Source organism: Cinclus cinclus, chromosome 15 (assembly GCF_963662255.1).
Source record: "Cinclus cinclus chromosome 15, bCinCin1.1, whole genome shotgun sequence".
Taxonomy (NCBI): domain Eukaryota; kingdom Metazoa; phylum Chordata; class Aves; order Passeriformes; family Cinclidae; genus Cinclus; species Cinclus cinclus.
In genome coordinates, this window is record NC_085060.1 from 16035652 (window position 1) to 16107740 (window position 72089).

General features: G+C 39.4%; 1 protein-coding gene across 1 annotated transcript; it reads left to right on the forward strand.

Moving 5' to 3' along the window:
* Positions 1-7866: 7866 nt before the first annotated feature.
* Positions 7867-42397, forward strand: KLHL4 (kelch like family member 4). Its single transcript, XM_062502750.1, has 11 exons — positions 7867-8686; positions 26733-26903; positions 27338-27474; positions 27976-28172; positions 31056-31268; positions 32268-32454; positions 35382-35606; positions 37459-37621; positions 40227-40439; positions 41484-41655; positions 42338-42397. Exons 1-11 carry the CDS (start codon positions 8265-8267, stop codon positions 42395-42397), a joined length of 2160 nt encoding a protein of 719 aa, XP_062358734.1. The 5' UTR covers positions 7867-8264.
* Positions 42398-72089: the final 29692 nt, after the last annotated feature.

The window sequence follows — 72089 nt, forward strand, 5'->3', positions numbered from 1 at the left end:
GAATAATCTTCTCTTGTTTGTTAAAGCTTCTTGGACTTGATCAAGTTGGTGAAAAGAAGGTTATTAAAGATCCTGATGTATAAATGATAAGAATCACAGCACAGATTTTTTGGAATTTCAGTGTAGCTTCCTTTAGAGGGTAAAAGATGCGTTATTTTCCAGAGGACTGGCTATCCTGGTAATCCAGCAATGCTTTTGCTGTGGTGTTACTTGCTGTAAGTGAGAGGTCTGCAAGGCAGAATGATTACACTGTCAGCCAGAAGAACAATGAGCTGTGTTCCAGCACACAGAAAGCAATTTCAGAGGGAAAAACCACCTCAGTGGAGCAGCAAGAAGCAGTTATTAAGTAAGGAGAGGCAAATAGCTTTTCTTTTCCCACTGCTTTCTCCCATAACATTTTCATTAACATGACATATAAAATTATGAAATAAAGCGCTAATATAATCAACTGCTGGCAGTGATTAAAAAGCAATCCCACGTCCAAGGCTTTTCTGCATGTTTCCATGGTTAGCTGAATTGAGTATTTCAGAGAAGTGGAATTTGGAGTTATATTTTTCCTGTAATCACTAATTCCACATCAGCACCACCACGTTTATGGACTTAGTTCTTTAAAGACAATTGTATTTTACATTAAAATGGTGATAGCATACAATATCCCTAAATTCTCAAGAAAGTTTAAAGCCCTCAGACCCTCACCAACAAGTGTATTAGCAGTAACTTAATTTAGGAAACCAGTGCCATACACTGTCACTCCAACTGTGCCAAACAACTTAATATGTGTTCTAAAGTTAAAGTTCTTTATAACCCCTGATGTGCAAATTGAGACCTCAAAATGATTTGGTGCAAGCAGCCTTTTAAATTGACACAATCAGCCAAGAGCATCTCTCTCATTTGTGACATATGCTGAACTATATTAGTCAGATATTACCAATTTATTTCAGGAGGCTTGCTAGCCTTAATTTCTCCTGAACAAGCTTCCTGGTGGTGTACTTGCAATATGATTTAATTTATTACAGCAGAGCTGTCTTTGCTGTAGAATTTCTATGGTTAATGTATGCAGCTGCAAGTATTTTCCTTAATCAAGGAGAAAAGGGCCACTTTCCATTGCCAGCTCTCATCAGAGCACAAGCACCCAGCAGTGATGGGCGTTTCTGTCCTGCCTCAATTTCTACATCTCACCAGAGCACCTTTCAGGAAACGGTGCCACTGACATTATCACCCAAACACCAGAAATTCCTGCTGACCAGCTCAGGGCTGGAGAGCTCCCACCTTCCAAACGTGCGGGATTGACCATCTGCACCCCACTCAAACACCCCAAACTGGGCTGGGAAACTGAAAATGCATTTAACATTTTTGTCTGCAGCTTTTAGCGCTGAAACTCTGTCACACCTACAGGAATTACTCTCCCATCCATCGGGGTTTTGGGTGGCACAAATCACAGCAAAACTCAGGTTCAAGATTAAGAGATAAGGAACTGTATCAAATAGGATTGTTGGTGAAGTGCTGAAAAAAAAAAACCAGCATAATCTACAATGAAAAAGAGATGATATTGTCAATCACACCCCTGTCCTAGGCCATAACTGGATTTTTCAGCCATTTAATGCTATGTAGTCAGATTTAATGTGTTGGTTTCTGTACTTCCGTTTCTCTTGAGCAGCCTGTGTATCTCTGGTCTTTTGGGAATCTGTCATTAATAGGGTTTGTCTCAGAATACTGTATATTAGATTCAGTAATCCGTGTTTTCCAGAAGTTTCATACCATCCCTTTCTCCCAGAAATTTGCTATCACTTACAAATATAATCATCATGTTGGTCAGTAGGTTTTTTTTTTTTTTAATTAATAAATAGACATGAAGATAAAACCTATCACATTTTCCTATCAATTCCCAGACTTCATCTTATGGTACAGTACTTACATGTACATCTGTTTCTTCCCCCAGAATATATGAAAACACTTACTAAAAATTCCTTACACACCAAAATAGAAATGCTGAGTCTCTCTACTCTAAAAATTGCAAACATGAAAGAATGAAAGTTGTTTTTTTTTTTTGCATGATAAGGATTGGAGTTGAGCGTTTTAAATGTAGTTTTGTATTTTTATATTCCGGGCCAGTGAAAGTGCAGCCTCAAGGTGTTTTAGCAGCTGACAGCAGCTAGAGCCAGGCTGAACAACAATAATATTGTGATGGGGATCTGCCTGGCTTTTTGTCAAAGTAAAAATTGAGTTATTGTGTGCTTTTACAGGTGACATGAGCAAAGGAGTGGTGTCAGGATGCTGGAGACAGGTTGCTGACAAGGATATTGGCTCACAGCACTTTTTTCAGATGAGCTTTGACTAAGATGCTTTTGAACATATGATTTTAAAAATTATTCAGTCCCCTGCGTTCTTATGGAATCACAAAGGAGAGATAAACCTCTGGGAAAACGGGTAGGAAAAGCAACAGCGACCGGGAGGGAAGGTGACAGTGGGGAAAAGGTTGATGGATTATTATCCTACCAAACCCCAGCAGTAACAGCCTCAGCCTGTAAAAAATGACACTGCTCCCTTGCTGATGTCAAGGCCAAGCAGCTGCTGTTCCAGAATTCCTCTTTGCACCCCTGCAGAGACAAAAAAAAGCAGCTTGGGTGTGTGGCTGCTGCAGTCCATGTGCGCACCGCAAGTCAGAGGAGCTGACGAGGAGGAAGACACAAACAATTGTCTCAGACTTCTCCAACACCTGCCCCAGGCTCCTCATTTTCCCGGGAATAATCGAGGAGCTCTCCAACCCCTCAAGTCAGGGATTCAGGAGAGATGCAGGACTACATATTTTAAGGGACTTTATTGACGTACAGCACCCTTCACGAGCCTCAGAACTCATTTGTGGGATTAAAACCTAAATACTCCTAAGAACCATTGCATTCTACGATGCACAGAAATACAGCTGCCTCCAGGATTCCTCTCTCCTGTAATCAAAGGTGCCATTTATTACTTTTTAAGAGACAACAAGCAAGAGTCACATTAAAACAACTTCCCAGAGAAGACTGACCTTGGGCATAAGTCCTTCTTCTGCCAAGGCTTTCTGATGGCAAATGACAGAGCTGTGCTGACAAGTGTTAAATCTACATTCTGGGTGTTGTTGAGGGTATGGCTGATCCTTTCCATACTCCTTCATATCCAACAGTAATAATTGGGGGTTAAGTAGGGGTTATTGTTATCACTGAGTGTGCAGAAAAATCATTATTTTCTGTATTTTCTGCAAAAACCTGACTACCATGATCCTTTTACAGCTGTGGAATATAGAATATATGCTTGTTTGATCCATCTGTTTCATGTAACAAATGCAAGTTGCAGCTGCAGTTCCACTACATACTGGTAATTTACTAGTGGTCACTAGGTAAGCAGCAGTCACCTTTAACTCAACACGTATAAATGCTGCCAGGCTTGCACAACCCTGCCCCACCAGCATGAGAAGGATGTTGATTAACTAAAAAGAATTAACAGAAATAAAAACCAGTACAGATGATTTTTACACATCTCTGCATCAATCCACACTTTTCCATTCTTTTATATCTTGTTCTTGACCTGTGACAGGTGTTTCAAGTCATGAGCTTGAGCTTTATTTTTGCTGCATTAGTGGCATCACTTTCAAGCCCTTGTCCATGGGAGACCCGTCTGGACATTTGCTATTTCCTATTTCACTCCAATATTCTGGTTTCATTTTGAGGGTGACAACGTTGCCACTGTTTGTCAAGATCTTAATCAGGCTTACTTGTGCCAGGCTCATGTCTCACATTCTTTTTCCTTGGATCTTGTGGGAATGCTGTGATTTCTTTCCCATTTTGGCACAGAGCTTTGTAGGTGGGTTGCAATCTGTAGGATAGTTCTCAGTTATTTGAGGAAGCAATTGCGTTTGAATGTGTCAACACCTTCCCTTAAGTGGATCATCCCTCCTGCCTCCTTCAGTGGGGAGCATGGGAAGTCACTAATTGTCTTAAACCGATTTGCCTCCGTGATATTCAAAGTTTTCTTTGAAAAGAAAGGGGAACTTTCCAGCAGATTTTAAATAGAGTTATTTGTTTTGGGCTTTGTCCTGTTCCTTTCCCCTTACCTCTGACTCCTGCAATGCTGCTGCTGTGCTCTGCAGATGTTTCCTGGCCTATCTCTTGCACAAAGGATGGACTAATGGGAATTCTTTTTAGCATTATTTTTCAAAACAGGGTAATAAAAATATTCAACTTGTTCTCTGCATCTGGTCTGATCTGCATTAGGCTGAGTACACAAAGTGTGCAGACCCTGTGGAACTCAGCTTGGCCAAAGAGGGAACAGTTTTTAAATAGGGCTTGGTTCAGTTATTACCACTCTGTGCACAGGTAAATCTTATTTTTCTGTTCCCCCCAGTGCAAACTCTGTAAACAATATTGGTATGAGTAATTAACTTGACTTTCTAAATAATGTAATATCATAATAGACAAAAAATGGCTTAAAAATATGAGAAGACATTCTTCACTTTTTGTGCTTATCTTGCTTTCTGGTGGTCTCATTCATCCTATGCAGATTTTTTCCTATTTGGCTCAGTTCCCAGGCACTGAAGAACTTTGCTCCAAAGCTATCCTTGACGTTAATAAAAAAATTCAAAATTTTTAGGGTCTGTCTCATATCCAGCAAATACTTATTTGATCAGCTCTTGCTACTAACCTAGTCCTTGCAATACTCCTGGTTTCAGACTCCACAAGTGGTATTTTTCTGGGATTATTTTACAAGAAATGTGGATGATCCCTCCCCACCTGCAGTGGATCTCACTTTCCCTGAGGAAGGAGATGCCACAGCCTCTCTTGGCAGCCTCCTCCCACCACCCTCACAGGTAGAAAGTTTTTCTTCCATTTCAGCTTTTCCATGGCCCAACACGTGCCTGCTTCCCCCAGCCTGGCCCTGTTGTCTCTCTGCTCTCCCATCAGGTACCTGCAGGCAGCAAGAAAATGCCCCTGAGCCTTTTCTTCATAAGGCTGAACAACTCCTGTGGCAGCTGCCTCCCCTCATCCATCATATGCTCCAGCTGCCTGACCCTCTTGGTGGCCCTGGCTGGACTTGCTGGAGTCCTGGAAAATCCTGTTCTTTGAAGATTTCCAGCCATGAGGGCAAAAATGTAATGCTGCTACGTGGTTATTTATCTAGATGAGACCAAAGGACTTAAATTGGGGACAGTAACAACAGAAAAATCTTATCTCTTTTCTCATTTAGCAGTTTGAACCCAATCAGAGATACTCTCAAAAGTATATGAGAAATTCAGAAAGAAATCATCCAGAAGTAAACACTCATTGCACTCAGGTTCAAGAGAACTCATTTTCTCATCAGAAGATAAATGTAAATGGTGAAAAGCAGGCACGTGGCATAAAGCTGCTCCAGAGTTATACATACGTATGCCACATTTCCAATAATTTCAGGTCTGAAATTTTGGAATATCAAATCAATAATGTTGACCTGGTACAGCACATTGAAATTTTAGCCAGAACACTAACAAGCTCTGTAAAAAAATAATCTCCTTATGCCCCACCTGGAACATATTCTGTGCTGACTCAATGTGACTTTCTGAGCAAGATGGTTTCTTCAGCAAATGTCCACTTTGACTATTTTAATTTTAGCTAGATTCACTACATCTGCTAAAGCATGTCCTGAGTTAGCAGGAACAGGAGTAATTCACAAGCAGAAGTGCTGCTTGTACATTCCCCAGTAAAATGCAAGGAATATGCTTTTGATGATATCTCAAGGATGACTTCTGCAAAAGAGATTTAAGGGGAGAAAAATGACAGAAGCTTTGTGACATGGTGGAAAAATATGGATTAAATGTATTGGAGCTGTTGCTAAGAGGAGCTGACAGAGTTGCTGAGATAGCTCAATGACCTGATTAAAGAGTAGCAAGAAACCTTGTTCTCTGTCCACCTCTGCAAGGTTTCATCATAAATAATTTCATTGAATTGGTATATTGAGACTCCCTCCCTTAAACAGAAGTCAAATTGCCATGTAGGCAATCCTCAGGAATATACAGAGATACCACCAAGTCTCATTACTTGTGTGAAATTGAAAAGACAAACATCCTTAGGTGTGCAGGCTGAAACTGAAAAGTCAAGAAACATTATCTTGAATATTATATACTTGTAATGCAAGGAAAAATACCCGAAACACTTGGGTCTCCAGAAAATTTTAGATTGCTGTGAAAGGTAATCATTAAAGTGTGAAAATATCTTGAACTGACTTCTGGATATACAATAATCTCTCTTGCTCAATGCCAGCCTTTTCACTGATCCACTCACTGTTTATAAATCTTTTAATACCCCTGAAGTTTGGTAGCAGCTTCTTCACTAGCTCATATCCTCAACACGTTTGACTTGAACCCCCTTATTAAATGTACTTTAAGGCCTTTATGCACCTTCTTCTTAATGTGACTTATTAGAAGTTGAATAAGTTTTCTAGCCTCTCTCTATTCCTTGAACATCTCAAAGGAAATCTTGTTAATGTACATTTAATTGCAACAGCTCAGCCCCAGTGTTCTCTATAGCAACAAATATGCACTGGCTACGTCTGTCAAATCTTCCCTCAGCTTCTTCCTTTCTGCCTTTTATGGACAAGCCTTTCACACAGGTTTTCTTTTGTGCAAAGTCTTTCCCTCTATGGATCTAGATAACAAAATATCTTTCAATTATTTTGATCAGTTCTTCACTCATCCTGTAATTTCTCTCACATGCATCCAGTCCATGATGCTGCACAACCTTTGCTTGAATACCATAAACAGGAGCAGGAGAGCACAGCATAAAAACTGGCAATTCCTTAGTCCTATCCTCTCATTTTGCTTTTTATTCTTTTGTTCTCTTAAACTCTACTTCACATTTCCTTGCTTGTATTATATGCAGTCCAAAAGAATAAAAAGCAGATTTTATTTGAAGGTTCAATGTCCCATCAAAGAATTTAGGTAAAGAAAGAAGAAAAATTCACAGAAAAGACAGAAAAAAAAAAAGGAAATTAATGTCAGAAGGTCTGAGAGGAGAGGTGTGTTAGAGAGGGGTCCTCTCTGAATCATGTTCTACTGACTTTGTGTTAGAGCTTTTCCTATTTCTGCACACTCCTTACCATTCGATAGAACATCAGTAGCCAACCTGGGAGAATATAACATTAAAAGAACAAAAAAAATCCAGTCCATTCATTTCTTTTAAATTTGCACATGAAAACATTCTGTGTACATTATTTCAAAGCACACAGGGAACAGTTCTCACAGCCCTGCCTGGTAACCAAGGGATGGCAATGAAAACATCTCCCCTTTTAAATTTGCTGAAAACACGTTACAGCGCACGCTATCAAAAGAAAGAAAAGAAAGGTGTTTTCAAAAAAAAAAAACTAAAAAAAACAAAAAACCCCCCACGAGTGTTCCACCGTCCGTGAGAAATCAAGAGCAGGATGGGAAAGGCTGTTTACACAGGCACTTGGCCAGGAAACTGTGTTTTCCACAGACCAGTCATTCATTCAGGGAGCACATCTCCGATTTTCCTGAGCTCCCTGCCTCCCTCCTCGCAGCCCTGCAATTCTACCGAGAAAAGCATCGGTAGGTGAGGAAACACAGCCCGCAGAGTGCATCCAAACGCTGCCTCTCCTTTAGGGAAGTGCTACCACACCGAGGCCATTTGTAGGAATTTTACAGAAGCAAGAGGAACCAACCCTGAAGGAGAGGCGCGAGCTGCGGGAGAGTTTGGCAGCGGAGAATCCTCCCGAAAGCATCCTCACCGCAGCTGCCGTGGAAAGCAGCGCTGCTCATTAGCAGCCGTGATGGAGAACGCCGTGAGATAGAGAGGAAGCCTTGTCACTCTGTTTGTGCTCGCTTCCCTGCATGTCAAGTGGCAGCTCGGGGATCATGTGAGGCTGGGTTATATCTGGGAGCCGCGCCGCGGAGCGGGCGGGGTGCGAGCCCGGCAGCTGCGAGCGCTGCGCTCGCTGCTTTCCTGTGCTAAGCTGATTTACTTGTTTAAGGTCTGACCTCATCGTCCTGTCAGCATGGATTCCCACCTCTACAGTTAGCAGCGGCTCGGCATCGGCTGCGAGAGCTCGCCGTGCCATAATCGGGAGAGAGGGAGAGAGCTGCCGGTATTTGTTCTTTTGTTGTCTTTTCTTAAGAAGAGGAGTTGAAACAGAAGAGATAACAAAGAATCCATTTCCTTCCTAAAAGAATAGGCTGCTTTTTTTTTTTTTTTTCCCTCTCTCTCTAAAAAACAAACAACAACAAAAAAAAAACAAACAAAAAAATGTCAGTCTCAGGCAAGAAAGAGTTTGATGTGAAGCAGATCCTGAGGCTCCGCTGGAGATGGTTCAGCCACCCCTCGCAGGGCTCCGCCGGCTCCGGGGGCTGCCATCAGCAGGAAGGATACGAGCACAGGGGCACCCCGGTGCAGAACAGGTTGAAGAGCCACTCTCGGGACAGAAATGGGCTGAAGAAGAACAGCAGCCCTGTCCACCACAACATCCTGGCCCCCGTGCCGGGGCCAACGCCGGTGCATCCCCGCTCCATCCACAGCTGGCACCAGCAGAACCTCTTCGAGCAGCTGCGCTCCAGCGAGGACATCTCCAAAAACAGCACAGAGGAAAACTCTGTCAAAGAAGATTCGAGTAAAGCCACACAGGAGCTGCAGATGATCACAGAACAAAATGCAGATGAATCTGCAGAGAGGTAGGAGTTTTAAAGTCTGCACTTGGAAAGCCAGACTTGTTTCCAAGTTATTCCCTAAAACTGTCTGTTTTTAGCCAGAGTTCCTTGCTGCATTAATCTCACTTTGTATGTGTGCACACCCACACTCAGACGAGAAGGAGCACTTCTGCATCAGGAAAATGAACAGAAACGTTGTCGTGAAATTTTGATCTTTGCTTAAGGTACATAAGGTACATTCCATAACTCTTCCATATGCATGAAATGTGCCAGTTTGTCAAATTTGCTCTATCAACACTCACGGCATATCAATTTCTTCTCCTGATTTATTGTGTGTGAGTGCAATGAAAAAAGGAGCCTCCTGACATCCTGTCCCCGTTCTCACTTTATCAATGGGTGCAACTTTGACAAATGGGAGCTGCTGGAGGTGCACGGGCTCTGTGGTTGCCATTGATCTCTCAAATTCCTCACTGGTTTTCTTTTACTGTCTTCCCGGCAAGTAAAATTAACCTTGAATTAAGTGGAAAGGAAGCATCATTCTTTGCTTTTTTTAAAGGTCTGTTTGAAATCCCAGTACTTTCACAGCTTGTTTAGTAAGCTAAGACAAATATTTTCTTCAAGGTCAGGTGAAAAAGCATTACAGTTATGAGACCTTAAAGGTGTAAGAACAGAGGAAGAGCTATTTTTAAGTTGTGAATAACAATATTAATACCACTTATTTAATTAAGTTTTTTCATATTTTCTTTTTCAAAACTCATGTCAGTGTTTTTAGCTTATCCAGCAAAACTTTTACCCCACCTTTCCCCACCTTGGACTCAAATCAAGCATTCATGATGTGATTATTTGCACCATTTGATGACGTTGCTATCAGTCTTTGGACATCATTTAAATGTATTGCATTGCATTTAAAGAGAAATTTATCTTACTTGAAGTTGCAGTTCTCTCAGTAAGAACCAAGCTGACAGCTTGCATATTTTTAGCAGTTATTCTTTTTCAAGTTGTGCATCTGCTGTGGGGAACATCTGCAGATGGAACAGTAAAAACTGCATTCCAAAATGTCACTTGGAAAGCAGTCCCAGGAGTCAGTAGGTACCAGATAAAATCATGACAGGATAAAAGCACTGAGGAAGGACTGTGGGAGTTCTGTGTGTTTCCAAGGGCACTGGTTTGGAATGGGGAAGCAGCAGACCCTTAGCACACCATTTCAAAAGGTAGTACACATGTCCTGAAAAAAAAAGTGATTTTAGACACACCTTAGAAGGAAAATTTATTTAATTTGAAGAAAAATAAGGAACACTTATTCATCCAAATAAGATTGTACACCATGTGAAGAAGGAGGCAAAAGAAAGCTTAATCAGTTCAATTTGGGAGGTAAGAAACCACTGCCTTCTAAAATAAGATGTGACATTTTCTCCAGCTATATATAAAGTTTCTGCTAAGACCTCCTGAAGTTTTGTACCTTCATATCCATTCCAATTTAAGTTCTGCTCTTGAGCTGTTTAAAGCTGCACCTTTTAGGATAGTTTTGGAACTGCATATATCATATATTGTTATAGTCAAATAAGTGGGTTTCTTTAAGATATCAGTAAAAGCCATCATTGCATGCTGTAGGTTAAAATCTATTTTAACATACATCTTAAAATGCTGAATTGGTAATAGATTTTTTTAAAAGTGATTCATGTCTATAATTAAAATCTACTTCAAGAAAATAAAACTGACCATTAAGGAAAACGTAGCTCAAATTTCTTAAATATGTAGCAACAGAAGCCATTAAGTAAAACACTATTCCCTTCCCCTACAGCATCCAGCACAGGCCACACATTAATTAATACATTAATTGGCTGGGTAGAAATGAGATACTGAGAAGAAATGAGGAGCAGCAGCCTTATATTTACATCTACCTAAATCTAGGCTGTAGATACGGATATCTGGATATATTTTCATCACTTCAAGACAATGTCTCATTTTTGAAATCATGCCTTTCATTCATTCCAGGCCTCCTTTTCCTTTAGAAGCTCCAGATAGTCCCAGCCAATGGCAATCAAATGGTTCTGCTGGTGATTAACAGGTGAAATTCAGGAGTTTGCAGATCCCCTGAGCCCACCTTCTCACACTGTTAAAGCCACCACAGCAGGAGCTGCACAGGCAGTGCAGCCAAATTTCACATCCACTCCTGAGGACACCAAAGACAAAATTGCCTTTCAGACCTCAAAAGCACCGTGCCTTCAAGGCAGCTGTCTCCAAACCAGTGGATTTTCCTCTGCTTGGAGAAGTCCCATTTTAGGTGGATCTAAGGCAGGGCTCTGCTGAGTGTCATGGACATCCATGGACATCAAAAATAGTAGAACAGGAGAGAGAATCTGGCCAATACCTCAGTCCTGTGCAGAGTATGAAAACAGGCTCTACTAAGAGTTTGATATTTCTCATGGAAAACTTTGGAAATGTAAAAACAATATTCGGAATTCCTTCATGAAAATTTGAGCTGTCTTTCTCTAGAAACCTCAGGACTGAATGCTGTCAGTGAGGGACAGAGAGCACCCTGGGGTTTAATGAAATAAGGGTTGGTTATTGAGGAGGAAAATTAAATAATAAAGTTCCAAAACAACAGTTCCATTTAGAATACATGATCATCAGTGCACTTATTTCTGTTTTCTTCAATTCATTTTGGTATTTCTGTCCCCAAATGAAATAGTGCAAGACTTAAAGAAACCCTTCTGATCCACGGGCTTGTCCCTGAATTATATCCCATGACAAGTGACAGAGTAAATGAGTCTCAAGTGAATAAAACTTATTAGTTTTCTCCTAATCACAATCAGATATTGTGTGGTCAACCAATGCATTCTGGGCCACAAATAAATGGTTTATTTGCACAAGAGTAAGGAAAGTCTCTCAGCATCCTGGGGACTGTCTGGTCCAGTGCTGCTCAGGGAACCTGCTCAAAGAGCCTTCAGGAACATCTGATGGGCTTTGACCTGCTGCTCTAAGATCCTTATGGAAGTTACATCTATAGTTTGGAAAAAAGATGAACAGTGGATAAGCTATATTTACTGACCTCTTCTGATTCTCACCAGTTTGCTCCTTGAATGAGGACTGGGACCTCTCCTTGGGTGATAAAAAGAGAAACCAGCTAAAGTCTGCCTAGCCACCAAGTTATTTTATTTGTGGAGTATTGTCTCCCAATAGAGCTTTTTCTGGTATTACTGGGGTGAGCAGCAAGCTAAACCTGTGGAATATGGCCTTGCAAGAGAGAGCAAACACCTGCAGAGATGTCAGGTTTGGCTTAAAGAGGGAGCTGAAGTAACCTCTGTAAGAACCCATGGGAAATAACCTGTGGGTGGTGCAGCAGGCAGGGCTGGGGGCAGCTGAGCACTTGAGCTGTTCAGGACATCTCTGACCTGTCCTGCCTGGAACCTTGTGAGGTTCAGGCTCCTCTGCCAGGGACACCAGGAAGCATTTCCATTTCTTCCAAAGGAAGTGGTGTGGCAGTGATGCAGAGCAATCAGCACACACTGGGAGGGTTTCATTGCTAGATTTTGACAGTCAACAAAAACTTTGTGTGCACCCCATAAACACATGTGTGCACACAGACTGACAAAGCACTGAAGCCTCCTAAAAAGAAGGATTTTGATATTGAATTACTTTAATGACTTCCCTTAATAAGTTCTGGACTCACAGATATTGACTTCTCCATGAGAGCACAGTGCCCAGCATTTATTAACATCATGCCACATTACCACATCCATTCCTGCATGCCTGCCAGGTTTCTGATTCCACAAGTGTGCTATTGCAGACCATGTGTGCCGGTTAAGTATTTCCCAGTTGCCCAAAGGCACTTGGATTTCAATAGGAAATGTAGCATCCATTCATCATTTTTCTCTTCTGCATTTTTTTTCTAATTATGTGGCTGAAAAATTGCTGACAAACACTAACTTGGGACAAATTCTAGTTTTGCTAAGGACAAATGCTTTCTAATTTCCCACATGAGACAAAATATATTTCTAATTAATTTTAATAGAATCTTTTGATGTCATAATCCAAACAGGCATTACTGTTGCATATGGAAACAGATATTTGGGAGGTGCATGCTCCCAAAGGCAATCCTTTTCTGTGGTGGCTATTTTTGACGTACAGCTACTTTACTAGTTCGTGTTAAGACTTTAAAATTCACATTTTTTTAGTGTTGGCAGACATATGGAAATAACTATCAGACTATTTTCTTCGCTGTCTCTGACATACACATAAACACACACGTGTACATGACTATTTCAGAGGTTGTCTGCTATCTGAGGGTTTCCCCTTGAGTTCTGATTTTAGCTCCAGTAGCACACGACAGCCTTGGTTCCCATTCCAGTGTGAAATAAGGAAAAAGAAATCAGGAGATAATTTTCCTGGTGAAAATGGAATATATGAGTTATTCTGTGAAAGCACTGGTCAGAGCAGATTGAGAGGGCTTTTGGCAGGGCAAGTGAAGCTCTGGGTATCCCAGTAAACAGTGGAGCACAGGAATGACTGATAATGGATCCCAGGAGAGCAGCAAAAGGGAGGACTGTGGTGTGCCCTGTGCAGAGCAGGGGATAAGGGCTGCATTCAGGGGGGTGCATCACCACACTGCTTCCTTGTTGCGGGTAAGAATTCAGTTCCATGAACAATCTCTGATGCCCAAGGTGAAGTTTAGATATGACAATTCCTAATCTCACGTCATGGCAGTCTATATTTTTAAAACAGAACTACCCCAATTTTGTTTTCACTGAACCTCCAGCACTCTGAAAAAAAAAAATCTTAAGTTTAACAAATAAGTATTTTAGAAGCATGATGAAGAATGCTGGACATGTAGTCAGCCAGCATTTCAATCCTTCTGTGACAAAGCTGGACCAATGAGGCTTAGGTGCTTCCTTGCTTGTCTACAGTACAATTTAAGCTCATTAATGCCTTGGTCTTTCCCCATCAGTATAGTAGCATATTGTTCTCCTTATTCTTCTGATTGCCACACTCTTCTTCTTTACACCTTTTGCTTATGTTTGAAAATTACTGTAAGTCCAAAGAGCAGCAATTCTTGCAGCCTTGTCTCAGAATTCCTATCCTGACAGCTCTGATATTTCATTGCTGCCCTGCTGTCTCCAGCAGGTCTGTCTGGACTTGCAGCTCAGTGGGCAGAGCTGGATGTGTTCCTGTTGGAGTCTGGCAGTTCTGAGGGAGAGCTGGATTCCTTCTGTGTCATCCTGACTCCAATCTGTTTGAATGTCCTCAGTAGTTATTTTTCTTTTATCAACAACGTGGTGCTGTGGCTCATGCCTGCCTTGTGATTCATGTGAAACTCCTGCCTCTGTACCAGAGAGTTGTTCCCAAACCATCTGTACATTTCTGCAGTCATTTGTTCCTAAAACCAATACTTTGCATGAATAAATTCCATCTTGTTTATCAGACAATGTCTCCAATTGGCTGAGCTGGTATTCAGTTCTGATTTTATAACCCTGATTTAGTGATTTCATTCTCAGTTCTGATCCAATACCCCACCATACCTGTAGCTGGACACGATCTCAAATTGTGATATATCATATCAAAGATTTTTTTTTTTTTCCAAGTAATTTAGAAAATTTATGAGAAGTTATAGAGGAACTTCAGTGCTGAGTTCCTTAGGAACTCAGTTTGATTTACCTTCCTATTTGTCAGTGAACCATTGAAAATTTAATAGCATGATCTCAAACCAGTTTCTTTCAAACACTTGTTCCAAAACGGGTTACTCCAGACAGTCCTTGAGGTTGAACTTTGCATAATCTGATATAACACACTCAAAATTATATCCAAGGTATACATGACAACTATTTCTTTTTTGTTCTCCATAATTTCTAGCAAATCCTGTTAATGAGGCACTTCAGTTTACTTTGACATGGTATTCTTGGCAATTTCTTGCTGACTTAAGTTTTATTTCTAAGTGCTTAGAAATAATTATATGAATTTTACACTGTATAATTTGGCAACAAGGAAAAGAAATTATGTTTGTGCCTTGTGGAGAATTTTTCAGTTTCTTTAGCATTTACAACAATTGAATATCAATTCCAGAAGTACATTTTCAAAAGGGTGATTTTCTGCAAGCCTGCGAAGGATAACAAAAATGCTTTCTTGTTACCTCAGGGGCAAGCAAAAACTAATTTTCTTTTAACAATGATCTTAAGCTAAAGGTCAAAATATGAGTTTGAAACTGGATTGTTCAAGATGTTTGTAGCTGATTTGAGAGGAGTCAGAAGTGACAGCATTTTATGGAAAATCACTCACGACTGCTTGAAGTATGGTAGCTGGGGGTAACCATGAAAATTTGGTATCTAATGTTTGCTCAGTGTGTGGAAAATCTATAAAGTTATAAAAAGTGGCATCTGATGCAGGATTAAAATCTAAGAGGAAAATCACCTTTTTTTTTTCTCCAGCAGTTGATACTTCACAAGAAGGAACAGCCTTTTGAGGCCAAGTGCAAATGCACTGACCAGTGGATTAATTATGACCAAAAAAATGCTGTGACCTCATACAAGAGCTCTTGGTACAGAAATTAGAATCAAAAAGTCTCAAAGGCATCTGTGGGATGTATTCCTACTTTCACCTTCTATTATGACATCTTCCAAAGAACTTCAAAAAGCAAAAAAACCCGGGGTATTGAAGTGGCTTGAAACAGTTACTAAAGATGAAAGGAATTAGTAGAATTGTATTTTGAAATTAATTTTATATTCACTCTGTGGAAGCACTGGATATTTATTCATTTTCTTTTTCATAGCTAGATAAATAGAATAATAAGAAAATTTAAGCTGAAAAGGGGCTCTGGATACCATCAAGTCTAACCCTGTCTACCCACCAAGAAGTTTATATTGAGAAATAATCTGACTTACTAGAAAACACACCATATTTTACAGACCTACATTTAACAACCCTAGCTTTCAAAGATGAATTATTACAGGCAAGGGAAAAATTACCATTTAATAGTAATTTAAGAATCTAGGACAATTCCAGTCATTTCAAAACAATTTTTTTATGATTCAATTATCTTCTCATTTTCACTCCACAGAGCTCACTCTCAGCAAAGACAGCTGTTAAATGACTTTTTAAAGAGTTATTACTGTTCTTAAAATCACTTCTTAACGTCTCCAGAAAAAGTTAAGGAGATGATTAAACACATGTACCCAATGCAGAGCAGTTTTTACAGACACATGGAGATTATGCAACTGAAAGATCAACAAGAAATCAGATGGTTCTGAAACATTCTGGGAAATGGGGGAGAAGGTTTTCCTTGGTTTCAAAGTTATAGCCAGACAGGATCCCAAAAGAAAGAAATTATTTATTTTCATTCACCCTTGTTTTGTGGCTGAATTGTTCACTTTGGAATATTGTAATGAGGAAAATTACTAAAATCCTACACATTTGAAAAATTAAGGGATTTGTTTGTTATAATCAATCAGCTAAATTTGCTCCATTAAACTAGACCACTTTGATTTAGCTCCTTTCTTTCTGCTAGAATAAAATAATTATCTAATGTATTTAAGGAATGATTACATCAAGCAATCGAATAAGACTTGTGGCTTACTTGTTGTGCACCTGTTGGTGTGCAGGGTAAAAGAATTTAGAAATGAAGCTGAAGTGCTGTTGGGATTCACAGAAAGAGCTGAAGAGAAGTATAGGATAAAAACGTCAAGAAAATAATCTCTAAAACAAAGAACCAAATTTACGCCTCAGTGACATCAAATTCCCTCTCAGTGACTCCATCAACAGAAACACCAGCACTGGAAATTCCCACCCTGCTGTGGCAGCAAATCTCCTCCCAGACCACCTCCTTCCCTCCTTTTTCAAGCAAATGCTTAATAGTCAGAACTCGATTCAAAGCAAATCTAAATAGCTAGAACGAGACCAGAGAGCCTGGCTCTTGACAAAAACTCTGCCCATCCAATAATTCTTAGCTTAAAACATCTTTGATTTCATTGTAGTAACTGTTTCCATCCTATGTGACCAGTCAGGATGTTTCACTAAAACCTGTCTGCTGCTCACAGGGAACAAGAGGATAACTAGAAGTATTTAAAGGAACATCCTGCCTTCATTTCAGGTTAAAATATATGCTAAAGCATCTAAATTAATACAGTTTCAAAGTGTTTTGTCAGGAAATAGGGCACTGTATTCTCACGCTGTTTCACAGGATAAAAAGTTTGCCTCATCACATTCTCCACTAAAACCCATTTAGGCCAAACAAACATTTTTAGTGGAAAAGAAAGCAAGGGCTGATACCTGGCCCTTCCTTCAGTTTTGTTGTACATAGTTTGCAAAACTTGCAGAAAAAAATGTAGATTTCTTACTTGGATATTAACATTTGATTTAATCAAATTCAAGCACTCTCAGCATAAATTTTTAGCTTCAGGACTAGGATCTGAAAATCAGTATATGGGTTATGTCTCAGATTTGTTGTCTGCTTCTTTTGTTACCCCAGGGCAATCACCCAGCCTCTTGATATCACAGTTCACTCATGTAAAAGAGCATTTTCCAGGGGACACAACAGGAACTGAGCAGGGTTTTCAAACGTCCACATTTGCCTGCAAACAGCTTTGCAATGCAAAGTGGAATTCATGTACACTACAATTGATTCATTACATTTCACAGTTGCACAGTTTATCTTCTCATTTTACTGACATCACAGAAGTCGAAGTCTGCTAGGACCTCCCATTACAATAAGTAGAGACCAATATACTTCCAATAAAATGTTCTGAACAGCAAACAAAGGCAATGCAATTGAGAAAGTGGACAGCCACTGTCACCCTTTGCCATGCTTCAGTTTACCTGATAAGTTACCAGTCAAGAGGAAGGGAGGCATTCTGGCAAGAAATGAACATTTTCAAGCCCTGTTCATTTTAATAGAAGTTGAGAAAATGAAGAACCCTTTTGAACTGGGCAACTAGACCTTGATTTAAATGGAAATTGTGAGCAAGCCACTAAGAAATCCTAGGAGTTGGAGAAAAGCTATTTTAAGCTATTACATATGGTTTGAGTTGCTAGGGAAACCTCTTTTACAGTGTTCACTTAGCACAGATGCTCAGGGAAGCTCTGTCTCCATTTCAGAGCAATTCAGACCACTGCAGAATGTGAAGAAATCGAGATGCACTTACACACACATGCAGGCAATAATACCTCAGTAATTTTATCTTAGTCATGCTCCACATCTTTGGTGGGAGCTCGTTCTTTTCCTCTCTGCTGCGACCACCAGTTCAAAAGCTCTGATTCCAGACTGAGAATATTCGTTCAATATGGAATATTGCCTTCAGTTTTGATCCAGTGGGGTTCATGTTTTAGACATTCATCTTTGTGGAGCAGGAGCTCTGCCTCTGTCAATGAGAAGGCAAAGGAGAGAGGCTGGCTCTGATGCCACCATTTCTGGCCACCCCTTTGAGCAGGGCAGACAATAAATATATAGTCTGATATATAATAATAAATAATAAATATATACTCTGAACAAAAAACTAGGGTGCTCTATCATGTTTATAAGAGATAAATAACATATATATATATCTGTTATATCTACATAACAGATATATTGATCATTTAAAGATGAAAATGCTGGGTTTTGTTCATGACTCTCATTACGGTCTCACAAAAGTCATCACAAAAGATTCTCTCCAGCTCATCATTCAGTTTATGGAAAACTGCATCTAAAAGCAGAAATTCCCTCCTGTGCCATTCCTTACCCCCACCCTGTTCTGTGTGCTGGTGCAGTGGGTTAGGATGGAATTCTGACCTTTCTGTCTGAGATGCCTGACCCAGTAAAATCCCCCTGCAGTGCAGCCTGTCACAGGGGATTTAGGAGCAGAGCGAGACAACTTCCTGGGAAGTTCCAGCCTGGTGATCCTGCAGGAGCCAGGCTGTTCATCCAGAACACAGTGAGCTGGTGAGCACAGACAGGACAAGGCTGTAGGTCAGCACTAATTTCTTTTGCCTTAATTTGTTTCATTCACTTAAAGGATCCCAATTTCTGCTAAGAAAGAGATGTGGAGTGGCTAGGAGGTGCAAAATTCCAGTAAGGTTGCTCGGGTGGAAGCTCCCGAGGGATGGCACAAAGCAGGAGAGCTCAAATGTGCCTCTCATTCCCTCATTCAGGTGGAGCCAAATTACTCCTCAGCTGTTGAAAATTTCCTAATACATTGTCACTTGGTGTTAAAGTGAATCCAAACCTGACTTGAACACATTTAATAAAGTAACAAAGTCAGGACTGGAAGGACAATGTTTTATTGGATAAATGCAATAAAATCGCTGCGTTGTTTTTTGTATAACCACATTGAAATGCAAATTTGCCTCTCTCCAGCCCAGTGAATACTACTGGCACTCCAGGAAAAAAACCTGTCATCACCATCATCATCATAATATAAGCAATATTTTCCACAAATCATATCAGTTACACACTTTTAAGCCTTTCTTTGTTTTTCTGTTGATTTAATGTGCTACAATTATTTAGATTTTGCATTTCTATGCTGATTCAATTACAGTGAATGAGGCTGACACAGACCCTGGCCTGTTGGAGCAAATTATCACTGTTATCTGTCCAGATAAATGCCAAGTCATTGAGAGAACAGGTTCTATTAAGCCAGGTTGTCAGAAATACTGTTAAATACACTTGATACTGTCAAATTAAAGCAGACCTAATGTTCTGTCTGTAAAGGTTGTAAAGACAATTCTCTCTCTCCCCTACAAAGGTGCTGTGGGCTCATGAGCAGAGGTTTCCTCACTAAGGAATCCCTGTAAGTGCTGCCTCAACCCTCTTCTTTTCTGAGCAAGCACAGGAGATGTTCAGTGGGTGTTCATTAGCAATGATGCACATAATAATAAATGCTAAAATATTTCTCAGGTGTTAAAAAGTGCAAGTCAGAGACCAAAGGTAAGAACAGGAGCTAAAGCACAGCACTACATAACTGATAACATTCAAAATTCCTGCCAGTAAATATGGAAGGGCATTCCATATGCTGGTTTGGTTTTGCTGGCTTGAAAGAAAATGCCCTCAACTGAGCCAGAAATGAATACAGCAGCTTCAGTTATTCAAATTCCTTTCCAGACCTAGGTTTGAGATATATTTTCTGACAAAGAAGATCAGAAGATAACAGCTGGCTGGAGAGTACTTTGGAATCAGCACATCTGTACTGAGGGACACATAGAAATATTCGGCTTTAACACAGGGAAACTCTCTCAGGGTGTAATTGCACAATTAAGAGAAGGAGAGAACTGATCACAGATAAATTCACAAAACCTTCAATCAGAATAGAAAACTTCAGACCACTTCTCGTCTGTGATTTCTACCTGTGAGACTGCCCAGAACTTTACTCACATCCTCTCTCCCTCATTTCTAATAAATCTGTAATTATGACAGGGCACTCTGGCCAAATAGGTTAAAAATCACACTTTTCCTCCCCATTGCAGTAGTATTTAGCTTTGAACAAGGTATCCAGCAGATCAGCCGAATCAGGTCAGGAGATATTTTGGAAAAAGCCTGGAGATTTTGACATGACTCACATAGCAAAATGAAATTGGAAGTGGTGCCTTCATCTAGAGGATCGTGTCTCACTTGAATGGGAAAATGTGATGTCTTCTTATTTGTTAGTTAGGATCCAGATAAATGTAGGAAAGGGAAAATGTAATAAATGAAATGGTCATGAGAAGCCCAAGAATAGTGCACCTTTGCCTTTGATGAAAAAAAGAAAAGAAGTGAGAAGCATGTATGAAGGTATTATGGTAGTGGTTTGAGGTTTAATAAAGCAAGATATCTTAAAAAAATTCTCCCAGCAGGATCCACATCTGATGAGCTGCAAGGCTCAGATCGGAAGGGGCAGGGATAATTGCTATTGAGACTGTTACTCTCTGCCTTTTCAAAGCTCTGCTCACTGGAGGCACAACCACTTCACATTTGGTTTTTTTCTTGTATCTCCCTTTGCTCCTCTTTGCTCCACTTTTCTCAGAATAGTCAAAAGGGATAATGCATAAAACAGGGTCTTCTTCCCCTCACTCTCTCCCATCAGGAGTCTTTCTGAGAAGTGCTTAATGAAGGAACAAACACGGAGTTAATTAGTTTCATCTGGCAATAGCTTTGCTTGGAGTGAAAACCAGTTCTTTTTGCCCCTGGCCTGTATTTTGTTTTCTGTGTCCTCTAAAGAAAAATGCCACAGGCCTATATCCTGCATTAAGCCATTATTTTTCATTTTGTACATTCTGACAGCTCAAAATTGTGGTATATCATGCCTTCTGGTCACATAATTTTTTGTTCTTTTGAAAGATTATCACTTGCTCCCAGGAAGTTGAGCAAGAAGTACTCAGCCTCCCCGAGTTTCTCCTTCACTTTTAATTTCCCTGCAACACAATCATGTACTAAAAATGTGAGTTTGGAATTCATGCATTGCAGTGACCATTTGGCATTATCAGAAGAAAAGATAATTTTAAGGCCGTAATATATCAAATTCTCCTATCATTTCACCTGAAAGGTTTCACTCAGTTGCTCTTTATTAGATAATGTAAATGAATACACTGTTAACTCTCCTGGAGGATAATGTTCTTGAATGGTGATTTAAACTGGCATTAATAGAAATTATTTGTCTGAGGCACTCACTCCATCCCTGAATACAGACACATATCTATTAAATAAAACACTCAGCCTGTGCAGGCAGTGCTCTCTCCAGGCCCATTAGATATTGCTACAGCTCCAATTTCCATGCCACAGAAATAAGTGTTTTTAAGTCATGAATTAGAATGTTTATAGCAAAGTTTCATGTTCAGATTAGTTCTGTACCAGGAAGAGAACCATTAGAAACTCCTTTCTATGGACATAGGTTTATTCAATTTCTTATCTGCATAAAACGAACATGAGCATAGAAACCTTCTGTAGACACGAGATCTTCCAACAGCAGAACAAGTAGAAAAAGATCCACAATCAAGACAGTTCACACACTAATCTGCAGAGACTGGGAAATCATTTTGTAATTCCTCTGTTAAAAAAGAATAACTATACAATTTCCAAAGGGAAACAGCCCCCTGAAGAGAGTGTTTGGACTGACTCATCTTTGTACCTCACAATCACGATGTGGCCACAGCTGAGAGAAGGCACAAGGGGCTCAGGGGCTCTGCACCGTGGGTGCAGCTTCCATTGTCCACTGGAATTACCCCAACAAATCCCTGATTTCTATTCCTAGGAGAATTCAAAACTTCATAACCCGAATTCATCCTGATATGCATCGCGATGACATCTGTCTGTACATTGTCATGTCTGGGGGTAGAACAAAACTCAAACTGGCACTGAAAAAGTGGTTCCAGTGTTTCTGCTGAAGCTCCTGCTATTTATGATGTGCAAATTTAGACTTGTAATCCCAAATGGGAAAAATTATTTTAACTAACACTGACTGAGAGAAATGGCAGGTTTATGTTAAGCCTAACAATAAAAAAATTGCTAAAAGCAGGCAGTATCAAGAGCCCCAGGTTCTAAAGGAATTGTCAGAGCTTTCAGTTTAGTTGGGAAGGCAGAAGTTTCTCCATTAACTAACAGAAATAAATTATAAATTTTGATTACTTATTTCTTCATTTGCTACATCATTTTCTATCATTACTACAACCTCATGTTAATGTTACAACCTTGTCAAAAATTTCCCATACTCTTCTAAGACAAATGTTCTTGCTCATACCCTAAAAACTCCAAAATAAAGAATGAAAAATAAAGAAGACTGCAGCAGGACCTTCAAGGCACAGGCTGGGACAGTTCCTGCTGTGCTACAATTTTATCAGCACCAATTAATACAAGCACATCAACTTTATCATTATTTAAACAGTGTTCAGAAATGTTCTAACTGAAATATTTTCATTTCTCAGCCAGCTGCTGGGGTTTAGCAGTGACTAGGTGCTGTGATTTTTGTAGGAACAGAGGTTTTCTCAGGAGCCAGCCAGAGGGGCAGAGCTCACAGGGCTGAGCAGGACGGAGCTGTCTGGGGAAAGGGGCTGAGCTGCACTTCTCTTAAGCAAGAAAAAATAAAAAGGAGCAAAGAAAAACGACGAGCTGCACTGGAGATATTGCTGCACAAACAGACTGAAGTGGTGGAGCTGCAGTTTTGCCTTGGCACAGCTGCAGCACATCCAGTGCCCCACAGAGCTGAGCCCCTGAACTCCAGGCTGAGAAAGATCCAGGGGATGCTGGGGCCCCTCACTGGTTCCCAGTTTGCTGCTGGTGCCCGGTGGGAGTTACAGTGCACAGGGAAGGACACCCCAAATGTAAACCTCGAAGTGACACCAGTAACTGAACTTGATAAAACTGAATTTCACAAATATCACAGCATCTTAAATAGGTACATGCAACAAACACTCAAGAGAGAAGTGGTCACCATAAAAATGTTAATATCAGCCTCATCCACACCAACAAAATTAAAAAACTCCAATAAATCACCTTGTTTTCATACAATATTATGCTTCTAAGCTTCCTTATCATCAGTTTGCTTCCTGGTTTTGGCCACAGGCACACTGAATGAGGTTTAATAAGACACTGAATTTTAAAAAGGATGCGGAAAATAAATGGCATTTATGTGTTATCGCATTCTAATTAAATAATGAGGAAATCTGGATTTATCCTTTATATACTGATTAATGAAGAGTGCTCTGCTGATTAATGCGAAGAGTTCTTCATTATGACAGAAAAGAAACTGAACATAATTTAAATAATTGTAGGCCTGAAATGAATTACGAAACTCATGACATCAATTCTGATTACAGAAAAGACGAAATTTTACCTCCACACACCATTTTTGAGTCCTGGCTTTCTTAGGATCCAGTACAACCTTGCTGTTACCTGTAATTTCCTCCCCTGTGTCATTCAGGTAATTATTTGAACAGAGGAGAACAGCTCTTTGAAAAGTAAAGTTTTCCCTCAAGTTTATTGAGGACAAGGGCAAAGATGCTTCTCTGAATTTAAATTCTGCTCCCAAAAAATTTCTTGTCTTGCTATGATATCCCCATAATAATAATTAAATACTAATAACAATTTTACCTCTTTCTACTCCACGATTTTCTGTACTCAAATCACAGAGCAGCATCAGGAGCAGGATTTGCCTGGAATGCTCTCAGCACCTTGTCAGCCTTTGGAACTGAATCCCTGACAGATTTCAAGAGTGGCTAAACAACTTCTTCATATCTCTTGTATTTATTACACTTCAAACCTGCCATCCCAGCTCGATTTTGAAAATGTCATGTGAAATAGTGTCAGAAGTCATCCAAAAGGCGAGATGACTTCTGACAATTCATGTTTTTCTCCCAGTAAGCTTTGGTGCCTTGGAAAAAAAGGATAAAATGCAATGTTCTGACATGATTCATTCTGACCAGCCATGCTGGCTGGTATTTATGTCCTTCTAATCATTGAGACACTTAATGCTTTTTGATTATTTCTTCAGGTTTTCGGCTCATATTGTCTGTCTATTTCAAAATTCCATGTTTCTTTTAAAATATGGGGCCATATTTTGACTATCCTTCACAAATCCTTACAGGAAAACTCTGGGATGATTTCAGTTGGCTCTCTACCTAAAATGAAATTCATACAACTCAGTGATTTGGGAATAATTTAAATGCAGATTTCTCTCTCCAGGCTAATCCACGTTTTAAGCCATTATTAGGAATGCTAATTACAGCTCCTCATCCCAGTGAGTACCAACACAAAGATGACATGAGACAATTTGGGTTCTTCAGACCAAATCATTGATATTTTTCCTTCCTGACTAATGCACTTTTGGAAACTTTTATTTCTCAATAGTCAGCTTTTGTTTGTCTAAACTTGTGCACATTTTATAGGAAGAAATCCTTATCTGTGCTATACCCTCAGCATCCTCTGCCAGAATTCCACATCAGACTCCAGGGGGCTTTCCCTGACTCTTTCCTTTAGGATATTTTGATCTCTGGCTTCTTTAGTTCATCATTACCCAGCACCTACTCTGAAGGTCAATATTTGAGTCTGACAGTCATACAGTAAGGAAAATATATAAATATTTATCTTTGAATTTATTTCCCCCCTCCTCCATTATATATCTACCATTTTGAATCAGCTGCTGAAGATAAATCAGAAATTATATTATTAATTTTAATGGAGAACTTGCTTTTGCTTCCAGTATTTTTCAGTCTCTGAAGACCTCTGCCTTTGAAATAATTAATTATATCAGCGGTATTTATGCTGTAGTTAAATGTGACTCCCCTAAACTTCTGGAAAAAAAAAGGACCCAAGACCAAATGAAACAAATTTCACTTCCTTGCAAATGATTCTCTGACCACAAATAAATACATGCTCCGGGGAAATATTAATTTCACATAACCAGTACTGTCTATTTACAATAGGGATGGTTGAGTATTATTTGAGTTTTTTCTGCAAACATCAAGGCTAAGTGCAATGTACTGAGATACAACACTTAGAGTGGATATATTGAATCTGAAAGAAGGATTTTTTCAAAAAACAATTTTCTGGAAAACATTAAACAACACTTAAGAGGTAAATAGCAAAACATTCCAGAGTATGAATTTGGCATCCAGTAGTTGAGACAAAACTAATGAGCATATAATCCAATTTTGCAGCTTTGTCGTTGTATATGAAGCATTGAAAGAAAACAAATAAGAAAGTGCAGTCATTAAAAACATTGAGACAAATTTATTTTGTAAGTCCTAAATGACGAAGGAAACACATTAGAGGTGAACTTGGTTTTCCCCTTTAAAACTAAACTAAGCTAAGCTAAAATGGATTTTAAACTGTAATAAAGACAGAAACATTTTGCAGAGGCGATGGAAAACTGCTGTGGCTCAATTCAATATTACATTATAATTTGATTTCTAATTATTTCCCTTGAATTCTATGTGCTATATAATGAGGTATGATCTTTGAAAATGCATGATCTAACATCTCTGTTTTCTGACACTACAAATTCAACCCAATTTACCCTTCTTTATTTCTTTGTTTTCTGAACTAGATGTTAAATTGTGGATGCAATCCAAAATTCTGCTAAATTTAATACGCTAGTTTCATGACGAGATCTTATCTCTCCTAATCATTTAGGAATTTGCATTAACAATATCAAAGACAACCAGGAAATTTAATCAACCAGCTGTCATTATTTCCCAGCTGGGCTTGAAAATTTAAAACAATATGATATTAAAGTGCGAAAATGTTTTTCTAAATAATTTTTAACTCAAGTAGTGTTAAATATTACAGCATTTTCAGGCTATGTGATATACATTTATAGCAATAAATGCATCATTATTTACCAAAATCAGATTAAAAGAAAAATAAAGAATTTTCTAAGGAAGTGTCAGAAAAGTGTTTCTATCTACAGCAAAATCCATATTTAAAGGCTGTAAGGAATCATGTTTCAAAAAAACCAATATGGGTTTTCTACAAGTGGGAAAGATAACAGAATTCTGGAGTGAGAGGAATATATTTGTGAATATATTTCTCTGCCTTTCTCTGAAAGGCAGAGGAATTAATTTGTCTCCATTATTTTCATTTAGATTCTAGAGGCCATGTAATGTACAGTTCCATAAGCTTTTAACTTGGAAATTTCTCTAGAATTATATGGTGCTCATTAAATTGTCTTCAGATTCATTACTATTGAGTCAAGTAATTTAATGGACAGAGAAAGAAGAGCTCAGAAATAAAACCTAAAGATGCAGTATCCAACATTTCATACCAGGAGGTATTTTAGGTCTCAGTATGACAGGAAAGTAAGGCTTTTTTAAGGATTCTGTTTGTGAGTGCTCAGGAGGCTGCATTTACCAGCCCAGTGCTGTGCAAACAATCCATCCAGTCAAAACTGATGGAAGCAGACAAATCAGTAGCAGCACCTACTACACACAGCTGCAGTGAAGTACAGTTTACGTGCAGGTTTATGAATGAAAACTTCCAGGTACCAAGGAGAAAAAGCAAGAACAAGGCACGGTAAGACCAGCATCGTGGGACTCTTATAATTTAAAAATTTCTGTGCTGCCTTTTGAATAAAAATCAACGTAATCAGCATTTATAATGCATTTCTAAGGCTGGGTTTATCACTGCCTCTGTCCCTGGCAGGCTGTCCACCACCAGCAGCTCTCTGGGGATGAGCACCAATGGCTCTGATGAGTATTTCCAGTCCACGAACCACGCGGAGCAAACCTTCCGCAAGATGGAGAATTACCTGCAGCAGAAGCAGCTCTGTGATGTGCTCCTGGTCGCTGGCGACCAAAAGATTCCAGCCCACAGGTACAGCCCCTTTATGCTTGAATTTTCCAAAAAAAATATCAATTCATGAATGCCCTGGTTGGTTATGAATGAAGAGTTACTATAATTAGGAGCCCAGCTGACGTGGAATAAAATCACGTGATCAACTTTTCATATCTATTATTTTAAATACAATGAAATTCAAATCCAAACCACTGGCACTGTCCACCCTCTCTTCTTGCTGCTGTCAAACTTTAGCAAGATCAGCGAAGAAAATCTGCCCAGATAAGCACTCTGGGAGAAAATTAAATTACTAATTACTCTTTTAACTTCACTGCTCCCTGCTGCAAGATTTGAGTCCTGTGCTAATCGTTTCCGCTGCACACGCAATTCCTAAAATCCTAATGCTGGATTTTCTGCCTGGTATTGAGATGATGAGGTAATTTGCTGTCCTGCCACCCCTGCCTCCCCTCCAGGCTGGTTCTCAGTGCAGTTTCTGATTACTTTGCTGCGATGTTCACCAGTGATGTGCGGGAAGCAAAGCAGGAGGAGATCAAGATGGAGGGAGTGGAGCCCGAGGCGCTGAAGGCTCTGGTGCACTATGCCTACACAGGTAACCCTGCCCCAGAGCTGCTCCACAGCTTCTCACACTGAAGTTCTGCTTAAGGAGACATTATATATCTCTTTTTGGTCATTAATAGATGAATTTTCACACTCTGGGTTGGAAGGGAGTTTCAAAAACAACCATCTCCAACCTCGACACTTTCCACAAGACCGGGTTACTCAGAGCCCCATTTTGGGACAGGTTTTTTCCGAAACACAATTTCTTATTATTCTTTATTACCATCTAGATCGGATCTAAAGCTGTTAAAGTTCTAATAAAAATGTCCCAGTTGTTGTATTCAAAGTCCACCAAATCATGTAAGTTAAAATATCTGTTTAAAGAATCCTTCAGCAAGAAAGGGAAATGAATTTGTGAACCACAGGAAATGTCAGAGAAAAGGCAAAGAGTGACAAACTTTTAAATAATGAAAATACAAGTGAAATTACTTAATTTTTAAAATCTTTTTTATCTTTTTTTTTTTTTTTCTTTTCCTACATGAAAACTGCCCAGGCATCCTCGAGTTAAAGGAAGACACTATAGAGAGTTTGCTGGCTGCTGCATGCCTTCTGCAGCTCTCCCAGGTCATTGAGGTGTGCTGCAACTTCCTCATGAAGCAGCTCCACCCTTCCAACTGCCTGGGGATCCGCTCCTTCGGGGATGCCCAGGGCTGCACGGAGCTCCTGAAGGTGGCCCACACATACACCATGGTAAGGAGAACAGCTGGCAGCTCTGCAGTCACAGATATATATGGAAATATTCACTTCTGCTGTTCCCCATTTCAGAGTTTTGCCCTGTAGAAAGGCGTCCTCAGTGAAGTTAAATTTGCATTACGAGTGGTGCCTATTCCTGCCAAAAGTTGTAATAGGGCCTTAACGTGGCTCCTGCCCGGAGACAAACAGCAATGGGCCATCCTTATGCCTTTGATTCCACACAAAGAAAATTCTAAAGCTGATTTTAAGGTGAGACATGCATTAAAAGAGTCAAAATAAAGAACGTATTGCAAAGATTTGGAATGCTGAAAAGAAGCACGTCCCTGACTGGAACATAATCCTCCTCTGGCTCAAAGCAAGAAATGAATATTCAGAGCATAGGAAACAGAGAAGTGAGATAACTTGCTATGAAACCAAATTAAGGGATAAATATTCAGGGCAACACGATGTGCTATCACAGCTTAAACCACAAAAAGAATGGCAACTGCTACAGCTAAATAGATATAAAAAACCCTACTTGTTAGGAGACCCATGGCAGCTTTATGTTTGAAATATTAGTGGAGGATGTCAGGACCAGTTTAAAGGCTTCATAATGCTGGGAACACTCCAGCACGGGATTGTGCCTGTCCACTGCTGAGAGAGGTGAGAGGGCACTGCCTGTGCTCCTCCCTCTCACAGCAATTAATGGTTTAGCAGCAATTACATCCCCTTTACATTTCACAGTTTGAAACAGGGCATTTAAGATAGAGGTTTGCTCAGCCTGTATACAACAGCGCTGTCCTTGCTGCTCCAAACCTTTTTATACTCATCCAAAATCAGAAAATCCCCCTCTACTGTTGCCTCTTTCCTCCCATCAGTGAGAAAGTGGGGGGCAGCTTCAGGCATTTAAATTTGTGGTTCAGATTTCTGCAAAACTGAAATAAAAACATATGGTTGGATTTATGATTTTATGATAGTAAGAGACGTTGAGACAATAAACAACAGAGATTATGACAATAATTTTTTTAATAGTTTTTTTAACCATTTGAATCCTCCAGTCTTTCCCAGGCGTTAAAACCTTTATATATTTTTTTTAAATCATTTGTCACAGATTTGAGAGTTGAGTCATTAAGAACTTCCTAAAATGAAGGATCATGATGACTCTATGACACTCAGCAGCACTGGGCATAAGTTTTATACTGTTTTCCTTGAAAACTTCTTCCACCTCTAGAACCACCTCCTGCTCTTGCATGGAGCAGACTGAAAATGCTGCCATGAAACAGGACCTGGACCATAAACCCACCTACCACGTTTGCTACTGACAGCTTAGAAAGAGAAGAGGGAACCTGCACCAGCAAAGAGTTTCAAACTCTTGAAGTGATATTACCAAAAAACCTTTGGAGAACAGGAGATCATAACAATGCATAAAAACAGAAAAATTGTGGAGGGGATAAGTAAAACATTTAGGTTTGCTTCATGTTGGTGAAAATGTGTAACTTAGGGGAAAGACCAGAAAGTTGTTCTGTAAATACAGAGCCCATTACGTTTTCAGATGTGCTGTAAACACCAGATCCATTCAATAAAACCAGACACAATGGGGACCTTCCCCTTCAATATTTTGGCCACTGAGGCAGAGTATTAACAGTTTCCTGCCTGGTGTCATTTCGTGCAGATAGAGCTCGTTCTGATAAACAACTTGTGCTATATTTGTATCTAGAAGTGGACTGGCCTTCCTGTCCCTGTGTTCTTTGAATGTCACAGATATTAAAGCAGGATATGCACAACAGACCAAAGTTGACATCTCCTTTAATCACTGGTACTTCTGTGCTTGCATCCTGGCTACAGAAAAAGGGTTACAGAAAGTGAAGAAACTGCTGAAAACAAACAATAAAACATCAGTTACTAAAATTTCTTCAACTGCCCTATTTCAATCTGGTTCCTAAAGAAGATATATTAATTCTAGGTACAGAAATAGAAATTCTGTTTCAAATGCAGTCATGAATCCCTAGAAACATCTCTTTGCAAGCAACATAACCCCCTCTCTCTCTTCATTAAATTTCCTTTTTCCTTTGGAATTTCTTAGGGAAAGAGATAATATATATACTGATATCATATATATTGATATTGATATTGATGATATTGATATTGATATTGATATTGATGATATTGATATTGATATTGTTGTACAATTGATTGCACATTTTTTTAAAAAATGAAAAATAATTCTATGAATGACTCTATGTATTTAATAAATGTGGTCACTTCTGGAGTTGGGTTTAGCAGTAGCTAAAAGGCTGAGAAACCTTCATTGGGATTTGTCCAACTTTGTATTGCCCAAATAGTGCTGTTAGAAAAGTGAGCTGAATTTCCTTTGCTGTATTTTCCTGCCCTAAGAGCAGAGTCCTACAGCCAACAGCTGGCACAGCTTGTTGCAAAAGGATTGGAAGGTTTTGGTATAATTGGCTCAAAACCTTTGAATCTGCAGCAGAAGGGACACATTTTATTTGAATGCCCACTTGGCATTTCTAAAATGCACATTATATCTTCAAGTGGTGTTTCTGTCCAGCCACAGTGCTGAGATCACACTGATGAACAGAAGTGCCAGTGGCAAATCCCTAAGCCAGGACAGGCTGACAAGAAGCCTGACAAAGACATCTGCAGCATGGTGATGTGAAGATGAGCATTACTCCTGAGTTCTGCAAGAGCAGGGCAGCAAAAAACCAACCAAAACCTCCCTTAAATGGTAGAAAGACATTCAGTGTTCTTTAGAATATCCACAGCATGTCCCTGTATTGTGGAACTGAACAGGAATGAAATATTCACAAAGCTTACATTACCTAAGAAAAATCTATTTCTACCTGTGAAAATCACCAGTGCATTGTGATCTTCTTTTATTTTTAGGAACACTTCATAGAAGTAATAAAAAACCAGGAATTTCTTTTGCTCCCAGCTAATGAAATTGTCAAGCTCTTGTCTAGTGATGACATCAACGTGCCGGATGAAGAGGCAATTTTCCAGGCCCTGATGATGTGGGTGAGGCACGACCTCCAAAACCGACAGCAGGACCTGGGGATGCTCCTCTCCTACATCAGACTGCCCCTGCTGCCCCCCCAGGTATGGACGGGAGGGAACTCTGCCACCTGAAGTGCTTGCCTTGAGCATCCTGTAGGCAGAGAGTTTTGTGGAAAGGTTCTGGTTTAGAGATTATGGGTATTTTTTCACCCTTTTTATTTTTTTTAAATGATATAGTATATATATCTTCATTGTTTTTAAACACAGACGAAAAGAAATCCCCCAGGGCCAGTGTAATTACCAGGCTCAGAATTACCTCTAAAAAATGTCAGTCTATTCCAAAAGCCAAGGGTTCCTTTGTTGGGTTGCAATAGTTCTCCTCTAACAGCACAGCAATTTAGATACCATACAAAGATATTTCCTTAGATTTACCAAACTGCAGGACAGATAAACCACAATGCTTCTTTCTTTATTGCCATAAAAAGTAGACAAATATAAAAGGGCCTAAATTATTGCTGACAATTGTGAGCAGAGACATTACTTGTCCCTTAATTCTGGAAGAGACAATTCATCCATCAAGTTCCACATCCTGTTTCAAGGAAAGGTGACACTGCCGTGTCTGTGTCTTAGAGGAATCTTTATACCTCCTCAGAAGTGGATATAGAATATCAAGACTGTCAGTCAGGACACTTAGTGATTGTATGTGACTGACGCTGCAAATATTCTACCTTAAATAACGTGTAAAAGTACTCTGCATTTAATATCTTCTAATATCCACAGAGATATCCAATACTCTCTATTACTTATGCCAGAAGGAGTTTTGAATTCAGAGGCTGCAGTACTACAAATCACTGATTTAAGCCTTTTTAAAAAGTTAAAAAAAACAGGTAGGAAAAAGTTTATCAAAGCCACAACAGTCACAGACCTTTCCCTCCCACCTTTCTATAGTTTTGCTTGCATTAAAGCAGATGCCAGCATAGCCCAAGTGAGTGGTGAGCTCAAAATGAGTGTTTGTAGCTACAAATACTTCAATTATTCAAGTACATGCAATGTTAATGATTTAGCTATATATCAAGATGCTTTTCCCCCCCCATTTCATAGCTGCTGGCTGATCTAGAAAACAGCCCAATGTTTGCAGATGACCTTGAGTGTCAGAAACTTCTCATGGAGGCCATGAAGTACCACCTGCTGCCAGAGAGACGCTCCATGATGCAGAGCCCTCGAACCAAGCCCAGAAAATCCACGGTGGGTGCCCTTTATGCTGTGGGAGGCATGGATGCCACTAAAGGTGAGCCCACAAGTTAATTTGATTGGATTTATTAACTGCATTACAGACACCCAAGGAATACGTGACATTTATTTCAATAGTTCCCATAGGAAAATAATAAATTTAGGGGTGAGGAAGGAGAAAAAACAAATCACAGAACAGAATCCTATGTGTCAGAAGTTATTTCTTCTTACAAGAATCATATTTGTAAACAGTATACTTATATTTAGGTGCAGACTAAAGAAGTTTGATTCATATGGTGATTTTTAAAATTAAACTTGGCGTGAATTTTTGCAAAAAATAGTTGAATTCAGAAATCAGAAGAAAAAGTAAGTACTTAAAATATTTCAAGATTTGTATAACGTTGAACCTTGTGGTCTATATTCTGACAAAAGCTAAGATTTCAAAGAAGCAGAAAAATAAACCCAAAAAAGCATCACTGAACTACAGACAACTCTTAGCTAATGCTTATAAGTCTTTATTATAACATTTCAGGTGGAAAGATTTGTATTTGTCATGAAAGCAGCTTTTTTTCAGGACTTCACACATAGGCTTTTTTTCAGGTTTGTAGTCAAAAGTTAATTATTATAAACATATTCCAGTTTCTATTATTTGATTTTCACAACTGCAATCAGGTTACAGCTTTAAACATTGCACTATTCTATTTAGGAGGCAGAATATTAAATCATTTTCTCCAGGAACCTCAACTTCAAACCCACACCTTGGAGCCAGGGAACTCTAATTAGTTTAAAGTCTAGCGACTTGCTGCACAGAATTACTTTTAGCTGTGTGGGTTCACTTTTAATAGAATCACAAAGAAGATAATCCATTTCATGGTTTGCAAAAAGCTGCTGACGACTGATTTTTCCCATTATGACAGACCTTGCAGAGCTACCTCCCTATCTCTGTGCAATCAAATCAAGTGCAGAACACACGTTCATCACCAGCACAACATGAAAACACTCATTCCTAGGAGAATTTAGCAAATTGGAGTTAATCTGTTGCAATTAAATAGATGCATTAGCGATACAGAGTATTTATGAATTATACCAGACAACCAGGTAATCTTTAAACAATCTTCCCTTAAAATAAGGAATACAATTTGCTTCTCAGTAAAGGTTATACAAAGAAAGGGCTATTTCAGTCAACATCTGCACTTCCTGTTGGTGCCTCTCTTACTTCTCACCTTGGAGTGAAGCCAATTGTTTGAACTTTTGCCTTTTAATGGGTAAGAAGAGCAGCACTTCCGCTCCTCCCTGTCGTCCTCCACAGCTCTGACTCAGATTTGGAGCCTGGGCTGGACTGGGAGATAAAGAAACAGAAGAGAGAGACCAGGATGCACTGGAGGAACAGCTCTGAGAAGGGATATCTCCCACCTCTGCAGGAACATCCTGCCTGGGATAAAGGCAGACACCAGGCAACGCCAGGTTTGCCTTTGTGTTTATCTCAGGTGGAATACGAAGACAAATCTCAAACCCCAATGATCAAAAGAAGATCAAAGAAGTGCTTTTGGGCTGGAATTCTGCGAAATGGGAATGTGCCTAAACAACGTTTGGTTTTGTGCCTTTCAAATCTTCCAGCCCTTGTAAAAATCACAGCCTACAGGGTATGTCTGAACACACTTAAACCTGACTGCATTTTCACTGTGTTTTAGTTAGTGTGAGAGATTTCCTTTGAAGTGGAGAACTTTGGGGCACTCACGCATTAGCACAGAATAAATGAGAAAGAATCAAAGCAAAGAGCAGCAAACAGAATAACAAGATGGAAAGAACAGGCAAGGAAACCCAGCTGCCCTGAATAAAGGGGAGAAAGCAGAATTTCTCTCTTCTATTGCAGATGGAGCTGGTAGTTTCTTTCCCAACCTATGCATGTGGAAAAACACATAGGTAAAAGATAGCATGAGATAAACTCTTATTTCATTGAATTTCTGGAGTACATCAGGTGATCTCTAACAGATCTCTAAACCAAATCCTATCTTTCTTTTCTGCTTTATTGCATGGGTGTTTTCTTGTTGTAAAAAGAATTTCTTAGCCACAAACTGCCTCTTGTTATCTTCAAAACAAGACTTGTCTGGCCTCAAATCCCAGTCAAGGAACAAGAAATCAGCTCTGTTTTCCTCATCTGGTTGCATTTGACTGAGCTGAATTGGAGCTCCAGGGTGCACTGGCAATTCTGCCTTGGATCTTACTGAGCCGTGCCCTCGCTGTGCTGAGCAGCTCTCAGAGGAGCAATTATGGCTCCTGAGTGATGATGGGAGCCAGTGTGTGGAGAAGTGTCAGTGCTGAATGGCAGAGAGCTCGTGCCTTATGAAGAGTTTCAGTAAAAACATTACTGGAGGTGCAGTGACCTGAAAGAAATGGGAAACATGGCTGATGCGTTACTGCAGCCAAGCAGCTACTGCAGGGCTGCTGCACAGGTGAGCCTCGGGGAAGGTACCTGTGGGAACCAGGTGTGCACCCACACACAGCCCTGTTTTCTGCCTGACTCCATCCTAAAAGGGAAAATACCCACAGAATTCCTGAAGATGCTCGTCCAGCTCCTCAGACAGATACACGGAGTCTGGTTTCATTATCACCAATGGTTTAGCACAAACATGGTCAAAGAGCAGATTGTCGTGAGGCACTGTATTTGTAAGGAATATAAAGAAACTCCAAAACAAACTCACAAACCCCCTACTCTCATGGTATTTAACTAACAGATGTAACTTGCCTCCAAAATTTGCAGTGCTGCAATTGCCTCAGTTTAACTCTCCATTTCTTGCCACCAGCACATTCTCATAGACTTGCCAATCACGTATGCAATTAATGCAGCTTTCTCACTAGGTTCACACCAGAACTGAACTTCACAGCAAAAGCTCACACACAACATTCCAATATTTTATAATTCAACCGTGTTTTGAGCTGGCTGCTGGGTACTGCTCCCTCCATGGCTGTCTCTGTTTTTCACAGGCACCACCACAATTGAGAAATACGACCTCAGGACCAACAGCTGGATCCAAATTGGGACCATGAACGGCCGGCGGCTGCAGTTTGGGGTCGCAGTGATTGACAACAAGCTCTACATCGTAGGGGGCAGGGATGGGCTCAAAACCTCCAACATTGTCGAGTGCTTCAACCCTGTCACCAAGGCTTGGACTGTGATGCCCCCGATGTCAACGCACAGGCACGGCCTGGGTAAGAGGGGCTCTGCCTCTGCAAACACCTCCCAGCACACACACGTGTTTGATTGACCCAAGCGCTGCTGAGAAAACTTCTGACAGCATTCAGGAACACGCAGAAATATTGGTAGAAGGCATTTTTCAAACAGAGATTTGCCTATTGCCATAATTTGATGATTCTATTGGTGTTCACCTAACTAGAGCTGGTCTTCCAGAGTTAATTTTGCTCATAGGAAATTCCAAAACATAAGCTATAATGAAAATAATCAACTGTTCCCATGATTCAATGGTTAAGGGATACATTTACAATACAATAACAACCTGATTTTATTTTTTTTTATAAATCATTAATTATGCCTAGAGGTATCAATCACCTCTGCAATTCAGATCAGGGCATTACCCACACTGAAGAAAACAGTGCATGGAAATAAGTACAACTTCACCAGTTCTAATGCTGTAATTACAAGAAGTTTTACAGAGCTCTGCCATGGCTTAGAATCTATGGGTTTTTCTACTGCAAAATAATCCTTAATATTATTCACACTGAAGGAATAATATGAATATGAAATCTAGAATTTATTTCCAGAACTATAAAAAATAAGGCTAAGTTTACAGATGAGTAGATTGTAACAGAGGGAATATGATGATTCCTGAACAATTTATATCTCCCACACCTTATGAAAAAGCTGGCTTCTCTTAAGTTACAGAAACAGGTATTGCTTGAAATCATCGGTAAGTTTTTTATTTTTATGAATGATAGAGGAAGACTGATCCAGCATTTTTGGCAAACCGCTGTGATCTATGTCACCTTCTCCATTGCCTGGCAGAGAAAGGGTGGTGTAGGGTTCCCACCAGCTAGAGCACAAAATTTATGAAACCAAATACTAGTAGGTGGTGAAGGGGAAGAAGAACAAACAGATTAAATAATTTGCATTGAAATCTTTATAATTCCTGACTGCAGGGGCATAATTCTCCCCAATTAATAGGTCACAGCCATAGATTTGAGTGCCCAAAGTTTGGCTTCAATCTGTGCCTGGTTGGCAAAGCTGCCTCACACTCACAGCCCCTTTTACCTTCAGGGAGATTCTGTGGAGAGTTGGTGCTTTTGAGGAAATCAGGCCATGTATATTTAGGCCTGAAAGACAGAGAAAGACAGATTTAGAAAACTTTTAAGCAGCTGGATTGAAACATTTCTCCTCACCTAACAAAGGGAGCAAAGAGCAGCAGCAGCAGCTCCTGAAGGGAAGGCACCAGAGCCCTTCTCTGGAGAAGCACAATGGCCCAGGATTTATCCACACAGAGCTCTGCAGTGACAGCCAAGCTAGCTCTCCTGTGCCTCAAGGACAGCAGATAGGAGCCAGCTCTTGTCCAAAAGGTATTAAAATGTTGTGGTACTATAGCTGGGAAGGACAGCCAGCTACATACCCACCCAGGCTTCGTGCTGGCAGCTCTACAGAGCTTCTGCTGGCTCAGAATTAGGAGAGGTTGCTGGTTTGGGCATATTTTTCATCACCTGACTCAAGTTTTGCCTTTTTGTAGGAGAATAACATCGTTTCCCAGTTAGGGGCTCAAATTTGTTTCAGAACAAGGTCGCCAGAAGTGAAAGAGATAGAAGTCCAAGAAAAGAACATCAGAACTAAAGCAGCTTTCCTCTAATCTTTTGGCAAAAGATAACGGCTATTTAGCAGAACACTCTATGTGAAGTGCCTGTTTATCTTTATTTATTCTTCCAAATGAAAAGGCAGCTTTCAGATCGCTTAATACCAGCAGAAATTGCTTATCTGCACAGGGGGAATTAACGCACGGAATGAATACGCTGCTGGTCACTGAAACCAAGAGATAATTTGTCCCTAATTCTATCTCTCAAGGAGTAGCAATGCTTGAAGGACCAATGTATGCAGTTGGTGGCCACGATGGGTGGAGTTACCTCAACACAGTGGAGCGCTGGGACCCGCAGGCACGGCAGTGGAATTACGTGGCCAGCATGTCCACCCCACGCAGCACCGTCGGGGTCGCGGCACTCAACAGCAAGTATGGCAACAGGAAAACCTCTCTCTGGGTTTTCATTTCCTTCCTTGCAGCTCCTCGAATTTTATTTTTGGGTTTATGGTTATTGGTGACCTCAAGGAAACAAAGGGAAAGTCTAATGTGCAGAAATAAGAAAGGAAAGCCTTTCCTCTGCTGTGTGGTAAATGGATTTCAAACTTGCAGTCAGGTTTTAAACACATTTCAGCCCTTTCAAATTACGGCAATGTGAAAATGTTATTACATGCACATCAGAATTTTACCTAGAATATAACATATGCGGATATAAAATCAGCTATTCAAAAAGAAAAAACAAAAAAAACTTCCAAGTGTATATTTACATTTTAAAATCATTGTGTCTAAACAGATTTAACGTGTATGGAAACAAAGTCTTTCCTTTGTCATACAAATTCACAGCCAATTTTTAAAATGTTGAAGATGTATGGTGTGTTTAATGGAAAGAAGATGAGTTTATTCATTATTTATGGAATAAGCAGCCTCTTATAAATCTTATCCTATCCAGATTCGCTCCGCCCTCCATCTCTTGCTTAAATACACAAATAAATACAAGTGATAATGTATTTTAACATTCTGCTAAGAGGCTAAAGCCACTCAAGCCCTTTTTCATGGGAGCAGACAACTGTATGGATCTTACAAAAGCCTTCTAAAAGGCCTCAGGTTATGTGGAATATGGCTTGAGCCAACATTTCTTGTTTAAACCCGTGGCAAACTCTTCGCAGTTTGAAGGGGCTGGGAACACTCAGTTACAGGCAGACAACTGCATTTACCTGGAACCTTTGCCACTGGCTTCCCTGATCACTCTGTAAATTCCTGAGAAAGAGCAGGATAAAAAGCAGACACAAAGATGTCAGCAAAGGGATATTTGTAGATGCAAGATGGGCTTTGCATGGTAGCTCACAAGTGCGAGAAGGCAGAAGTGCCTCTCCAGAGCCTGCTGTGCCTCAGAGGAAATGTTCTCAGCAGAAACTCCACCAGAAACTCCTGTTGGTGCCTTCCACAGCAACAGCATGCAGGAAACCACTTTGTCAAAGAGGAAATCAGCCCGATCTTGACTCTGTTCTCAATCATTGCTGATACAAACTGTCTCCAGCAGAGTTTAAATCACGTCTGTTAGTCTGCTGATGTAATTTCTGGCATACCAGGAGATCAAATGTCCATCACTCAGTGCTACTGTTGCAGTCCAGCCAAAATAATGCTTCTCCTTTTCCTGTTTCCCTAAATCACACCATATTTTTTCCTGTTCAACCCCACCAGAAAAGCCTTTACATATCTGTGGAACAACACTTTTGGACCAATAAATGGGCCATTGAAAACATCAGTCAATAATGCTATATTTGGTCTTAGAGAATGGGAAACACCACTGTGTTTGTAGACATGTTATGGAAAACAAAGGAGCCCAACCAACCACTTTGTATATTCAGAGATTTCCTTGCCCTGTGAAAGCTGTGTAAACAAGCAGGCTGCATCAGTGGCATGATGTGAAAAGATATTAAATCAAAGCCTCAAGTTTTGTATATATCAGACAACAAACTGCACAATCAAACTCCATTTTATCAAGTGAACAAAATTAGGAGAGAGAGAGAGACCTGGGGATTTTTTATTATTCTAATGATGGTCAAGAATCTTCTAGGTAAAATATGCCCCAGAGAAGTCTGAAAGGTTTTCAAGTCTCTGGAATAAAACAGGCACTTCTGAAGGATCAGCTGATATGGTTTACTTAATTTACTCTGGGCAAGTCCAGATGTTCCCTAGGTCCCTAATAAACTGCATTAAATAAATTCAATTTCATGGCAGAAAAAAAAAAACAAGGGTCTGAAAGGGAGTGGAAAACGGAGCACACTCAGCACCTGAACACATCTGATGTTACATTCCATCCTAGCCCAGCAGCATCCAAGTTAGTTTGAGACCAGAAAGAAGTTCAGGCTTTGCAAAATTCATTGACAAAAAGCCACAATCTCTGATGTTTTTTAACATGGGTTGCCATAATTTATCCCTAAAAGTTGTCCCAACGTTTCTTAACTGGGATTACCACAATTTATCCCGACAAGTTGCCCCGACATCAGCTGTTTAAATCTCCAGTTGTTTGCTAAGTGCCTTTGGGCTGAACAGACATGATGACACAAGGTGGTGCCTTCTGTTCACCAGATTTTCTTAAATACAGACTCAGAGGAAAATACATTTGATATATGTTTTATATGTGGTTTTGATATCTATTCAAGTTATAAAAGTTAACTGCCCAAGAAAAACTTTTAATGTGATAAAATGTCAGATATTCTGTAACCCTGTCCCAGGGAATGTTACCATATATTTCAAACATACGCATCATCTTTCAATTCAACTCCTTCTACTGCTCACAGTTAGAGAACCTGTCGTGAAATTTTAGGGTTAATTTTCACATGTAGCTGCTTGAACTGTAAGTGAAGAATACAACTTCATAGAACACACAAAAGCATTTGAGAAAAGGAAGTTCCAGAGCACAGCGAATAGTGGCCATAATGACAATTTGAAAGTGAAGTCAGCCAGATAAAATTCTTATTAGTGGGAGAATAAAGACTGAAACTGTTTGCCTGCTTGCGGGTTGTTATCCCAGGCTGTACGCAGTCGGTGGGCGAGATGGGAGCTCCTGCCTGAAATCCATGGAGTGTTTTGACCCTCACACAAACAAGTGGAGTTTATGTGCCTCCATGTCCAAGAGGAGAGGAGGTGTTGGTGTGGCCACCTACAATGGGTTTTTGTACGCCGTGGGAGGCCACGACGCCCCTGCCTCCAACCACTGCTCCCGCCTGTCGGACTGCGTAGAGAGGTAAGAACTCATTTGGCTTTTTAAAAATTTATTTATTTATGTTATTTAGTTTTTTTATTCCGGGAAGGGATTATAGAATAAATTCTCCTCACAGTTGGAATATTGTGCTTGTAAAGCATAATCCGCCTTTTTAAAAATACTATTTTGAGCGGGAATAACTGATTTCCAATACTTTTGTGTTAACAAAAGAATTAAACCTCAGCAGAAAGCTCCTCCCTTCTGCCTCAGCTACCCAAGAGCCAGGTAAAAGCAACTGAAGTACTGGGGCAAGTCCATCAAGTGACTGTGCTATTTCTCAAGTGCCAGAACTCAGGTTTAACCTGCTTGTGCCATGTACCGTAGGAATGAAATACTTCTCAGTTGTTTTTCCAATAATTTGACTGATAGTGATAAAAAAATATAAGAAATATCACAAAATCTTGTCATTTGGAGAAAAGCAAGGAAAACCGAGTGGGGGTTAAACCCTGCTGTGAGCAACAAGGGCCAAATTCTGTTCTCAGTTAGATGGGGTAAAGCAGGAACTACTTGGAATTAACTGCAATTTATACTGGAATAGATCAGAAGGAAAATCAGTATTAATGTAAGATGCTGCCATGCATTTCACATGAGAAACTTAGAGCTACGACACAAGATATTTAACTTTTTTTTATAGTAAACTTCTCAAAAACATTAATTCTGACAATAAACAGAAAACCAAAAGCTTTATGGAGGAAGAAAATAAGAATATATTGAAATTAACTTTGCTGAGTCAAATGCTGGCCATGCTATCATTCTCTCAGGTCCCATTTGTGTTTCAAAATGTGTTGATGTCTTAATGTAATTTAAATGGAGAGACTGTAATCAAAAAGTGAAAACAGGGGCATTTTCCATGTGCTTGAAGACCCCTCTAGTGGCTAAAACAAAAACTGAATCACGTCTCAGCTCTACTCATTCCTGGCGTAACCCAAACAGCAACGCAGGAGGAAACAAGCGAATATCAGCAACTGAAATTTGAAATGTGCCTCGAGCATGCCTTTTTCTGAATTTGATCCCCAACCTTCCTAGGTATGACCCCAAAACTGATGCCTGGACCACAGTGGCCCCTCTGAGCGTGCCCCGGGACGCGGTTGGGATCTGTCCCCTGGGGGACAGGCTCTATGCAGTGGGGGGCTACGATGGTCACTCCTACCTGGACACCGTGGAGTCCTACGATGCTCAGAACAACGAGTGGACAGAGGTAAAGGGACCACAAGTGATGCCTCAGAAATGATAGGGGCTCTTCTGGCAGCTGGGAATAATTCTGTCCAAATATCCGTAAAATTATCGCTGGTTTTGGTGAAAAATGGCACGTCAGGATGCAACAGTACTGTAGGTGGGCTTGGATAAAATATCAGTTTCATCTCCTTTAAAGTAATCACATAAAACTTTTCAGACTGGGGGTGGAGGAAATGCATGGGCAAGCAAACCAGATTGCACAAATCACTTTGGGGTTTAAGTGCTTAAATTCTCTGTTGCATTGTTGACTCAGTTGTCAGCAATACGCTTTTCTGGAGGCAAACTCCAACCTTCAGATGTATGGCCCTCCCCAGTGAGAGCAAGAGGAAATGCCTGGACTGCCAAGGTCCTCTTGCAGCCCACGCTGCAAAGTCTGTGGTTTTGGAACACTGGATGTGAGGGCCTTTTGAACATGGCAAGGGAACAGCACCAGGCTGCACCCTTGTAACCCAGGCGCTCAATTCTGCCCAATCTGTGTTTTCATACCAGAGTCAAACCTCATTTTTTTAGCATTTTATCAGTTTGAATAAAAAAAATTGCTTTCCTATTAATTTGAAAGTATTGTCCTATGTCCATGTCCTATCCACAGGACGCTACTAAAATGTTTTCTCCTTTTTCTTTTCCTTTTTCCTTTTCTTTTCTAGGAAGTTCCTGTCAACATTGGCAGGGCTGGAGCATGTGTTGTTGTTGTGAAGTTGCCCTGAGGACTGTAAATTATCATGAAACTGAACTGAGGGGAGTCTCAGCAGCCAAGAAACATTTCCAGGACAGTATGGACTGCACACACCTCAGCAGCCCTCCCTTCCAGACAATATTTATCCCTGAGCCATCACACTATTGCAGTAAAGAAGTGTCTTCCTGCATCACAAAAATCAGAAAACTTTGCAGAAGTGAATTACTTTATTATGCCTAATACATAAAATCCAGTAAAATGGTTTAAGTGTTTGAATGGTTCAGGTTTGTTACAAAAGTGTATGTGTTATTTATAAAATGCTGCAGTGAGAGATGTGTGTGTTTTTGAAATTTTTTTCACTTTCTATGCCATCAGCAATGCTGAAGTTTATAAAAAAGGCTTTTATATTTTGAGGAAATTAAAATTACTATGAAACATCTCCAACAGGGAACTGCACAAAAGGAAACATTTGTTCTTAAATATTACTATGGACAGATTATTCTCTGCAGAAGCAACTTGATTTCTATACTGAGTAATTAAACTCCTAAATTAACATTAAAATCAAATCTGTTATTTACCATCCAGCACTGCTAGAACTGTGACAGAATATCCATTTTTAGCAGTGTATTGAATTGAATAATGCAAATTAAGTCGGTGTAGGGTTAAGATACCTTTATGCTATTGTGTGCCAGCAGAAAGAAATCTCTTTTGTCAAAACATAGTGCAAATATAATTTGCAATCATTTTCAGTGCATAGATATGTGATATTTTAATGCTGCTCTCTGTGTCAGGTTATTCCTGGATTTCTCTTTGCCCACTAACCATCTGTCAGTATGTGTTAAACTAATCTGACTATTCTTGGAATAATAACCATGCATTAAATTTTAAAACAATCACATAATTACATTCCTTGAATATAGCTTACAAAATGAAATGTTTATATCATATTGATATGACAATCTTTGACCTCAGCTGAAGATTACCAGCTTTCTCTCGTGTACAGTAGAAATATGGTGAGGAATAAACCACACCCACTGTGTACCATTAGATACCATTTATGTAAACATGTTTATGTTCTGTCTGGAATTAGTGGAATGATACGAATCACGAACAAACAGGAAAAGGGTGACCTGAAAACAGCACATAGGATTCCACGTGCATGATATTTTCTTTTTGTGTGCCTATTTCTACTGTTTTGCTTTAATTTCTTTTTTTAGAATTTCAAATGCTGAAAGTGTATTCCAGAAAAAAGAATGTATGTAAGATATTCTATGCTGTAAAGCACAATATTTGCTCAGTATCCACCTCAGTGTTTGTTACATTGTTGTTTTGTCAGTATCAGAAAATTCAGGACAGAGACAAACATCTCTGAATGTGTAGGCCAACTTTCCTGATAGAATACTGTGGTTTCAGATTTTAGCAACAAGCTATTTTAAAACAAATTTATAGTATTAAACCTATTGAATGCCTCTAAACAAAAAAATCTCATAAGCATATTTATAAAAAGAAGGACATTTTTAACTTTAAAAGCCAATTATGTTTATATATAGCATGCTACATTCAAATAAACTTTACTTTCTCTGCTAAGAAAATTTTGAGTATATTTTAACAACTTTGCGGTTTTTATTTTCTATCCTTTCAAAGCGAGAAGACACAGAAGCATCAATCTCATTTTTGTACTTTAAAAGAACAAAAGATGCACAACCCCCCCCCCCATGCCAAGCAAATGGGGAACGAACCCTAAACCAGCAGGTGGGTTCCAGAATTCATATCAGAGGAAGGAAATATTTTAATTTCCCAGCAGATCAAGAATCTGAAGCAAACACAAGGGGCCAAGCACAGACAGAGAATCAGCCCCGTGGCACTGGGGAGTGGGAGGTGGATGTTCCTCTCTCCCTGTCCCACAGGGAAGCTGTCTGACCACCTACCCAGAACTAATTGTAGACATCACTAATAAAATTCTAACATTTCCCCCCTGTTCTTTGCCATCCTGCTTTGGTCCTGCAACAGCCAAGTGCAATCTTCTGTACGAATAAGGATTTGCTGGAGGCAGGGAGAGGGCCACTGCTGCTTTTCACTCAGGCTCTAAATCATGCTTTTCTCCTAAAACATCACACCTCTGCTTCCAGTAACCAGCACAGCCTCGTAGGTTTTGGTCCTGTTTGGAAAGCACTGGTATTGAATGGTCATTCTTAAACTGCCAACACAAAAATGATACAAAAACCACGCTACTGATGCCAACATGTGCAAGGCACACCAGGACAGACTCTGACAGACTGACAATGCCAACGGGCCTGATCCTCTGAGCCTTTGCAGGGAATTGAAGATTTCTTGGGAAAAAAAAGGCAGAAGCCTCAAGTGAGAGAAAGCAGCCATGGCTCCTGAGCCAATAGAGAAGTTTATAAACATAAACCCATCTCCAAAAACCTGCTCAATCTACAGTACCTTAATCCAAACACACAGGATCTTTGAGAGGTGACACAGAACTCCCCTGCCTTTGTCCCCTCCTCTGCTTGCAAACTTTATTGAATGCTCTATCAATAAACAAGACATGAAACACTTAGGGAAAACACTTGGATATAAACAATCCCCTTAAACTTCTCTTGAAATACACACTGCCATTTCTGTAATTTAATAAAAGCTCAGAATGAGTATTAGAACACTTCCTGTATTTCTTTACAGCTCTAAAGAAATTGTGTCATGAGGTTTGCTTATGTAAAAAATACCGTAAGGCAAAAAAAATTCATCATGCTTTTAGCTTGCAGAAAGCAGCTCCATTTATCAGTTTAATAAATTCAGTAGCTCTTCCTAGCATGAAGCACAGTCTCTGAGGCAGAGCATGTGAATATTTGCATGTGTGTGTGTTATGAGATGCTCTCATTTCTATTTCTATGGCAAAGATGCAGTAATAAGTGCACTTCTTTAGTTTTAAGGCTGCATTGTGTTATAGAAACCACAACAAGATAAATACAGATATGGGGAGAAAGGAAAAGATGGGAAGGGTATGGTGGTTTTAATACAGAACTTTAAGGGTTTTGTTTTGGTTTTTCCATATTATTTGTACAGCAGTGAAAAACCATGTGAAAGGAAACCAGCACTCCACAAAAGGAAATTGGGCTCTTAACAGGAAGGTGGAAAGAAAGACAGCAAGAGAATGTGAAGGTTTGGGTGCTAATCTCTACATGACCTGCAGCAGCAATGAGACTTTGTGTAAATACAATGTATGGGGAGCAGGGATACCACTTAGCCATGAAATTAGTTCTGGGAAAGGCTGAAGATGCAGCCTAACCATGTCTCTGTCTAGCAGGAAACCTTTAGGCCAAGAGCATAGCCCAGAAAAGTGCCTTCCACAACTTTAGCAAGGATACTTGGAGGAAACCAGTATTAGAGCTATTTACAGCTGTCACAATAAAAATACATTATTTTCTTGATAGAACATAATTTATACTTTCTTGCATAACACAGCTACGTGAAACCCCAATCTCAATAGATCAGTACTGGGTGTCTTCAAATTGTACAAACCAGGGAGTGAACAGCCTACGTGCAAAGCTTCTAAGAACTTGGTAAGGATTTATTCAATCCAGGCAGTAACACGAGACTTTTTTCCCTGACAGGGTCACACATTCTGCATTTTTCACGTAGGATATTTCACTGTGAATTTCCTTACAGTTGCTTGATGTCTGCCCATGAATTTTTCGCTCAGGGCCGACATGACACTCCTAGACCCATTTCTTAATAATGAATCCTCTTCCTCAGCAAATGGGATAGAAAGTTTCTCATCCCTCAGTCCTTGCAAAGTCTTCAGCCCTGGGGTTTTGAGCGAGACTGGAGCTCAGCTCAGGCTCGGTTTGCCATTCAGGCTCTGCTCAGAAGATGGTGCTATGCGACAATTTTTTGGAGAATGCTGGTTCTTTCTAAGAGAACACGTGGCTGCCTTGTAGTAATATTGATCCTTGAAACATAAATCCACTCTCTTTGGTACTCTCAAGAGCCTCCCCCATTTGTTAGTGGAACTGCCTTATGGACACTCTCACACAGACACTGTTGAGCTCCTCAGGAAATTCTGGAATCAAATTTACGGAGTTACTGCAAAGCCCCTTTTGTAAATATTCCCAAAGCAGCAGCTGGTACCGCTGCCCTGGTGCCTGTCCTGGGTGTTGGCACATGGACAACAAAAGTTGTTGGTGTTTGATTTTGCTGAGCTCAAATCAAGGAACTCATTTCTTTGGCTGCGAAGGCTCGGGATGAAATGCAGATGATGTGGGCAGAAGGATGAAGCCAAGGCTCTATTTTGGCCCATTAGCCCATCAACCAGCCAGGTAGCCCACAGCACCCTCCCCTGACTTCATCCAGACATTTCCAAGCTGCAGTTCCTGATGTGGGGTAAAACTGTGGGGTGAGCTCTGCCTTTTCAAAAATGCACACGGCACGTCCATAGGTGTTGAAACCATAAATACAATACAAAATGGTTTTTGCTCTGTTTCCCTATTTTCTGGACTAGGATAGTCACAAGACAGAGCCAGAGGTGAATACAACATGTTTTACGTGAAAGACAGGGAAACTTCATATGGTGCTGACAATTGTTTTCATAGGGGATAAAGCAGGGCTTCATCCTTCCTCTGCACTGGGGATCAGGGACTGCTCCCAGATATTGGCTGCAACTTTTCCAGGATTCAGCAGTCTCACCTCACCTCACCTCACCTCACCTCACCTGTCTGTAAACACAGAGATGTAACTTCCTGTTATGTGTATTTCTCCCTGTCACCTCAAATTAATAGACAATTCAAGGATACTACTTCCAGAATTCAGAAAGAGGTTCTGAAACACAATGCTAAAAAAGTACAGCTTACAAATTATTTCTTACAGAAAAGAGAGACCAATTTATAATCATCTTTATACTGTTTCTAAGACAGCTTTAAATAAAAATGATAATTTAAAAAAGTTGGGTAAGTGAAGCATTGGAGCATTTGAAACTGACCCTGTGCTATACTTTAATCCAAGGGTAACTATTCCCCACTGACTTCTGTCAGCTCAAGATAATTCTGAGCTCAGAGACATTTCACTATGCTCTGTAGAGAAGTTAAACACCACAAATATATTAATAAACTGTTATGAACCACCACTATTACATGGCAAAGTTTGCTTTTGTTTTTTCAGGACACCTACCCCCACCAAAGAAATTTCCTCAATAATTACTGTGGGGGAAAGATACTCCATAAGAAAACCTCTTTATTTCTGTGACACAAGCAGCAGAGATGGAAAGAGAGACAAAAACTCAAATGGATTCATTGCCTCAGCTTCCCAAACTCCTCTGTGTCCAACTGGTCCCTTTTAAAAGCCAGAACTAATATTTGGATGCAGCTGTTTACATAACAAGTCTCAGTGGCTCTTTCCCTGCCTCCCTCTCCTCACTGAACAGGAGCTTTCTTCCAAAAAGCTTGGAAATATCATTTCCCTGGAGCCTCCTCTGGGCTTTACCCACCTTCTATTCTCACAGCCTCCTTAAAAACAAACATCCTGCCCTCAAATCCTCCCAACCTCTACATGCCAAAGGCTTTCCTGCTTCTGAGATTCTCCTCCTAAAGCTCAGTGTTTATCTGACAGGGTTCACACCCAAGATCAGGCACGAGAAAATAATGCCAATTGTCACGAAGCCAGTCCAAGTGGGAACAGTTTTAATTTCAAGCATTCAAATGCGAGCTAATCTTTCTTAAAATAAAGATAAAATCAGCACTTCTGGATGAAAAAAGAAAAGCCTATGTACAGCTACTGAACAACTGATGATAATTGAAAAAGCCCATTCTGCCCAAGGCATCTCTGATAAGAATTGATTATCAAAGACCTCATTAGTTTCTTTCACTCTCCACTGTTTGTGCTGTACAATAGTAAATAAAAAGTCTTGTGATGATTGTGTCTTTACAACCTTAAGCGTTGCACGATGCTCAGAAAAACATGTGCTTGTCTGATTCAGTTGGGGAAAACAGTGTGCCATATAAAGAAAAATTCATTTTAATCACACTCAGTAATCAGATTCTTTTGTGGGAAAAGGGGCCTGCAGCTGCTAGATGGAATCAAACACGCGGCAGGAATAAAGAAAAATCACTGTGGCATGTTCTTCCAGAGCAGCTCTGTACACACTTCATTAACAATATCCTGTAAAACAGGGGAAGACTGGACAGAAGAGGTCAGGAGCTAAAAGAGACACTACAGAGTAGGAAAAAAAAGAAACAAACCTAAAAGTAATTCCTCTGAGGAACCTGTCAAACTTAATTTGATCCTTAAATTACAATAAAATACAATATAAACATCTCATTTGATGCTTTACTACAAGAAGTAAAAAGGGCCATGAAGCAAAGCAGGAGCAATGAGGCTCTAAGTGTATACAAGAACATTTATTATAGACTTCTTTATTACAGACTTCTTTCCTGTTTTCTTCCTTCCAACAACAGCATTGTCAGATCAGACAGCAACATTTTATTTGGAACCTGTTTCACTCTATACTAAATAACTTAGAGCTGAAAATTGTATATAAATTCACACTTCAATTATCTAGCATGCAGACATAGCAGTGGAGTTAAAATTCATGGTGATTAAATGGCAAGAGGTTTTTATTTCCTTTAGCATTAGAGGATTGAAGGGCCTTTAAAAAAGGTTAAAAGCCAACAAAATCTAAAATCTAAAATGTAATTTTATTAAATTTTAATCATCAACATCTGTGAACTTCACTTTACATGTTTATTTTTTATTTTTGTTTAATATCTCCTTGTATTTCCCTATTTTTTTCTTTTCTTTTACTTAATTTTAATTTTTTATTTTCTCCACTAGGTTGTCATCATAAAACCCTTATAATTCTCTTATGGCTGTTGAATTTAGGCAGCCCTCCAGACACAGATATAATGTAAGGTCCACTACAATGCTGGCATTCTCATAAAAGTACTGTAGCTATAGATGAAAGTAAACTTTTCTGGAAATTGTTTCAGGAAAATTGTTTGGAAACTGATTTGATAATTCTTGTTATCTTGAATGGTTTATGGTCCCCTAATTTATTTACACAGCACGTTGTTGTTACTATTTAAAATGCAGAGCTACATGTTTTATTCTCAAAATCTCATTTGGGAACAGATATTTGTGTTTAAACATAATTTGGTAGAATTCTGCTTGGATATTGATTGATAATTGCAAGCAACAAGCTCTTGATTTGGGCATACAAATAACTTCTTTTTCAGCTAAAAGCACTTTTTATTCTTTTGTATCAGGAGTTTAAGGGATCAGGAGCTTAAGGGACACTGCAAGAATCTAAAAGTGATCTGCAAATTAAAATATAATTTCTGTGCAGTGTATTAAAAGTTTATTTTCTCCGCTGATAAAAGCTTATTTGCTCTTCTGTTATAAACTGTTAAATAAACTGAGCTCAAGCAGTACAATTCATGGAGGAATGAGTCTTTATCAAATACATCAGACCATGCCTTACCCTTATGATAAACAGATTTTATTTTCTATGTTTCATGGCCTATGAGGAGTCCAGATGCACTTCAGTCATACAAAACAATAACTTCATTTTAAAATTAAGCACGCACCTATTCTAATGTGGCCACATTGCTGGAATGCTCAGTAAGGAATGCTGAGATAATTCCTTTCTCAGTTTTTCAGAGAACAAGTGGGAGGATAAGAGGAAGAGAAAACTGAAACTCAGGTTCCCACTGTGAAGAACCAAACAGGAACAAACCAGCAAACAAATTGTTTGGGGAGGATCAAGGACCAAAGGGGGATATTCCACATTATGTCTGTAAAACTCTTACTACACCTGAAGCCTCCTGCATGTCCTCCCTGCCCAGTGGCATTTGAGATCACACTCTTGAACTTCAGACATATTTTATTTTTAATTTTATAATAATTTTTATCACCTGCCACAGGTGATAGCTCAGAAAGTCACCCAGTCTAACCAGTACAGCTATAATGGCACTCCAAGCTATTTTTACAAAGCAAATCATTTTTTATATATGATATTGAGTTACAATATCACTAATTTAATTTTGACTTGGTAAAAAATACCCCAAGCAGCAGACTGTTTGGCTGATAGTTCAGAGGAAGGGAAAGGAAAAAAAAAACTGCATTTCAACCCCAGAGAAATTAATGTTTGCATTGGATAGAAAATACAAAATAGGGCTGAAGCAGCATTTTAAATGAAAGAAAGAAGGATGTGGTGTAACTGTGACTAGATATCCATTACCTTTATGGTGTTTTTAAAGTTTAAAAGCTTGTTACGTGTCTCAATAGTAACAGATTTAACAGAAAATTTTATCACTGGAAAAAAAAAAAAACAACCAAACAACACAGAGCTCTTACGAAAGGGAAGTACAGTCTGTGTGGTAATTTTACAGGGGAATCCTGTTTCCTTGGGGGATGGAAGCTGTGGCCATTTGCTCCAAAAGATAACACTAACACTAAAACTCAATATACTAATTAGGATACTGAAATGCATAACATTTTTAAGAAAAAGTGGTTATTTCTAGTGCACATTCATTTATTTGGACTGACAGCAACCTGATGATGTAACTCTTTCAATTCAAATTGTCACCCACTCTGTCAGGTTTACTAAATGAAATTAATTTTCATTTGCCTGCTAATAGGAAAAGCATTGCTATGACATAAGCATGGGATTGATTTATTTTAATGCATGTTCAGTGCTGGAATGGCCACTGGACTGCAGTAGCCTTTCATTTTGGAAAGAGAAAAGAATAAATATTGGTGCCTCAAGACATTAGGGACTGCAGGGCTTCTAAACCCCCGGATCTTAGGGAAATTCTTTAGCTGACTTCATCAGCACCATGCTCCTGCACTGTGTAGTGCGAGAATGGACTTTTTGTGGTCTTAAAGAAGAAGGGACAAAAGGAGAAGTTTTCACAACTTCTAAATAAGGAGGGCAAGCAACACAATGAATCAAATGGGGAGTGAGCCATGGTGGTTCTGCACTATTTATCAACTGAGGTGAAGGATCCGCACCATTTAATAAATGTGAAATTTTAAAAATTCAAACCAATACATTGTTCCCAGCATGACCCTGGCTTTTAGACATCCTTAGAAAAAATTCTTCCACCAAATGACTTTATCAATCAACACAGCAGTCATCTGGGAAAAAAACAGACAAATCAATGATCTTGTTCTAAAATTCTTCTGCAAGGAAAGATCTGGAAATGTCAGAAACTGCTGGAGATTATTTTTACAGCCACCAGTGGGGATTTGCTCAGCACTGTTGGTTTTTCAGGCTGAGTGTGGCTCTCAGCAGCTGCAGACCTGGTGCAATGAGCTCTCACCAAGTGTGAGCAAAGCACTGAGCTCTCACACTTTATTTCAGAGGGGCAGCAGAGGATTTACATTTCAGGTACAGCTACAACAAAAAATTTTAAATAATTAAATCAAAATGATCTCTTAAAGAATTTTCACACTCCACTGAACGTTTCTTTGGTCTTGGTCAACACTAAAAATGTTTCACCTGGGAGGAAAGGAAAGCTCACAGGTCAGTGATGTCACATCTTGCTGTCATGCTGTGATGTTTGAACACAATCACCAGAAAGTACCAATAAACTGTAACATTATTTACACTAAAATCAGTAGGATCTGAGTGTGTAAGTGGCCTCACACAACAGGACATAAAGACTGGAGCAAATCCAGTAGCTATCCTTAGTTATCAACTCCCCATCCTCTGTGCTAGGATTACTCCTTTTGTACGCAATAATAACAAAACACCCTTAAATAAACTTATAATTAATTCTTTGGCACATTAAATTATCTTAGATTCTCAAGTTTTTCTTCATAAGGAAGAAAAACAGTTTTTCTGCAATCCCATCAAGGTTTTAGCACATGTAGCCTTGAAGGGAGGTTGCTGAAGCATTACAAGGGTGATTTTTATCAGTTCTTTCTCTCTATGCCTATTGCACAGAAAAATAATTGTAGCTTAATAGACTTCTTCTGGATAGTACAATTTATATAGAGCATAACTTTTAACGTAGACCGAGGTTACTTTAAAAGGAAAGGTAAATGAAACATTTTAAAGAGTAAAGATTGTAAGCAAATGGAAACATAATTCAAAGCTGGAGAAGAATTATGCTACTGGTTGGAAACTGAAAAGTACTAATTTGCATTTCTGTAATCATTAATAGGGGTTATGAAGTGTCAATGATGTTCCACGTGTGACCTTCTTAGTTTCTAGGTAATGTACCTCAATTAATTGTCTGTGGCATCATAAAGCACCTTTTTCACTGCTCCATGACTGTGAAATGCAATAAAATTGTGCCTCTGCAGCTGAAGTATGAAATGCACAGCTGACCTTAGCACAGAGCAGTAGCTCACTGATGCTAATGCAGACCTTCTACTGGCATAAATTAGAGTGCAGAGCTCAGCTGACGCTCTCCCAGCTCAGGGTGGGTTTTTGCAAAGTCACAGGAATGGACACGCTTTGAAATTCCAGTTTCAGTTCTCAGCTGAACTGCACACTGAGACTTCTGCTGGAACAAAACTCAATCAACTGCTTTAAATTTCAGTGCAGAAATTGCTATGAAAGGCAAAACTGGGATCTGGTCACTCTGTTCCTCTCTTAGGAATAGAAATGAATCAAAAATCTTGATATTGAGAGGCATTCTGAACAACATTGCTGAACAAAATCAGAAAAGTATCATGCAATATTTTCTACCCAAGAGCCCTATACTGTAAATACGATATGGAAATATAATCTGTGAATTAAAATATGTCATTAACTCATTAAGTACTTTGGAAATGTTTAGATGAACAAATAATCATAAGATTTTTTTTTAACCCCAACGACCTTAAATTAAACTTCTTGAAGTAAGGAAACCAATATAATTTTCAGCTTTCAAAGTAATTCACTTGCAAAATCATACAGGAGGGAGAAGAGAGAAAAAACAGGCTCTTGTCATTAAACAGTAAGGTAATTCAGTAGAAAATATAGCCCAAAATCATAGCTGCATCACCATTTTAAGGAGAACGTGGTGAAAAAATTAACGTAAAAAAACCCTTTAACTTTCCTCCCTCTGCTCCCCAGAAGTGTACTACAGAACTGAAAACCCAATCAACAAACAGAAAACAAACTAAATCCAACAGAATATTTCATCTTTCTCAGCTTTCTGAATCTTCAAATAAATGTCATATGCAAATAGATTTTCTAACCTGGCAATACCAAGGTGTAAAAATCCTCTTGGGCTCATGCAAATATTTTTTTGCTGCTCACGAAGACTTTATGAATTAATGGTGATATTTCTATTGAAGTTTATATTTATTGCCAAGACTGCTTCTCAAAGCCCACTTGTCAGCAGCAGTTTTGTTTTCATTAATGATTGGCCCACATGTCCCTACACAGAGACAGACACAGCAGAGGATTTATCTCAAATTCATAATAACAAGGCTGCTCAATAATTTCATGATCTACTGATACAGACAGAAAGTTGGCATTACTGGAACTTTAAAAAGAATAAAAATATCCTGACTAGAAGAGCAAATATAATTTCAGAAAAGTTTCAAGGAGTTCTATGAAAACTAGGACATAATACATGGGATCAGTGTGCACCCAGATCAAAACAGAGCTTCCCCAAAACATCTTCTTTTTATTATGCCCTGACATTTTTACCTTAAAAAATTAAACAGATAAAATTAGAGATTATTTCCGTTTTAAAATGTTAGAAATAAGGAAATGTATTTATGTGCTTTGTCAAGCACTGCCTTTGAGCCCTCAGCCTATGCAGTCTGTGTGAAACCAGAATTTGCTCATTAGAGGTGACAATATTCTCATGTGCACCCCATTTTATGGCTCTGAGGAAATACAGACATCTGAAAGTCAGAATTTTGGCTTTCCTTCCCACATAATGCTATTTTATCAGCCATCCTGTAACCAGGGAATTCTAGTTAGGAATATACCTCAAGCACACTCACACATCACACCATAGCTGTAACAGGAGTGAGAGTGCCTTAAGATTTTTCCTATTAAAACAAGATTTAACAGACAAAAAAAATCTACTTCATGTACTCAAAAACTTCCTGGCAGATCCATGAACTCATTTTGCCTTGCTGGTTCTCTGTGAGCTCTCCCTCACATGTAAATTTTTATTTATGTAACAAAATTAAGTTCTTTTACTGAGTTCCTCTATGAGACAGAAGATTTCTGTGTGCGTCCTGTAATAATTAATATGAGTGAAGCTAAATTATATAAATTCTCATGAAGAAAAGTGTGCAGCTGTTTCTGAGAAGGGAGCGTGTGGATTTAGTGAGCCCAGTATTGCCCAAGCTGCTCACTCTGAACAGCCCAAGCAACTTCCAAACTAACTTTTCCTCCAAGCCACTGCATGTGACATTGGAAAAGGTCCATTTTTTAAAAGGAAACTGGTACAGAACAGTAAATGATGTGTAAAATTGAGTAAAAGATCTCCACTTTTTCTCCATATTTATTGTTGCCAACTATTCTCAGAATTGTATGGGGTTGACAGAGGATTCAGGAGAAGTTCCATCCATCTGTAGCTTATTTTCATTAAACACTGTAATTTTATGTCAAAGGAATTTATGTTCTGTTCTGACATGCATTATACTATATGTCCTAGACATAATAAAGTAGTTTCTGATCACCAGAGTTTGGGAGAGATTAATTCATCCCACTTACTTTTCCAGAATATGCTCTGTGATTCCTCCATAACAATTTCTGAAGCTTTTCTTTTGCAGAATGGCGATTCTGCTTCTTGGAGTTTTTTTTTCATAAAAATGCTTAAGACTTTATGAAGTAAATATGAAAAGGATTTTTATGAGCACTAGAAATCTGAGAGGAGATTTAAATTTTACCTGAAGTAAGGTGAATGCAATTAAACTGAGATGTGAAAGAGCTCTAGTTAAATCTAGTCAGTTTAAGCATTTTTTCTGCTCTCATGTTGCTTCATTAGTGCAAGCTCCCATTTAAAATAAATCTATACCTCCAGTCTTGAAACTTTTCAGGTGATCAAGATAATCATGAACTCTTACAGAGTGGGCATCCTTAAAGCATGGCTTGGCTCTAGGATTGCCTAACAACTTTCTGACATTTTTCATTTTCTTAAAACCCACGCCTAGGGTTAATTAAGACATCCTTGCAGAAGATTTGCAAAGACAAACATGAATCAAAGGGCTCCAGAGAGGGAGAAACCACCTCCATCAATGCCCTGGCACCTCCTGGCAGGTCACAGTGGAGCTGGAGCACACCTGAGAGGTACCACACAACAACAACAACCCAACAAATCCTGGCTCTGCTCCTCTGGGCAAGCTCTTCCTTCATGCTGGGAGCCTCTTTGAGGGTTCCCAACATTCTGTGCTTTTCTTCTGTCTAGAGTTTCCCCAGGAGCCAAAATGGTGTTTGAAAGGCAAAGCAAAACCTCCATGGAATGTTTCTTCATGTTTATAGCACACTCTTGATCACGCTCTCAGTTTATTCAGAAATTCATTAGCAATGTTTCAAGGTTGTATGCCTAACTTAGTAAATCACTTCATGTCAGTGGCAGCCAATGAAAGAAAATAAAAGAAGGAAAAAATGGCTGTAGAAAAAAATGCCAGAAAGTATTTGCTACCTTTATCTTCAAGAATAATTCTGAATTTTAATCACTCTCAGTAAAAGACATTGGTCCACGTGTAAGATCATTTTCTGACCTGTAACATTTTTAATTCACGGCCTATACTGGGACCTGAGAAGGGAAAAGCAAATAGAAACGAGAGGAGTTTTTCATGAGCAGTTGAACCCTGCCTGTGCTGAGGCCCAGCCCTGCAAGCAGTGACAGGTCAGTGAATTTCTGCTCCACTGACTGTCCCAGGAATAAGCAGGATCAGCTGATGCTCCATGTAGGATGTGAGTGATGGCTCCTTGTGGGCCCATATTTAACTGCAGGGTGCCCTGACTATCTTCCCTGAGGACTGAAGATCAATTCCTGAAGCTTTAGGAGAGCCAGGTGTATTATCCCAAAGATTCCTGGAACTGGGGCCAAGGTGACACAAAGGCAGGTGTTATGGAAACAAAGCCAGCAAGGTTGGTCATGGGCAGCCCTGCAGGCAAGGCAAGGCTTGAGAGTATCCAGCAGCTTTTAAATGCCTTTTAAAAAACCTCTCAGGCATTTCAGTGCTTCCAACTGCAAATTCCAGTCACCTCTGCTGCCATTCCAGATGATCCAACTAATCATTTGATGCAAGACTTCATTCTTCAAACCTGATCGCTTTAAACAGGAGGGCTTTGGAAACTGATCCTCCTTAATCAACTGCATACTTTAATTGTGTGAATGCTGCTCATTTCATTCCAAAATTGCTAGTGAACAATTATCATCTTACTGACTGTCACTTACATGCAAATCACTCACCTGATCAACTTTACAGTAGCAGTTTCCTGCTAAGGGTCATTAATGCCATTTCCATATTCTCTGTGATCTCTCTGCTATTATTGTGGCCATAATGAATGCTTAAATTCATAGTAATGAAGCAAGGTTCTATTTTTTTCAATATATCCTGATGACATTTTCTGAAAAAAATCTTGGACTTAGCCTAGTGATTCAAAAAACCCTACAGCTGATCAACATTGAATATCCTTGGAAAGGAAGTTAAGAAACAAGACATGATTTTCAAGACATGAATCGGGGTTTTTCTTTCATGAAAACCAGCGTAAGTGGGGCTGGCAGCTCTGTGCCTGTGAAAGTGTTGTATCATAACCCACACCAGGTCAATGAACTCTTGGACAGAACCACTCAAAATCACCTCCCTTCCCATTATCCTGCTTTCTGGCTTTCCAAGCACAAATTACCCATCCACCTCCCTGACCCAGCTGCAGAGCTGCTGCAGTAAAGAGCACCTGTCAGAGTGATGCATGCACCAGCCCGCCGCAGTGACAAACAGGAGGCAAGAGCGCTTAGCACAAGGAATAACAATTTAGCTACAAATCTGCCTCAGCGTTGGGCTGCCTTGATTTCCTGCTGTACAATCTCAGAGCTGCTGCTGGACAGAACATTATGGTGCCAAACCTTCGTGATGTATCACAGGACAAATTGCCAGTGAGGTGTGTGACTGCAGGGGTCTCCTCCAGCTTTATAAAGACCTGACACCAGATTATTTCCTCAGGTAAAGCCTGGAAAAGACAGCACAGTGGAAACACTCCTCCCTCTCTAATCAGATCAACTTTCAGAGTGGAATTCACAGCCTGACAACCCTAAGGGTGCTCACCACTGAAGTCCTGAGTACGTTCTGCCTGTAAAAAATAGAGCTTAATTAAAAGCCCATATGCTTCCAAATTGCAATTAGTCATATATGAAATCTCTGGAGATGCGATGTTTGGCTTAGATTTCTTCCTTATCTACTGTTTCTAAGCTAGAGGGACAAAACAGATTTTCCAACTTGACATTTAGTTTTGGCATTAGTAAAGCTGAGCGAGTAAAAAAAGGACAGACAGGAAATTAATTGGCTGTGTCCATTCCCAGGAAGGCCTGGAGCTATCACTATAGAAACTGAGATGGGGAGCGCGCCATGGGGAGAACAGGCTCGGGTGCTGCTGTCACCTCAGAAACTGCCAGGGCACAGGCCAGGGGACGGGAGGTGGATGAGCCACTCAGGCATGGTCGGGGATGCACTCACACACTCATCTGTGGTTATAGCTGCATGCAAATTAAAGTCCATGATAAAGGCTCCCATTTCCACTAATGAATTACTTGGCTTAAGTTCACGGGGGTCCTCTGAAGTGAAAGTGGTTTTGTCTGTGGTGGTGATCTAACCCACTCTTGAACTCAGTGAGGACTCTCAATTTTTCACATCCTCCCATGCGAAAGGAGCTCAAACTCAAGCCCGGTGCTCAGACTTGGAGACTTCAGGACCAATGTCCCAGGCTGTGCACAGAAACAGCAGCCAGGACTTGTGCAGGGCAAAGAACATCCTTTGATCAAGCTGAACCCACCAAAAGGTAGGGCAGGAGGCAGATTTCTGCCACAACTCCTGCCTCACTCTGGCTAACATTCAAAAGGGACAAAGTGCTTTGCTGGTGGAGATTTTCCAGAAGGCTGATTACCTGCTTGTGCCTCTCCTGCTGGAAAGGAAGGTTTGTCTCCAGGAGAGGGAGGAAAAGGAAATCCAGTAACAACCACAGCTGAGGAAGAATCTCTAGGTCACCAGTCAGAAGGATGAAACAACATCACAAATTCTTATATTTGTTTTGTGTGTGTATGTAAACTTCATGGCTCACAGGAAATACATCCATACATCACCAGAATTACCTAATTCCCTCCCCAGTCATGCAGAACTCGGTGCTGTATGATCCAATTTCTCACATGCAGTGAGTGAAAACGCTTGCCAAGACACCAAATTCATAGTAACGGATTGTAAATTCTGCAGAAATTTATCTAAAGACCTGACATTTTAAGACCTATGTTTTGGCATTTCTCTGTTTCAACTTATTGAAAAAGCAGAAGGTGAGGGTAAAATAGATTGTTAACATCAGAACCCTGTCCTTTAGACGTGGCACATGCAATACACGAATTCATGCCAAAGGATAAAAATCCTATGGATTATAAATGAAGCAAGTGCCATGGGAACCTTCAATGCACATGCAAGACATTAATTAAAATGTAACATTTCCACCAAAGTTTCTAGCAACAGGTGACTCTCACCAGCTCCCACACTGCACACAGAAATATGAGTTGCTGAAGTTTTCAAAAGCATGTGTCTAACCAAGAAGCAATTTTTACCACTCAACCCAAATTTCGTTTTTATGCCAATGCAAAAAGGCATTTATAAAGTCTATTCCTAAAGCTCAGGTCAAGAGCAGACATCTATGTGAAAACCTCAGGGAATCCACTGGAGGAGCTGAGCACTTTGAGCTGGTGACCAGTAGATGGTGGCATAAGCTAAAATATTGAAATACTTGCTAAAAAGATGGCAGCTGTAATAAAACGCTGTTGTTTTTCCTGAGACTTCAGATCTTTTATCTGATACAAGGATTCTTTCTTATTGCAATTGCTGTCTTTGTTCAATTCGTTTAAAGTTGGAGAGAAAGGTGTATTTTATTGTCTTCCACCAAATACTAATTTTCATATTCCTTTGGTCTAATATTTACACTGCAGTTCTATTGAATCAAAAAGCCTGATTAATCAGCTTTTTATTTGTTTATATCATTTAATGAAGGAATAATAATTTAAAATGGGCAATGCCAGTGTTAATTTGGTTCACCCAGAGTTAAGCATTAGCAGGACACGGCAGCACCGGTTTTGCCTTGGCACAGGCCAGAGGAACAACAGCAGCAGCACCCAAAGGACTTTTCTGCAGGTGTTTGCTCCATAGTGTTCCACCCTGAAGTTCATAAATCATTCCTGTTTCAATACCAAGGAACAGTGAGAGAAACAAAAGCAATTTACTGTTCTTCATTTCGGACTCGCAGCAATTGGGAAGGAACTGATGGATTCGGTGGGACTGGAGCAAAGCAACCCTCCATGCATCCCAGAATTAGGTAAGAAACACAGGGGTTTTCCCAATATTAAGGAAAATTGGCTCTTGAATTAAATAAGTACTGCCTAGGTGGATGAAGGCGAAGTGTAAGTGGAGATAAAAGGAGCTTTCAGAGCTCACCAGCATTTGTCAGGGCATCTATCAGAGAGCTGCAGAGGGATCCAGGAACTGCAGGGCACCTCTGTGCTCTCTCCCATGTCCTGGAGCCAGTGGGAATGGCAACGAAGCCTATCCATTATCTCTGTCACTCAGGGCAAAAGCTGCTAATGCCTCACTGTAAAGAACACTGCAGAGAAAACCTGCTGTGGACAGGCACTAAAATACCTGGCAGGCTCAGCAAGGCAAGGCACTGTGCAACCACACAAGCAGTGTCTCTAACAGGATTTAGTTCAGCAGTCCTTAGAAAGCAGTATCTCCAAAGTTTCAAACAGCCCCAGATTTCTCCTGCACAGATTTACCTGCAACAATTAGTTACACTGATGAAAGAAAGAAGTTTTGCTGTTGGACTTATAGTTCATAATTCACTTCCACAGGAAGTGATGACGGCAGAACTGTTCAAATTTAAAATAAAAGTCTTTGCTCAATTATGCCTCTGTACACGAATTATAAGACACATGCTCGCAAACATAAACAAAAATCCCTAAAGGCAAAATACCTTTACAGTTCCACAAAATAATCTTAAAAGATCATGATGATGCATTTCAGGATACAAAATCTAAACCTGACCCATCATTGTTATTGTTCTTGGATGGTTCATGCAATAGAAGTGATGCACACACAAAAGTTTCAGGGTTGCCCTTGTGCTGCAGTTCCATTTTCTGCAAAAAGATTCTTGCACAGTTAGAGAAACAGACTTTAAAAGCCATGGTCTTTAAGAAATTCAGTTTCACTAAGAATTCTGAAAATTACTTCTATTACCAGGGCTGAGCTCTCACCATTGTTATATAATTATCTAATAAAAACATGAAAGGAAAAGTATGTCCATACAGAAGGGACCAAATCAGTGACATTTCATTCATTCTTCTAATTTCTTCCAAGCACCCCTATTTACCCATATATCCATGAAAATGAATACAAGTCTGCACTTGTATTCTGATTAACACCCTTGGGAGAATTAATTATAGTGTCAGTGCTTACAGAGAATGGTTATGGTGGAATTTTTTTCAATAGCTTTAAAGGAAATGTGTATGACACATTTAAAAAAACTAAGAATTGTACAAATTAACAAAACAAAACCAAACTCCTCACTGGGAACTGAAAAAAAAAAAAAAAAAAAAAAAAAAAAAGCATTGAGAGCCAGAAAGATAATTGTGAACAAAAATACTGAACCCCTTCAAAATGCTCAGGTGATAAAGAATGGAATGACAACAGTGGGAAATATTTACAGCCTGCAGTTCATGTATTAAATAACATGAAGCAAAAAGAGTATATTCAACTCCCTGTAGTGTGGAATTCTTCCTTAGCAGTCCATGAGAGAAAATGATTCATTGAGTTATTTACAGTGAGACCTAACAAAACTCTGGCAAGTTTCTGAGGAAATACTTGTGTTGACAGGGAACCAGACAAGGTTATTATCACTAATCATCTCTTTTTCCACCCCTAAGATTTCAGCACATACTTTTTTTGCAGATATTTACTTTGTATAACTTCAGGGGATGACATTACCTCTAAGGAATTGACTGCGTGACGGAAGAATTAAACGATTTAATGACTGTTTATTTACAAATTATTTTAAAAGTAGAGGTGGAATAGGTTATAAAAGCTGTCCTTATGAGAGTTCAGTGCTATTTGATCTATTTTGTGCCACTGTGGATTAGTGGACTCTCAGAAGCCCAAAAAAAACAGGAGCAGAAGCTCATTGGGTAGCACGAAAAACCCAAATTTGCCTTTGTTTTTCTGATAAAGCCATGCAAGAGAGGCTAATTTACAGCCAGCATGTTCATAATAATCACAAGTAGTTCTTCAAAATTCAAATCCACAGCATTTGGATCCACAGTAAATGAATGATTTCTCCTGTAACAACAGCTACTGCAGAAGACAGATGATAAGACATTATTTTTAATTGTAAGTCCGTTTTTCAGACATGCACACCTGCAAATGAACATCTATATTTTAATTTCATCACAGGAAAAATCAGCTTTTTGAAACATTTTCTTTTTCTAGGATAGTTGGGCATTACCCAAACATGTCTCAAAGTGAAACAGTGTGAATATTTGGGAGCTGTAAGACCTTCTCAGGTAACTCCCAAACCACTGAAGTTACCAAAAAGAATTCAAAAGTGAAATGTTATTTGTCAGTCTCTTCTTCAGTTTGAAAGCGGTACTTAGATTTATCTTTTCTTGTCCCAAAATCAGAATATTTTGCCCAGTTACATTTTGAGCAAATGAGCCTTGCTACTTTCCCCCTTAAAAAACTAGATCCCTATCTCCAGTGAATGACCAATGTAATATTTATTTTCTGACATTTAATATTTCTTCAAGTCACAAAAAATACCATCTTTGTCTTTGCTGATGCTGCAGCATCAGCAGCTCTGATGTGAAGCTCTGTCCCCCCCAGAATTCTGCTGGGATGCTGTTTCCCCACACACACTGCCCTTTATCCTGGGCCAACGTGTGCTCTGTGTCAGTGCCACCCCAAACCCAAAATCGGTCAACTTTATTTAAATGCTCATAGTTTATTATCCACTCGTGTTTTGACAAAAGGACTACAGTGAATGAAAAGGTGGCTGCATCTCCCGAAATATTCCAGTGATTCCTCCTGAGTGAGTGCTGCAATTTTCTGTCTCTCTCTTTTTCCTTTTGTTAGCTGTGGGATAATCACTGCAACCACTCTCCACTGTTAATTCAAGTGGCACCAAACAGTTCCTGGACAGAGAATGCAGAATTCATTTTAAATGGCAATATTTCCATTTGACTGCTTTAGAGTGAAGAAACATTTGTAATCTTTCGAAGCCGCCCGCTGGAAAGGATTACAGAAATTGTTAATGTAGAGGAATAGAGAAACAAGAGGTGATAACTATGGGAAATGAGGTAGCATGAAGGTGGTTCCCTCAGTTATCCAGAAAACTCTTTCTGATACCCAACTGAATATGTGCTGTAAATAAAAATAGAAAATAATCCACTGACTTTAGAGGGTGTGTTAAAAGCAACATGTAAATTTGAAAGCACTAAAGCTTCACTGATCCTTTTGTTCATTGTGTCAGCAAGTAAAAATACATGACCATGGGAAAACTGATGCAGCTGCAGGATGGGAACTTTGTATGCAATGCTACCAAATTTTACGGGCTCCCCTGCCACCTCCTCCTTGTAGGAACCTTGTGCATTCCAGTGCTGGCAGTAAATTTCATGAACTCACTGAGAAATGTTAGAGATCTATCAAAATTAATGTAGATATAGGCTGGATGTGAACTGTTTTTCAGTTGTTGTCTAACCCCAAACCTCATCCAGTCCCGTACTGCAAACAGACTGTGGATATGGGAAAGGAATGGAGCAATGATTCAAAGTTCTATATATTCACTGAGACTAAATCACATTAGAAATGGAAAAAATCCACAATCTAATCAAGAAAATCCACAAAACAGGCACTTAGTGCATATAAATAAATTCAGAGAAACTAATCAGTATTTCTGACCTGCAGTATAATTTCATTTTCTTTATCTAGCCCCCATTAGACAGCTGTATACTCACAAGTATTTCTGGTATTTACTATTCTTTCCTTAGGCTTTTGTATTACTTTTATTATTCTTAAATTTGAGCATTAACACAATTTAACTGCTACATTTTTCAGTACTTTGTGTGATAACAAAGTGAACTGATTCAAGGAGGAAGCTCTTTTAGCTGCTGTCAGTCATTAACATCAGCTAATTTGGTTTTATAGCACCTTTCTCATTAGGCAACTTTTTGCAACTCCCATTCAAGTCACAGAACCTAGCTAATAGTGCTCATCAAAAGGTGCTAGGCCTTACTTTGTATTACAGGTATTTTTAAAAATAACTCCAATCTCATGTAAATCTAAATTCCAGTTGATTATAAGCCCTTCACAAAGATGAATTATTGCAAACCAATCTTCTGCAGATGAAAATGACTGCAAAGCTGATTTTATGCACGCTACGCATTCTACTGCTAACTCTTAGAGTCTGGAAAAATAACTTGTTCTTTACTATTAAAATATAATTGAAAACATAAGGCATTCTTTCCCAGCTAATTTCCATGGAGCAGCTAATGGAAGTGCTGCAGTGAAACTGGGCTTCAGCAGGAAGCAGCATCAGAAAAGTAATGCCAGAGCAGCATGGGTCTAATTACTCAATTTTTAAACTAATTCTGAGGGCCTTCTAGTAAATGCCTGATTTAATAGTTTCACCGTGTTTTGGTTAATATATGACCAAGATGAACAAGAACAATGGTTTCAAGCATTATAACAAAGATTCCCTCCAGAAATGCATCCACCCAATCATTCTGAGATGCTTTTCAGATCCAGCTCTCTCTTTTCTAAAGGCTCTACAGCTTGGCTGTGGCATAACCTGTGAGACGTTTTGCAAAGAGCCTGGGCAAATACTGAGGTCTGCATGGGACTCCAAGAGTTGAGGCATAAGTGAGTGATGAGATTTCCCTCAGCCCCTACATTTGATGGCTATGCAACCCCTACATTTCCACTTTTGGTGCCAGAAAATCACGTACCCACCTGGATTTAATGCAGCAGGTCTGCAATAGTCAGATGCTAAATAAGGCTACTTATTAATTACACCAAAAGCACGGCGTGTTAAGAGTTCAGTCTTTTAAAATATATTTTCAAAGAACTACCTAAAGAAATGACATTTCACTTTATGAATCTGTTTTTATGGAAGTGAGGCTGCTGTAAAGTAATGGATGTTGCAGTTCTGTGGAAGCACTCCTTGGGGATTACTGCTCGCCCTTACACCGTGAAGAACTTTAATGTGCTTTACTTACACAGTGACTTCATGCTTTTAGCTGAAATCCCCTGGTTACCCCATAACTCACTCTCACTTGGAGAGAACAGCCATATTTAAAAGGGGATACTTTTTATTTCCTGGACAGTACATCTCTTGCTCCCATGCACAGACTTACATAGTGGCAATAAAACACGTGAATCTAGCTTTATTTCAGTGTGGAAATTTCTCTGATGTAACATTTACCATGTGTGCCAACTCTTCAGGTCATCACATCCTTTTCTGACAGCAAAGCTCTAAATTCTCTGAAATTCTAGCAGTAAGAATGTCTAGAAAATGAAATACTTGCTATAGTCTTTGAATACATAATCTTGCTTTTCCCTCAAATTTAACTGGTATTCTGGTGTCTATGTTTTCCTTTGAGACAGTGATCCCTAATTATTTAAATGCATATTTTGTTAGCAAGTGATACATAAAGAATGACTTACTCCAGACAATTTCTCCTAGAGGGCTCTGTGGTAAGAATCTCAGATAATTTTAAGAGCAGGAAATTAATACTACAATTTTCAATAATCTTGAATTATCTTAATCTCATATGCCTATCCCCATTCCGATGCCCTTGTACCTAAGCAGAAAATCTTCCTGCAAACAACCCTTTTCCTGTTTTCCTTTACCACATCAGATCATCTTGCAATATTGTATAATGGACTGGATTTCCCTGCTTCCTCTTCTAGCACTCTGAGATTTAAAAAAAAAAATCTTTAAAAGAACTAAAATCTGTTTTTGCACAATTGGTGGAAGGTCAGTGGTGTTGGTACCATAACAAGCAGTAGGAGTTCTGTGGGATTTACCAGATTTTACTTCTGGTACATCCAGATCAGCTCCACAGTGAACATGAGTTACTGAAGCTGCACTGAGCAATGGATCAAGCCTTAAACATTCTGTGCAGAACTTGCAGATGAGATAAAGTTGGCATGTGAGAACCTTCCTGGGAAGCAGCTTTCCCTTAATACTGAACGTGTCAGGTTTTGATGCTAATTTTAGTCAAATTCCACAAATAACTAATTAGCCAAACGTGCAGTCAGTTGGTAGGAGCTGTAATCATGGTGATTTTAGTGACATGAAGCATTTAGGACCAGTTTATTTCATATCCAGCAGGCAATCCAGAAGATAATTTCTAATTTGTAAGTCTGAAATCCATTATCCTTGGGAAGCTCTATGGAGAATCATTATCCTGCTTTCTGAGCCATTATGGTTTCTCTGTCAATACACAGTGATTCTCTGCATAGGCAGTGAGAACTGAACACAATTAAAACTCACTGAACTTTTGAAGTGCCTCTGTTAATTGCATAGCAACCACAAAATCAAAAAGATTTCACAAATTCAAGTCCAAACAGAGAAAACGACCTCCAGGAATTCTGGATGTTATCCTTTGGTTCTACCTTTTCTTTCCCAGTCTTCCAGGACTGATTAGAACACACAACAGCAATCACTTTTCAGATGATTCCCTGGCTCATCCTTCTTTTCCCTTTATTGGGAGCCAGTGATAAATGCTTGAAGTACAGCACCATAATCCTATATACAACCCTTTCTGGGAGATTTAGCAAAGAGAAACAGCTGCAGATTCTCGTGCTGGGCTTTGAAGAAACAAAAAGCTCAATTTTGGCTGGGAGTTTAAGCTGAAGGCTGTGGAAGCCCTGAATGAAGAGAATGGGGAAAGTCAGCAATCTCAGACAGCAAAGCACTGGATCATGGATCATCCCCTGCTTGTGTTTTCTTGTCTGTAACCACATAGAATCAGTGACACTCATAAGCTTAGGGGAAAAAAAAAAACAAAAACAACCAACAAAACAATCTTTCTAAATTAGACATAAAGGCCCAATATGAACCACAGTTTTGCTACAGGTAGTAGCAGCCATCTCTACTGGATGTGAAAGCTTCTTGTACCATCTTTTGTGTGCTTTCAGACTATCTTTTTCACTAATTATTTTTACTATCAGAAATAGCAAGCGAAGACTGAACTTGAGCAGAATAATACGAAAATATGAGTAGATGATTTCTTAAAATTTACATTTTCAAAATTTGGATTGTTATGAACCATGGATTTCTTAAATTTAAAGGCTATAATAAATAGCTGATCTCCTCAGTAAATCAAAGTTTTTTATCATCATAAATCCTTCAGCACATAGTGTTTTGATTGCACTGTGCTTAAGAAAGGCCTTGCTCCATGAGCAGGATAAAGAATTACATCAATTATTAGGGAGGAAAATCTCTTAAAATGCTACAAGAAATAAAACACCAAAGATTCTATTTCAAATCATTTAAATGCATGTCCCTATTCTATGATCTTCCTAAACCAGGAGGAAATTGCAAGCCCTTGTGTGCACCAATTTACAAACGAAGCTTCACGCCAAGGAGCAGCAGCCTGTCAGGATCTGGTGGTACAGGTACAGCAGGAACACACGCTGAAGTGTCAGCTCAAATAAAAACACAGATCACCTTTCTCCCCCCAGTCAGTAAACAAAAAACACTTATAAAGGGCAGCAGTAACAGAGGTTGAAGAATATCTTCCCTTAATGGCGCTGTCAGAAAAAGGGAGAAGGCCCTGATTAAAATCAAATGCCAGGAAGCCAGACATTCCCAGGACATGCAACAATTTGTAACAGCTAGAAGAAAAGAATATTGGAGCAGAAAATAAGTCAGACCCGTCAGATCAGGGCAGCGAGTTCATGATTCAGCAGGGCTGCGTTGTGAGCCCAAAGGTCAGGGATGCAAGGGAAGATACTGGAGCAGCGTATTGCAGCAAAATGCTAAACACACTCACAAAGCAATTACAACTCAAAAGCCATATATTAAAGCAGGATAGCACAGCCTCCTTACATTTCAGTGCCTGACTGCACTGTGACCAAAGGCAGCAGGCTTTTTCCTTTTCTTTTCATCTCCCCCCCCCCACCACCTCCTTTTTTTTTAGCTAAATTGACTGCAAAGCAGCCTGCAGCTTTTGGAGGCATCTGGTGCCCAAATGCCAATTCTCACTGCATCTTGACATTTGTGCTAGGTGATCATCTTTTGAAGCTTCTTCCCTCTTCCCACCACCGAGAATATGAAATTATTTCATCATATTCTCTCAGGAGCTTGAAACTATTTCTGAATTATGAAAGGCTGAGTGTCGTATCCTCAACCTGCAATTTGCAGATGCAATTGCCTTGATAAGAATTTAACAGTGACGACAAGTTTGTGCTGCCTCTCTCATAATTAAAACAAAAGGGTGAGTAAGATCCTGACATCCCACTTGGCAAATTTATTGGAACATTTTATTTTATCATTCTGATGGAGACCCAATTTTCCTGTTAGTGAATGGAAGGGTGACTCTGAATTTCCAGCTGGTTGGTGAGGACTTTATGGCTTCTACAAGCAGAAGATTGGTACTGGACCCTGCACTGAATATTTACCTTACAGATATTATAATGTTTATAAATTAATACAGAGGCACACAAACTTTACTGGCATCTGGTGACTCTGAACACAGGAGAGTCTAAACTATAAAAATAATTGGCCAAGAATCTACTTATTTATATGCAACAATTTATGACATGAGAAGAAGGAACCTCATTGTAACTACTCATAATAAAATCAGGTGACATCCAGATGAGGCACGATCAAAAGTGGAGTAAAATGCTTTTAAATGGGAGACATATTCCCTTGTATAGCCTCAAAACAGTAAAAATAACACGTTTAAAAGGATTTGAGTAATATTTGGTAGCAGAATTTAGCCGCAGGCTGAGATTCCAGTGATAATTATTCACAGTGGAACCCTGGTAAAAAATTTGTCTAGTTTTTGCACTTTTTCCCCTTATTTTGGAATGCAAGCCCTTTCTTGTGGACAAAACTACTGTCCAGCTTCAGGGTAATGAAGACAAACAGCTCCTCAACTACTATTTGTAAAAATCTTATCACAGACTTGCTTCTGTTTCAGTATAATGAATAACGACAACGTCTCCATCATCTGTTGTAATAAAAATTGAAAGAAAACCTCAGTTATTGCTATAATTTCCAATGTATCTCCTTGCTCAAGTGAACTGAAGATCTGAATTCTGTTCTTATTTCCTGAAAAAGCCTCAGAATAAGGCAGCTTCAAAGAGAAATTGCTGAACTCCCCAATTTTCCAAAGCAAGTAATGAAACCCATCGTTTGCACATTTACTTAGTATCCAATAGAGAACAGGCTGTATTCCTAGATGTTTCATTAAAAGCAAGCCAGCCCCTGACCACTGCCACAGCTCAGCTCACACTGGTTTGTAACTGGATACACAAAACCTGACATTAACCTAAACTGCATTTATTTTTCACTGATTTATTTAAAATGCAATAAGAACAATTTCACTATGAAATGAGCAGTGCTATGTCTGTGTTGGACACTAATGAGTTTTTTCCAAAACTGACTACACCAAGAAAGTACAAGGTCTGCTTTACCACTCAATTCCAGCTGAATGGCACAACACAACCAAGTCAGAGCTGGAAATCATCCCTGCACAAGGATGAGAGCTAAAGTATTCTAGAGATGCAGATCCTTTCAGGGCTAAGACACAAAACCTCTGGTTTATTATTTTTTTTTTCCTTTTGCAGATCAACTCTTGGACTGTATATTTTCCAGGCTCAGGCTCTGAATTCCACAAAGGAAAAAGAATGGGTGCCTTGTAGCTGTCAAGGGATGGCTCAAAAATGATAATTTTACACAGTTTTGCTGCAGATACATCATCATTCACCACTCAAAACTGCTGTTCCAATAGTGTGACATAATTTTAACTCTATCATCATGAATAGCAACACTGCAATTACATCTAAGAATTCACTGAAGTAAACATCTCATTTCTGAAGTGTCAGACAACAGGCAGCATCCTGCAGACTACAGCTCCACATTTCAGCAGTAATCAATTCAACCAACAATAGAGCTGATTGACAGGAAGCTTGATGCTATTAAAAGTCAAACAACAAAAAACTGATTTTCTCCAAATGATAAAAAAATATGTATGAACCATCTACACTCTCCTCATGTTGTCTTTCTGCAGGAAAAAATAACAACACAGCTGAAAACCAAAGCAACCTTTTGGGCCCATCTTTAATTAACCTCCAAGTCTGAGCTTTTTTTTTTTGCCTTTTTTTTTTTTTTTTTTTTTTTTTTGTGAGCTGCTGTTCCTGAGTCCAGGATAACCTGCAAAGGAATCTCCACGTAACGATTTATGTAGTGGTTGCTAGAGGTTAATGATTCCTCTTAGTCTGATTTCTAGAGCTCAGAAGCTGCAATCATCACTTGGGCTGTGAAACTGAGCGAGCAGTAGCAGAAAACCTCTGGCTGTTCTCACCAATTGAAATGGTGTTTTTTAGAACACCCCAGTGGTTTGCTGTGATCCTGGTACACAAAGGCAAACAGCAAACAGACAAACTGCTCTGCAAACACAGTTAAACCACAAACTCCTTTTCCAGCTCTATCCCGGGGTGTGTTTTTCCCTATTCACACTGAGAAATAAAACCAAACAAAATCTGCCAGGGCAGCGTGAGGCTCAGCCATAGAAAAACAATTGTAATAACCTGGAACTATTGTCTTCTCCCCTGACCTTAGAGTTCACTGCCATTTCTCCATGCAGCAGGAATCACCTGAGACATTCCATCTTTCTGACATGAGGAATGAGCTTCGATTAAAAGGAGCTAAAAGAAGAAAAGCTACTAATGTGTTTTATACAGTCACTGATCAGTCCCTGACATGAAATATTTCATTTGCTTTAGGACATTAAGAAGTGTTGTGTACCTAAAAACAACAGCTTGGATGATGGTATATCTATCATTACATACATCATAAAAACAAGCAGGACATAGATTTGTTTCTGCCTGTTAAAGTCTAATTACCTGTAAAATCATTACTTGGCACTTTAACAAATTGACACAATCAACTTAATGATCCTTAACATATTACAATTTGCAATGTGTTTCTGCTCGCTGCCTGTCCAAACCACAGTAAATATTTGCTGGTTCAGGTGACACCACAGCAAGGGTCAGATCCTAATTTTTTCTGCTAAGTACGAGTAATTGCAATATTGTCACTTACCATGGTGCCTGTATTATCTCATCAGTCCTACAGCTTGAGATGACAGCAGTGAGAGCTTTGTAGCATTCTCTCTTTAAAGCAACATTAAATATTTATGCCTTGTTTTGCCTTCTTTCTTAATACTTGGAAAGACATGCAGGAATCATGTTCAGGATGTGGCCTTCAGATAATCCTATTTATCACAGCACATCCATAGTTGTTTGCCATCAACTCCTTTTAATACCTGAGATATCCATGTTACAAAACTCATGGGATGAACTGCCAGACTATTCCCCCAGACCACCCACCTCTAGCTCTATACACTGGTTTATTTTCTTTACAGCACCATCTAGCAGTGCAAGAACATGACCAGACATAGTTTATTCCTTCCCACTGATATAAAAGCTTTCTCCTCTGTGAAAATTACAATATCCAGATCCTTGGGAGAAAATCAAACCCCTCAGAAAACATCCAAGCTGAAAATCTTGTGAGCCAGCATCTGCTATTTTATCTGGGAGATAATAACTTACTACAGTGGTTGGTTTTAACTCTCAAAAGTCCTGTGTTCAAGGCTGGAATATTTTCAGACACAGACTACTTAAAATTAATGAAGTGACTTCAAATAAAATGTTCTATATCAAAGTCAAGAAGAAAGAAACTCATTAGATACTGAAGGAATGAGACTTTACAGGTGCTCTGATGCTATTAAGTGCATGTGCCATCCCTTCTGATTTCTAAAAACTGTGCAGAGCCTTTAAATAAGTTCTTAAAATTTTAATTGCGATTTTAGTTGCTTTAATGATCCTCTTCCTAGTATTTAGAAAGTGCAACAGAAAGTATTTTAAGTTTCTTTTGCTTGTCTCTTTATAGTACTTGCTTAATTTCTCCCCATAGAAGAATTGACTTCCCATTCTCATGACCATCCTATGAATCGTCTCTATTTCTAACAGACATTTATATCAAAATATATAATCAACCCCAAAATCAAGGGAAGCCAGCCACTGAAGATAATTCTTAATGAAGGCACCAGAGAAACTGAAAATCCCCTTAACATTAAAAAATAAAATAAAAGCTGACAATACAGTTTATAATCTTCCAAGGTTTTGCGATCTCTGTTTAATCATATACAAATGTGAGAAAAATTGTATTACCTCAGATTGAAGAACTCTTTTTTTAACTCTTTTTTTAAAAACTTTTTTTAATAACTTTTTGAAGCTGTTGCACTACAAACGTAATCCTCAAA

What these genes read in the sequence shown, in the direction of transcription:
- KLHL4 (XM_062502750.1), top strand. Translation starts at nt 8,265, where the DNA reads ATGTCAGTCTCAGGCAAGAAAGAGTTTGATGTGAAGCAGATCCTGAGG. An exon ending in GCAGATGAATCTGCAGAGAG is followed by an intron (nt 8,687 to 26,732) that starts GTAGGAGTTTTA and finishes TGTCCCTGGCAG; the next exon opens with GCTGTCCACCACCAGCAGCT. An exon ending in GTCGCGGCACTCAACAGCAA is followed by an intron (nt 37,622 to 40,226) that starts GTATGGCAACAG and finishes TTGTTATCCCAG; the next exon opens with GCTGTACGCAGTCGGTGGGC.